The 71691-nt window shown below is 43.0% G+C and overlaps 3 protein-coding genes across 3 annotated transcripts in view; 2 read left to right on the plus strand and 1 right to left on the minus strand.

Annotated features, from left to right (window-relative positions):
• Positions 1–1070: 1070 nt before the first annotated feature.
• On the minus strand, positions 1071–11590 carry vps45 (vacuolar protein sorting 45 homolog). Its single transcript, XM_031731595.2, has 15 exons — positions 11350–11590; positions 11109–11243; positions 10962–11022; positions 10441–10520; positions 9558–9626; positions 9281–9418; positions 8939–9049; positions 8578–8712; positions 8199–8312; positions 6273–6440; positions 5965–6123; positions 3250–3357; positions 2944–3065; positions 2739–2870; positions 1071–2024 (listed from the first exon to the last, which is right to left on the minus strand). Exons 1-15 carry the CDS (start codon positions 11440–11442, stop codon positions 1934–1936), a joined length of 1716 nt encoding a protein of 571 aa, XP_031587455.1. The 5' UTR covers positions 11443–11590; the 3' UTR covers positions 1071–1933.
• Positions 11591–12087: 497 nt separating this feature from the next.
• pogza (pogo transposable element derived with ZNF domain a) lies at positions 12088–46194 on the plus strand. Its single transcript, XM_039605609.1, has 25 exons — positions 12088–12515; positions 14704–14811; positions 16825–16931; positions 17017–17077; positions 19278–19457; positions 19531–19731; positions 22270–22355; positions 22445–22603; positions 22699–22985; positions 23208–23353; positions 23504–23604; positions 23694–23840; positions 24343–24477; positions 24628–24702; positions 35567–35664; positions 39574–39714; positions 39817–39876; positions 39971–40086; positions 40693–40771; positions 43680–43842; positions 44346–44747; positions 44841–45131; positions 45226–45426; positions 45503–45633; positions 45734–46194. The coding sequence occupies exons 2-25, from the start codon at positions 14712–14714 to the stop codon at positions 45912–45914; spliced, it is 3648 nt and encodes a 1215-aa protein (XP_039461543.1). The 5' UTR covers positions 12088–12515; positions 14704–14711; the 3' UTR covers positions 45915–46194.
• A 13382-nt stretch (positions 46195–59576) lies between these two features.
• si:ch211-191i18.2 (uncharacterized protein LOC564095 homolog) overlaps positions 59577–71691 on the plus strand; it is a 15555-nt gene continuing 3440 nt past the window's right edge. Inside the window, exons 1-3 of the mRNA XM_039605263.1 lie at positions 59577–59766; positions 68683–68769; positions 69434–69606. Coding sequence (XP_039461197.1) covers positions 59694–59766; positions 68683–68769; positions 69434–69606 — 333 coding nt within the window. The 5' untranslated portion in view covers positions 59577–59693. The remainder of the gene's footprint in view (positions 59767–68682; positions 68770–69433; positions 69607–71691) is intronic.

Below are 71691 nucleotides of genomic sequence, written 5' to 3' on the forward strand. Positions count from 1 at the left end.
AAATGTCCTGTTTATAAGGTTGGAAACCTGCAGTCAGCTGAGACTGAAGGAGTCACCTGGATGAAAACGCTACATCCAGAATCAACACAAAAATAATATTTAATATTTATTTAATTTAGTGTGTGAGTGAGTGAGAGAAATATTTTTCATGAAACAGCAGAGCTCAGCAGGGAGTTTTACGCCTGTTTCCTTGAATGAATGTAAAATCTTCTGCACTCTCCTCCACCAGCTGCTGGGCCATGATAACCCAGCCTGCACAGGTTGGTTACAGGTGTGCAGTCCACCTGTCCACACAGCATAAAGGTGTTGCTATAATCAGACTCTCAGATGTTCACTTGTTTCACCCACATACATCAACCAACACTGGACACAGTTATACTGTAGTGAAGGTGCATTTGCATCTCATTAAAGGCTTTTTCTTGCAAAATGGGAGCCAAAAGCTCCCGGAGACTCAGACCTTTCCTAAATGCTCCAAACACTTCAGCCTCAACCTGTATCTGCCTGTTGTGTCTCTGTACAGTGGATTGAAAAGAAATATCACAGCGTGACAATGTGCCAACAAAAAAATCCAAGTTCTCTGCACCTGCAAGTAAGATGGCATAAACAGTTTGGACAGATTCAGGATATTAAAGGCTCAGGGCCAGATTATATCCACTTCCAGAATAGAGTCCATGTTCTCTGGTCTCACTTTCTCGTACCGATGAACCTGCATCAGTCTGCAAAGCTGGACACCAGAGTACGGCAAAGATCGGGTTAGGCTGAAACTGAACAACCTTTATTTTGTTTCCACTATGTGCTTTTCCAATGTTCTCCTTATTCATGTATCCTATTTAATAGTAGAGAGATATGTGCTGTAGGTCACAGGAGCTCTGTTTTTACTGCTGTAGCTCCTGGGTGTGTCCTGGCCTCCTTCCACCTAACCATCAGGCATCTTGGTGCCTGAACCACCTCATCAGGCTCCTTGTGGTTTGGTGCAGTAGTGCTCAGAGAGTCTCTCCAGAACCAGAGATCTGTCCTCTAAGGAGTCACTGAAGATTCATGTCCAACGTCATCTTAACAGAGACACGCCATTTGTGTGAACATTTTTATTTATTAGTGCTTTTTAACTTGAAACAACCACAGCCAGCCACACAGACACTTTAAAGAGACATTCCACAAAATTTAAGTCCAGCAGCAGCGTTAATGACTGATGGTCCAATGAGGTTCCAGACTCCTTTCTTTTATTACATCATTTATTTACATCAAAGGTAAACAGTGGGACCACAGCGTATCGGGGCTTTTGAAGGTGAAAAAAAAGACACTGACTGAGAGCAAAGCTGTTAGTGTGATGTTTGCAGACAGTCTCTGAGCACTCGTCTCTGGCTGCACGTACAGACCAGTGATGTTAGTCCAGGTCAGACGATAGCTTGTAGTCCGTCCGCCTTTATATGATGCAGAGAATTTTCTGCCTCTCATTTTTATGTTATTTTGCCTACTGTCAGTGGCTCTGAGGTGCCACAGTAGTGGCCCACAGGTCTGTGGATTATTTGAGCTCACTGTGAGATCATTTCAGTCGGCTGTAACAGTAACAGCGTGAGGCTGAGGATAAGCAAGACGTCCTGGATTCTGTATTTAAACACAGGAAGAGGAAAACATTTGAAATCTTTTCATTTTAAAAGACAATATGTTCTTTATTCACATATTTAATTTTAATTTTAATCTTAAAGGCGACACTAAAGCGGAGTCCAGTCTGAGCCGTGCTGTGCAGCAGCAGAGTTGAACAGTTCTGCTGTCAGTCACAGGTATTGATCAGAGGTGTTCCTAATATCACACGGACAGATGATGATGTCCGTTCACAGAAGTGTCAAACTTTTATACACAAACACAGACGGAGGGAATGATGCTGCTCATCACACAAGAGCTGGAGGAGAGGAAGAAGAGCGAGTCTCTGTGCTTAGCGCCTGCTGCTATGGAAACCACCTCCATGTGCTCGGCTGCTGCTGCTGCTGCTGTGACCTGTCGCTGACATCACTTCCTCCAGAAAACTGATGGACAAAGACAGAGGGACACAGTTGGAGGTAAAGACAGCCGAAGTGAAGAAAACATTGCAAGACTTGCCACTTCTGGTAAGATTTTATTTCCCCACAGACTTTTGGATTACTGCGGAAAAAAAAACAACAAAACAAAGTCTCTGTAGGAAATAGATGTTTATGGTTCATTTACTGTGAATTCTGTGAACAGAACATGAAGAAATAACCACTTTGATACCAAGTGAAGCCAAAAACCACCAAGTCTGGATGTTTTTGATGTTCTCAGTTTGTACAACATGATGCTGCGCTGTCAATGAATCTAACAGTTAAGAGCATGTTCTTTATTATAATGGTGGTTTGGGAAAAGATTTTAAAGTTTAAAAAAAACACACGGAAATACGCTGCACCCTGTTAAATTGTGGTTCATTAAAATGAAATTTGGAGTTCCTCAGGGATCGATTATGGGTTCTTTTTCCTTTTTTACTCAAAGAATCTCAGCTTTTCAGCTAATCCCATCTGGAAACAAACTGTGAGTGACGTAGAAAACCAGGCTACTGAGTGCTGTGCGATCACTGAGCCCTTACTTTATCATCTGTTTGACTGGAACGGTTGACCTTTATCAACAGGAGTCGAACCAAACAGCACAGAATGTGGCTTCTGTTTTTACAAAGGTTATAACAGTCACATGGTCAAATGGTCTATATTTCATGGTGTGTGTGTGTGTGAGACCTCTTGGTGTTGTGGATGTTGCTTCCTCCCAGGACGATCCGTACTCCAGGTGTGCTGCGGTTCAGATTGTAAACAGTCAGAGCTTCTTCATATGTGGCTCCACCAATCATAAACACCAGGATGTCCTGAGGCCTGAAACAGAACCACAGGTGTGAATCATGTCAGCATCTCCTCTCTGTCTGTGAGTCTCTCAGGTGAGTGCTACCTGTCTCTGAGGCTGCTGGCTCCCAGGTAAGGAAACTGGCTGTCCTTCAGTCGACCTTTGATCATCTGGTCGAGCGTGTCGTGAAGCAGAGGCTGATGCTGAGTGTACACGTTCTCCACACCCTGACAACACAACAGAAACACCGCCCTCAGAACCGAAAAAACGTATTTTTAAAAGTGCAGGTGAGATCATGAAGGCGCAATAGGAAAAAGATCAACAGTTTAAACCTGATTCATCAAATAACAATGACGACATTTAACGCAAACCTTTTGTGCTGAAGAGCATCTGTCATGTGTTTGTTTGTACCTTTAGTCCTTTGAAAAACTGTTTGGTGATGGAGACCGCGTCTGTGGGTGTGATGAGGTCACTTCCTCTGATTCTCTTTCCGCCATACTCCACCACAGCCTGAACCATCTGAAAGAAGAGAAGGGAAAGCATGAGCTTTACTGTTCTCACAAAACATCTTTTCAGCCATCATGCTCAGCCGTGCCAGGTTTTATCAGCACTGTGCATGAAAAAGCACGTCTTTAACCTCCACACGTCACAGATACCTGACACTGTGTTTGAATTTTTCAGAAAGCAGTGACTCCTGGGCTGATTAAGACTTATGATCAGACCTTTTTTCAGAGCAAGTAATCCAAACCACACAGCAACGTATCCGTACCGACCTCCAATGGTTGGTACGGATACGATGGAATATCTCAGAGGTTCTCTGGCCTTGGCCTTTTTGTCTCTGCCTGTCGGGGTCCTTGAACAGCTGAACCCTCAGCCTCGCTCGTCCCTGTGCATATCTGTCTGTACCAGGCTAACCATATCTCATTTACATCCAAGGTTATAGCAGAGTTCTACATTTTAATCATCATCTTTACATAGAAACTAGCGAGCCAACTTCATGCTAACATCTAACTCAACTAAACCTTGTTAATCTGTTTTTTACATGGACATTAAACTTTATTGTAACAGCTGTGAGAATAGCAACACTGGACATGTGACGGTGTGTGTGACGGTGTGTGTGTGTGTCTGTGTGTGTGACGGTGTGTGTGTCTGTGTGTGTGTGTGTGTGTCTGTGTGTGTCTGTGTGTGTGACAGTGTGTGTGTCTGTGTGTGTGTGTGTGTGTCTGTGTGTGTGACGGTGTGTGTGTCTGTGTGTGTGTGTGTGTGTGTCTGTGTGTGTGACGGTGTGTGTGTCTGTGTGTGTGTGTGTGTCTCTGTTTGTGTGATGGTGTGTGTGTCTCTGTGTGTGTGTCTGTGTGTGTGTGTCTGTGTGTGATGGTGTGTGTGATGGTGTGTGTGTCTGTGTGTGTGTGAGTGTGTCTGTGTGTGTGACGGTGTGTGTCTGTGTGTGTGTGTGTGTGTCTCTGTTTGTGTGATGGTGTGTGTGTCTCTGTGTGTGTGTCTGTGTGTGTGTGTCTGTGTGTGTGACGGTGTGTGTGTGTGTGTGTGTGTGTGTCTCTGTGTGTGATGGTGTGTGTGTCTCTGTGTGTGTGTCTGTGTGTGTGTGTCTGTGTGTGTGACGGTGTGTGTGTCTGTGTGTGTGTGAGTGTCTGTGTGTGTGACGTGTGTGTCTGTGTGTGTGTGTGTGTCTCTGTTTGTGTGATGGTGTGTGTGTCTCTGTGTGTGTGTCTGTGTGTGTGACGTGTGTGTGTGTGTGTGTGTGTGTGTGTGTGTGTGTGTGTGTGTGTGTGTGTGTGTGTGTGTGTGTGTGTGTGTCTGTGTGTGTGTGTGTGTCTCTGTGTGTGATGGTGTGTGTGTCTCTGTGTGTGTCTGTGTGTGTGTGTCTGTGTGTGTGACGTGTGTGTGTCTGTGTGTGTGTGTGTGTGTGTGTGTGTGTGTGTGTGTGTGTGTGTGTGTGTGTGTGTCTGTGTGTGTGACGGTGTGTGTGTGTGTGTGTGTGTGTGTGTCTCTGTGTGTGTGATGGTGTGTGTGTCTCTGTGTGTGTGTCTGTGTGTGTGTGTGTCTGTGTGTGTGATGGTGTGTGTGTCTCTGTGTGTGTGATGGTGTGTCTCTCTGTTAGCGAGCACCCGCCCCCACCTCCTACACAGCAGTTCTCCGCCCCCCAGGAAGCAGTCAGACGTGTCATTGTGAAGATGTTTCAGCATATTTGTGTCCAGATGTTTGGATCTGGATTGATGGAAAGATTTCGCTCCTACCTTACAGCTGGGAGGAAAACTGACTCGGCAATTTAAAGAAATAGCTTAGACATGTTTGTTCTGAGGGCACAGACATTTCAAAATTTTGTTCCCCGAGTAGGTATTTCTCCATTCAGTTGATTGTAGTGAAAGTTTTCCTATATTATTGCAGCTGCTGATATTCTAGAAATTTACAACTTCTTCAAATGAAATAAACCATCTTGTATAACACGTTGTAGATTTGTTATCTCTGTTTCATGCCACGATGAAAAATGTAGTGTTTTCTTTATTGGATATATATCTGGATTGCTCCAAATGGGTGTTAGTTTACATGGGATAAGTAAGGACTTACCCCACCAGGCTGTCAGAGGGTGTTTATGTTAAGGCTTTTAAAGCAGTTATGATGCTTAATACTGGAGCTTATGAAGTGCAGAGGAGAGATTTTTACTTGAACACAGAATGCTTGTTCTAGGTCCAGTGGAGGATGATGAAGGATCAACCGCACCAGGTCTGAGAGCCTGGTGGAAACATTTATACCTGCTTATGTGATGTTACCTGACTGCTGGTGGTATTTTGTAGATTACAATTCAGAGACAGAACAGTAGTGTGATATAGATGAGAACTTATCTATAAGTGTGATCATCTTTATACGTGAGGTTTGTGAGTTCCTAAGGAAACCCTCAGCATAAAGGCTTATCTTATGGTCGCTATTTTCAGTTTGAACTCCTTTAATATCTATGTTTGGTCAGATTGCTGCCCCTAGTGGCTTGATAAAAATAACAAAAAGCGAGGGAGAAAGCAGACAGGCCTGTCTAATGCCCCTCTGTAGACCGAAGCTTTGTCAAGTAAGATCCTTTATCCTAGCACGAGCATTTGGAGAGCTGTCTGTTACCCTGCGGTGACGCTCAGACACTCCTCTTCTGCTCAGCTCGTCCATCAGAGATGACAGGATGCTGCTGCTGTGGCGCTCGTACCTCAGAGCGTAGAGCATGACGAGGCGGACGGCGTCCAGCTCAGACACGCGTGGATTTTGCAGCAGTCGCCGCACATTCTGAAAGAAGATATTGTGTTATAGCACCTGACCCAAACAGGCAGGAAAGGAAGACAGGAAGTCGACACAACACATCCAGAATAACCCTCATTTATGACACATTCAAAAAACCCTGTAAAGCTCAGGAGAACGAGACAGCTGACATGTACCTGCTGAGCGCTCGAGTGGTCATTCTGACAGGCCAGCTCCTGCTCCACCTCCGACACCTCCATCAGCTGCCGCTCTGACACTAGTCGGGACAGCTCGCCCACCACCGTCACATGTTTGGACACGGTCCCCGACATCTTCTTAAACTGGGGGTAGTTATCTACAAATGCCTACAGTGGGTGACAAAGGACACAAATCTTTAACATTTTTTGAAAAGCATTGCACAATTAACACATTCAAACATTCTACAAATACAAGAAAATATCTCATAAATATAAAATTCCATCTATTTTCTGCTCCTTATCCAGGTCCAGGCTACAGGGACAGCAGTTTAAGCACTGACGTCCAGACCTTCCTGGGTCTGCCCAGAGCCCTCTTCCCAGGGACACGCCCAACATTCAGTTCAATTATATTTTATTTACACAGCGTCAAATTACAAAAACACCAGTTGCCTCAGGGCGCTTTATATTGTAAGGTAGACCCTACAATATTACATAGAGAGAAAAACCCAAGAATCATATGACCCCCTATGAGCAAGCACTTTGGCGACAGTGGGAAGGAAAAACGGAAAAGCTTGAGAGGATGACAAGCTCATCCAGCGTTCCATGACCAGGATGAAAAGCACATTGCTCCTCCTGAATCCAAGGTTCGACTAACATGGACTCTCCTCTCCATCACCCTGGCATACAGGCTGATGAGTGTGATCCCGCTAAAGCTTTTTTCATGGTTCTTCCATTCCCAGGGAACTCTGCTGTTGCTTCCTGTTCTATTCCGGCCCATTTGTCAGCCAATCAATATCCAGCAGTTGCTCACGTCATCTGATTCCAACAACCAGCAGTCAGGAGAGCTGCAGGGAGCGCATCTCGGGTGGGTGAAAACTCCTCTCCTGTCTGACTTCCGTACACAGACGGACACATCTGCTGTCCATAAAACCAGATTTAGGGACCTCGGCTCATCCACCCCGTTGGCCCTGAGACTGAATAACTTTTTGAATACTTCAACCTCAGCGACTCAGATGGGCGATGAGTAAAAACAAAAATCTTAAATACAGCAGACTCCAAATCAGAAGCTAGGGAATGCAAGTTTTTGGGCCACACCCCAACAACGCAATCTTTAAGCCTTACAGTTGTTATCCATTCGATTTCATCCATCCAACCATCCTCTTCTGAAGTCGAGTCATGGTGGGTAAGCAGATTCTTACAGACTTCCTCTCCCCGCCTCACACTTTCCCTCCTGGGAGATACGAGGCCTTCTGAGGCTAGTCAAGGGGTTTTTGGGTCTACCCTGGGGTCTCCTCCCTGTTACATTTGCCCAGAACACCTCCAATGGGAGGTGCCATGGAGGCATCCTAATCAGATACCCAAACCACCTCAGCTGGCTCCTTTCAACACACAAAAGCAGCAGCTCCACTCCATCTGGAAGTTTGAGCTCCTTACTCGATCAGTAAGGCTGAGCTCAGCAACCCTGCACAGGAAACTCATTTCAGCCGCCTTTCAGATTTCATGACCACAGGTGAGGGTTGGATTGTAGGTGGACTGGTAAATCAAAAGCTTTGGCCACCTCTCTCTTCACCACGACAGTCCAATACAACGCCCACATTACTGCTGACACTGCACCAACTCGCTGGCCCGATTCAGGCTCCACCTCCCCATCATTTCAACTCTCTTGCTTGTGGCGACCTCCGTCCTCCAATCCAGAGGGAGCATTTCAACATTTTCCAGCAGTTGCTGTGACGGGGGAAATCAACTATAGAGGCCAAACCAGTTGTGTATCAGGCTGTAAACATGATTATTTCTGCTGTAGCGTTGGGACTGACTCCCTGCTGAAGCCTATGCTGGCCTGTGGAGGAACTCACATTTCCAGCACCGATGTTCATGTAGTAAAATCTTTAAATCTAAAAACAAGCTGAGCCCTGACTGCAGCCTGACCTTCATGTCTGAGATGGACTCCAGCTTCTGTTGTCCTTTTGGCTTTTTCTTTTGGAAATCCTCCATCAGGTTCTTTATGTTGGTCCCAATCTCTCCAAAGTTCAGGTACAGGTTCTAATGAGGAGAAGAGAGAAGGAGGTTAGTGACTGTTAGGACACGTTTCTGCTCTGTGAGAGTTACCATTGTAACTTGGAGTGAAGGGGAAGCTGAAACATCACATTTTTAAAGAACACGTGGACAGTCTGTTAGAAACCTACCAACATGACGAGTGCAGCTTGTTTCTGTCATTCATTTAAATCCTATTACAGCTGAGCACAGACTGTTGTTTGTGTTGTCATGCTGACAGATGTGAGCAGATGTGCTGCTGCGTGAGACTCACGTTGGCGTAGAACTCGTCATTCTCAGCTGACAGGACCACCTCTCTCAGGTCTTTGCTGATCCCGGGGACTCTGGACAGGTCGATCCTGTTGTTGTTGAGGCCAAGCAGCTCGTGGACCATGGCCTGGTATGTCCACTGCAACACAGCGAAAGCTCATAAACACGTATGCACTTCACACAGACACACAACCAGTGAATTTATGATTTGCTGATTTTGTAGCGGCACACAACATCCATCAAATTAAAGTGACAAATGAGCTGCAGAGGATGCAGTGTAAAAGATGACAGAATTATTAAAAATGTAAAATGATTTCCTTTAATTAATTTCTTCATCGACGTCACAGAGGACAGCGACCAGTCACCTGATTGAGCAACGGCGTGATGGCATCGTCGCTGCGGTCCAGGATAAGCAGCAGAGGAGGAACTTCAGTCTTCCTGAAGTCAAACAGCTCGTACTCCTTCGTGATGATTTGCTGACAACAAACAAATAAAATACTGAAGAATAAAAGTACTACTCAGAGTACTACTTGAGTAAAAGTGTTAACAGCTTGAGGCTCAAGTGTTTTAACCAAAGGGCTCAGGTTACAGCACAGAGGTGGCATCATCTTCGAACAGCCAACAGGACACACGGCGCTAAAATAACCTGTAGTGGCATTAAAAGAAATTTTCAGTGATGACGTGTGTGATGATGATGCTGTGGAAACCTTGACGCTCTCCGCGAGACGTTTGGACATGTCTGAGGACAACTGGTAGCGGATCATTGGACATTTCTTCAGAGCAAGCAGGACGGAGGTCAATCCCTGAGTGCAGCGTGCCAACATAGAGGGTTCCCAGCTCCGCCCCTAAAAAGCACACACACACACGCACACACACACACACGCGCACACACGCGCGCACACACACACACACAGGTGATGTGATTTCAGTGTGTGGAGCTTTTTAGGGTGGAGCTCTGACAGCTGAGGGCCTTGTGGTTCTTACCCGAGTGACTCCCTGCAGGTTCAGGGAGAAGAGGTGAGGATTCACGGCGATGAAGTCTCCGTAGAACTCCTGCAGACACAGACACACACACACACACACACACACACACACACACACACAGTAAGCTATACTTCTGCTATTTTGGTTTTGATGATGTCACTCAGGTGTATGAACTGTGTTCACACCAAACATGAAGCAGAGTGATGGTGATGCTCACGCAGGGAGGAGGACAGCTTTCCAAGACATCCTATGAATTCTCGGCACAGTTTTGTTCTGTGTCTGCATTAAAATTAAATTTGATCAAACAGCTCGGCCCGACCACAAACCGCCATAGGAAGCTCCTCCTCCATTTGTGACTATCAGTAGCATCAGGAGGATCTCACCTGACATTTGGAGAAATGATGAGAGGCTAATGTAGCACTGATGGTCACGCAGGCCAAACTGGATGTTACTAGCAAGGAATTCTTTCATATTACATACATATACATAAACTTAGCATGTTGGGCTACATGTTACTGATGTCATCAAATGAAGCCGTCACAGAGGAACACTTTCAGCTGAATGTAGCTCTAGTCAGCTGAAACTCTGATTATAAACAAGTATTTATTGCATTATTAGAGGAAATGTTAAATCAGTGAAATAATGATCTGTCCAAAGACTGAACCAGGTTTCCACATGCAACAAGGAGGTGAAGAGAGAAAAAGACTCTGGACTAATATCATTGTAATAATAGTGACGTTGTTAAGTTATCGTGTTGTTAAGATGTATTTTGGCAGTCAAGTTCAGCTAAAAATGAACCGCCATGACTGACAGAGAGATCTTACATCATCAGTAATGTGGAAATATTAAACCCCCACGCTTTCTCTGAGGTCCTGACACTCACCTGGACTTCAGCCACCACTTCCTGTTCATCAGCCTCAGCCAAGGCCTTGATCTCACTCTTACTGATCACGTTGCTAAAGTCTGAAACACAGACACACACACACACACACACACACACACACACACACACACACACACACAAGTCAGGTGATGAACTTCAGATGAAACAGACTGAAACAAACTTCTGCCCCACACCTAACTCCACAGAAAAAATCTCTGATATCTGCTCAGCTGACAAATCCACAGCTCTAAGTAGAAAACGACTCACATTTGATGACAGTGTCACTGTGTTTAATCAGACTGGCATCATTAAAAGCAGCAGGATTCGCTGGTAGCAGGCCCTCATCCATGTGTATCACGAATTTTCTGATTAGATCACTGATCTCTAGGATTCTGCAGCAAAGCTAAACTCAGTTGCATATGTTAGCTTCCGAACTATGTTTGAACTGTCCCAGGAAGAGGAGTGCCAAACCAGCAACCCCGTTCTCCTCTCACTCCCGCCCTGTCACTGTGGAAACTTACAGATAAAGTAGACACTGTACTTGGGCCTCCTCAGCTCCTGGATCAGGTGCTCCACATTCTCCTGCAGCAAGCACACAAACACACTGTTGCAGATGGTGTTACCTCACACACAGACACACACAATGTTACTCAGAGGGTGGTTTGTACCTTGGTGGGCCGCAAGAAGCAGATAGCTTTAAGGTGCTTCATGTTATCTCTGTTCTGAGAGTCAATCCGCTCAAACAGGTAAACCTCCTTCTGCAGGATCTCAGACTGAGTGTACACCACGCTCACTATACTGGTCTGAACACACAGACGCGCACACACACAGACACCATCAGACACAGTAACGTTGCTGTAAACACTGCTCAGCACCAGCACCGCTAACAGTCCTGGGTCGGTGCCTCACCGTCTCCTTGTCCATGAGCAGCACCTTCATCCCGGGCCCGCTGATCTCGATCATCTTGGAGATGTACTGCTTCACCGCGAGCGTCACATTCATGATGGCGACACTCAGAGACCACAAACAAAAACAAATAAACAAAGAGCAGCGGCTACAGAGAGGGCTTTTCGTCTCTTTACCTGCGGAGCTGCTATAACAACACTGGTGCAAACTTCCTTCCGGGTCCCTGACATCACGTGCCACACGCACTCTGCTTGCGTCATCGGGTTCTGAGAGATTTTTTTAAACTAGTAATAATAATAATAATAATGATAATGATAATAATAATAAAAATAATAATAATGATGATGATGATGCATGTTGATATTGCCTTTTAGGCTGACATAGAATAACATCCTTCAGTCCGAATTTTAAAATGGAAAAAACATAAATTACACAATTCCACTTATGAAATGCTTTATTTATGCCAAAAACAATAACAACAACAACAACAACAAATACTAGACTTAGTAAACATGTATCTTATTTACATATAAATATATTTACTGATTTCTTTTTACATTTTGTTGGTTGTTGTGTTAGGAATCGCCAAACCATCCTGACATTTTGGGCTGGAAAGTTTAGCTAGATTCCGGAGCTGTTACATTAGAGCCTTTGATGTTCGCCGTTCATGTCTTTAATCAGAGTTTATAGACTCTGTAAATAAAAACAGTCCCAAACCGATTAACTCTGTGTTGCTAATAATTAGCTTAGCATTAGCATGCCAAAGATAAGAAGCATGCTAACAACTGTTAGCGTGCCGACATGAAGCTGAACTCTACTTAAACTGGCAGAGTGTGGTGCTTAAACTGAGCGTATTTATCATCGATAAGCAAAAACATCCGGTTACGAGGAGGAAAACATTTAATAAGCCACATATCAAAACAGCTGCTGTGAGCCCCACGGACAGGTATCACTCCGCTCTGTCTGAATGTAGTCCCGTAACAGCAGCAGCGCTAACAGGAGGTTGTTGGCGGAGGGATATGGTTGTGCTAGCAGGAGCAAACAACATCCCCAACGTGTGTGTGAAGACCACACATTATTCATTTTATTCCTAAAAGAAAAGCACACGGTTCACAGGCGGAATTTTAACGGAATATATAATTATTTTGCACATTAAATGTCCGGATAAGGTAAGCGTCTGGTTGGTATACTTTTTCAGTGGATGTCATCCAGAGTTATTGAAGTCTTTGAGTTAGCAGCTCGGCTAGTTAGCATAGTTAGCTCAATGCTAAGCTGCAGTGTGGAGAGACTGTAGGGAAAAATAACGGTGTATAGATTTGTTCATATCACTCAACTTTTAATAGTTAGAAATCAGTAAGTGAAACGTTGTTGAGCTTTAGCATGCTAAGCTGCAGCTGTGGTTACTGAATGTGTTTTTATTGAGTTTTGAAACTTGCTCATGAACTGAATTTATTAATGTATTTTAAGCTCTGTTGCTTCTGATCGAGTTTAGGGTCAACTAGAACAACTTTGAGCTACTCCCTCTATCAGCTACTAATTAAATCCCTTTGTTGTTGAAAATAAAATATTAATAGGAGCTCCTTATTGATAAAGTTGGCACTGCTAACTTTGATTTAACCACTAGCAGAATGCTCATACAGGGCAGCTGACATATTTATTAATGAGATAGCTTCAGATCTGTGTAGAGCTGCAACAGTAAACTGGGTTAGCTTTTACTGTTTATTTAGTTTTTTAAAATTTGTTTTCAAAGATTTAAACCAAAAGGAAAGAATTTTAGTTTGAGATTTCCTTTTGTGTTCAAAAATAACATTGGTATAATTAGCCACATGCTCTTTGTTAGGAACCCCCTGTGAAATACTTTTATAAAGCTTATTTTGACTGATGTCCTGTTTGAATTGCAGAGTTGGTTTATTAGACTGTATTAAAAATGAGGTCTCTATAGATAATTTCCCTGTTCAGAACAACTGTACCTGATGAATGTTTTTATAACTTTCAATTCAATTAAATTCAATTTTATTTATATAGCGCCAAATCACAACAACAGTCGCCTCAAGGCGCTTTATATTGCACAGTAGATCTACAATAATAGATACAGAGAAAAACCCAACAATTATATAACCCCCTATGAGCAAGCACTTTGGCGACAGTGGGAAGGAAAAACTCCCTTTTAACAGGAAGAAACCTCCGGCAGAACCAGGCTCAGGGAGGGGCGGGGCCATCTGCTGAGACCGGTTGGGGTGAGAGAAGGAAAACAGGATAAAGACATGCTGTGGAAGAGAGACAGAGATTAATAACAAGTGTGATACAGTGCAGAGAGGTCTATTAACACATAGGCTACGTTCACACTGCAGGTCTTAATGCTCAATTCCGATTTTTTGATCAAATCCGATTTTTTTGTCTGCTTGTTCACACTACAAATAAAATACGACAGCAAACGCGCTCTAGTGTGAACGCTCAAAGCGGCCCGCATGTTCAAAAGAAAATGTCACACACAACTCGCTCTGTTTAGACCCAGAGCAAACAATATTGTTTGACTGATGGCCCTTAATATAAAGACTTCAGACTTTGTTTCCCAATTTTTGCTTTAAATTATTCTGTTATTTACATAATAATGTAAATAACCTAATAATGATCCTTATTGCTGTTTTAGAGGAGCGGTGCTTCAAAGGATAATCTACAGATTTCTGTCAGAATCTGCAGAAAATACAGTACAAATAAAATGTTCACGTTGTCTTCCCAACAGTTTCACTGACATCTACACTGGATGGCCAGGAAGTGTTCGCGATGTCTTCTCCGGCGCTGATAATTGGCGTCTGTCTTGTGTCAGTGATGTAAAAGACGGATTTAATGCGACATGACCGTTCAAACAGCAGTCGCTTTCTAACACATCAGATACGTATCGGATTCAGTACCACATACGAAAGTGACCCAGATCGGATTTGAAAATATCGGATTTGTGCCGTTCACACTGTCAGACCATGATCGGATATGGGTCGCATAGGGTCAGAAAAGTCGGATTTGATGCGCTTTCGCCTGCAGTGTGAACGTAGCCATAGTGAGTGAGAAAGGTGACTGGAAAGGAAAAACTCAATGCGTCATGGGAATCCCCCGGCAGCCTACGTCTATTGCAGCATAACTAAGGGAGGATTCAGGGTCACCTGGTCCAGCCCTAACTATATGCTTTATAACTCACCTGTTGAAATTGGATTAAGGCTTAATATTTGCATTTTTAGAGGCATGTTTGACTGATGGGTGCACGCTGACAGAGGTGGTTCTAGCTGCTAGCTGGCTGCTAACTACTGACTTGGACCTCTAGTTTTTGTGCAGGTTTGTCTCACAGGTGTGTCCTTCCACCAGGCAAGGAGATGACAACAGAGGTGGAGAGGCCAGCAGGAGGCACAGCTGACCAGGAGATGAAATGTAATGAAGAGGAGGAAGAGGTCCTGCAAGAAATGGATGATGAAGGTTAAAAACACCCAAACAAACAAACAATTCTGTACAGTGAAATGAGTTCTGCATATGCAGGTTATCCTTCCATTATCTCGATTCACTTAACTAACTGCCATGTCTAAGAATCTGTATTTATCAGATTAGATAGATTAGATGAAACTTTATTAATCCCTCGGGTGGGTTCCTCCGGGAAATTCAGTTTCCAGTAGCACAGCACCGAAAGAAGTTGCATGTTACAGATACAATAAAGGGGAATGAGAGTAAGGATATAAGCATAAATACACCATATATACACATATATAGATACAGAATATACAATATGGATAAATAGGATTGCTCATTTGAGTGAGTATATTGCACAGTCGAATATAAGAAAAAAAACAAAACAAAACAAATATTGCACAGTGTAAAAAAGCACCTACAGCTCAGTTGTTCCCGCCCTCCTTTGTCCCCCTGTTTCCCCTCCCTTTCCCCTCCAGTGAGGAGTTAAACAGTCTGATGGCGTGTTGGACAAAGGAGTTTTTAAGTCTGTTGGTTCTTGACTTTGGGAGAAGCAACCTGTCACTGAACTGACTCTTCTGGTTGTTTATGGCCGTGTGCAGAGGATGCCCAGCATTGTCCATAATGTCCAGCAGTTTCTTTAGTGTCCTTTTCTCTGCCACTGACACCAGAGTGTCCAGCTTCATGCCGACCACAGAGCTAGCCTTCCTGATCAGTTTTTCCAGCCTGGATGAGTCCTTCTTTGCTGTACTGCTCCCCCTACACACCACAGCATAGAAAAGTACTCCTGCAACCACCGACTGGTAAAACATCCTCAGGAGCTTCTTGCAGATGTTAAAAGACCTCAGCCTCCTGAGGAAATACAGTCAGCTTTGGCCTTTTTTATACAGCTGCTGCGTGTTGTATGAACAGTCCAGTTTGTTGTCCACCCACAGCCCGAGGTACTTGTATGTGGTGACCACCTCCACCTCCTCTCCCTCTATCTGAACCGGCAGTGGACCTTCTCTGGACCTCCCGAAGTCCACAACCAGTTCCTTGGCCTTTGAGGTGTTGAGTTGCAGGTGGGTTGTGTGACTCCATGTGACAAAGTTCCTCACCAGACTCCTGTACTCCTCTTCCTGGTCATCCCAGATACACCCCATGATGGCTGTGTCGTCTGCAAACTTCTGAATATGGCATAATTCAGAGTTGTAGCAGAAGTCAGAGGTGAAGACCTGAGCTGCTGACCACAGGGTCAGACGTGATGTCCTTCAGCCTGACGTGCTGTGGTCTGTCAGTAAGGTAGTCGGAGATCCAAGCGACCAGGCAGGGGTCCACCTGCATCCTGTTTAGTTTTTCCTGGAGCATACAGGGCCGGATTGTATTGAAGGCACTGGAAAAGTCAAGAAACAGGATCCTGACCGTGCCTTTTCCCTTGTCCAGGTGTGAGTGGGCTCTGTGTAGGAGGTACAGAATGGCATCCTCCACTCCGACATCCGCCTTGTAGGCGAACTGTGGTGGGTCCTGGGCATGCTGTACCTGTGGTTGGAGGAGGTTGAGGAAGAGCCGCTCTAGAGTCTTCATAAGATGTGACGTCGGAAGGATGCTCATTACTATTACTATTACTGATGCTCATCATGGAAACACAAAGATTTTAGAGGCTGCTGAAAAACTTTACACCCTCCTTATCTTCCTGCAGAGGAGACCAGCAATAATGACATTTTGAGATGTCATTGAGAGCAGGGCTCCGTGATGTAAATTAGCCTTTATATATGAAGCGTCTCATGTCCCCTTTAAATGACGAGTAAGTTTCGTACTAATGGTGATGATTAGTCGACTAACTTGTTACCACGGACGCGGCCTTCACCCCAAAACCAAAACAGACCAAATATGATTGAGTCTGTAGGATTTCAGTAGGAAGCTGTTAGCATTTGGATAAAGTTCAGCACCTGATAAAAGCAAAGTGACCGTAGAATTTCCTCTTAAATTCAAATTGGCTGATTGTTGTGATCAGACAGTCAGCTGATTAGGTGTTTGTCTCATGTTCAGGTCTACAGGAGGACGCTGACCCCCCAGCAGTCCAGATCATCCCTATCCCAGTCCAGCCTAACGCAGAGAACAGCTGTGGAACCCTCACAGTCAGCAGCGCAATGGAGGTACTGGCTGATTATTGATTATAGATCGACTGCTGGTTGTTGATTATAGATCATCTGCAGCATTTCAAACATGTGATGTGTTCAGTCTGCAGGTGCTTCTCTAAGCTTCAGGGTCAACGGTCAGCTGGTCCCCCTGCTGCCTGGAGGTCAGTCCTAAACACTTTCAGACAGAAGCACTTCATTCATATCTTTGTTCATACAATCAGTCACTGCTAAACATTGACCCTGAAGCTCGCTGTGTTCATGTTTGACCCTTGTGCCCTCCTCAAACACAATGTGCACACACAAAATCTGCCATAAAATCCTCATACAATATATAATACAATGTTATAGTCTGCTTTTTTTTCATAAATCACTTAATGACTTTGAGACCTTTTCAAAATGATCAAATATTAAATTATTTTCACTATTTTAATCACTTAATTGCCAGTTTAAACATTTGAATTAAGTATTTATTACAATAATTCACAAAAACAGATTCTTTTCCCGCATAGCCTGAATATTTCTTCATATTTCATATGTTCTGTTATATTTATCTTTTGTTGTTGAAGTTTGCATAATTGTTTCCACTGATGACTCAGATCTCGATTAGAAAATAGTTTCAGACACACATCCACACAAATCACTCTGGGGCCTCCCTGGTGGTCACACAGCTCCATCATGTAACTGGCAGTAATACAAGTTTCATGCGTTGGCCTACAACAGGAAAAGGGTTGAATCCGGGGAAATACAGTAAAAATGTCAAATATCACGACTATTCTTCAAAATAAAATGCTGACATTACAGAATGCATGGTTTTATACTGCAGTGGCAGAGAGATTAAAAATGTGGTTATAATGGAAATAAATGTGGCATTTTTGTCCACGAAGGTGTCGAGAGGCAAAAGATTTTGTCAAAGACTCTAATCACTAGGGCTGGGTGTCGTCACTGATTTCTAGAACCGATTCGATCCTCGATTTGATTCGATTTGAATCTGGGAAGTTTTGACTCAGTCAAAAATGTGATAATTCTGATCATTTGTCAGTACTGACTCTCATGAGACTTCATCCGAGGTGTGAGCATCACAGCAGGTGACTTTGTGTCAAAGTAACTGAGGATAAAACATGAAGGAGATTTTCCTGGCCTGGCTTTTTATAGCAAATAACGCGCTTAAGATATTCTTCAGTAAATAGAAAAAGAGAAGAATAATACTATATAATATATATTATAATATATAATAATATTATCCATCCATCCATTCGCTTCCGCTTACCCTTTCCAGGGTCGCGGGGGGCGCTGGAGCCTATCCCAGCTGTCATAGGGCGAGAGGCGGGGTACGCCCTGGACAGGTCGCCAGTCTGTCGCAGGGCCAACACACAGGGACAGACAACCATTCACGCTCACATTCACTCGCACATTCACACCTAGTGACAATTTGGATTTTCCAATTAACCTATCCCCACAAGCTGCATGCCTTGACTTGACTTGTGGGGATAGGTTAATAATATTATATATTATATTAATATTATTATTAATATTAAAAGTTAAAATTTCTTCGGTATTGAACAGCAGAAATGAGGCTTTCTTGTCGGAGGTAAAAAAAAACAAAACAGCGGCTGACAGTGCTGTACACAACGATAGACTGGTGGGTAATAAGCACGTGAATAATGCAGAAAACAGAGATTTGAGATTGGAAACTGTTCTGGAAGTACACTGAGAGAGAGAGAGAGAGAGAGAGAGCTGTGCAGGAAGTGTGATTTTTTTTTTCTTTTTTTTTTTTTTAAATTGTGGTGGAAACAAAACAGCAAAAGTCAGAGGGAATTCATGACAATGTTAATGTGAAGCGAAATCTGAAGCTTAGATCTTCTTTTGCTGCTGGTTCAGTTAACTTTGTTTGGAGAGAGACAAAACTGCAGCTTCAGGATCAGCGCAAAAAAGACGTAAACACAAAGCGCGGACCCGCCAGCTCACAGATTCGGATGCGTCAGGTCTGCGCTTTGCGTTTACGTCCATGTGCTCTCATTTGCTGTTTTAGCTGTTTGGTGGTTGTTGAAATAGTTTTGTGAACTTTAACCTGAAATTCTGGCATTTCTGGCGAAATACATTTATATTTAAAAATCAATTCAGGATTTAATGAATCGATATCACTTTATTCAAGATAAAATCGATTTGAATTGATAAATCGATTATTGAAACCCACCCCTACTAATCACCACCGATGTCCCATCCCCATACTATTTATTATATGGAAAATAACTGGTTTTCTGTGAGTGTTTGCAATAAATAATGAATAATAATAATAATGATCCTAAAAATGGTTTGATGTTTTGATCAACGGTGTCATGTATTTCTGCGTCTATCCTGCAGGGGGCACTGCAAAGCTGAAGTTGCACGCTCATCCTGAAGGTTCAGCCAGCGGTTTCACCACGGTCCAGATCCCTGTCACGCTGACCCTTCACAGTCCTGCAGGGATCCAGTACATCAGCACCACTGCCTCGCTGAGTGCCTCCCCTGCTCCTGCTCCTGTCCCCACCCCCATCATCACAGGTAATCCCTCCGCCAGCAGATGTGACCCAGTTCAGGTGTTCCTCAGGCTAACGCACACTGTCTCTGTGCTCAGGCGTGATCTCTGGTGAAGCAGCTCAGAAGGTTCTGATTGACCACAACGTGAACTTCAACCCTCCATCCGGGTTAAAGAATCAACATTCTGCTGCGGCATCACCGCTCACCTCACCGCAGGCCACACCCCCCCCAGCACCTGTCAGGACCAAACAGCGTCCGAGCAGCAGATCTGCAGCACCGCACACACTGCTGCACAAAGGTTTGACAACTCCTAATCGTCTGTGCTCAGGTCTGTAGAGATGTTAGAGAGTAAGCCAAATAAATAAATAAATCCTGTCATAGCTCAGTATGTAGACGGTTTGAACTCATCACCATGACGCTAAGCAAGACGAGACCATACAGAGTTAGAACATTTAAATTTCAGCCCCAGTTTGAATTCAGTGATCATAAAAACTGTACAAGCTGGGTAAAACTGCTCATTTACACAAATTTTTACTACAAATGCTTATAAATCAAGTGAAGTCCTTCTGTTTACGTACAGTAAGTAAAATCTCAGTGTTCAGCTTAATCCAACATGACCAAAGAGTTAACTAGTACTAAATGTCAGGGTTCACTTCCTTTATTCATCATACAAGGTGACCATGTTTCCTAGTTTGTCCTTGTTTTTGATCTTCTTTGGTTTGGTTTTTGTTTTTACGGTTGTTCTTACAGAAAGGAAGCCCGTGTGAGTTTAACTCATGCAAAGGATCAGAACAAAAACTGTGAACAGAACTGTCTCTGGAAGTAACGAGTGCTGTTGTTCCAGTTATCCTTCCTGTTTTAACCATATTAATAATACATTTGAGGTTTACACTTGACTGTGAGTTTTCCAAACCAGCACCTTGAGGAGATCAGATGGACAGTCCAGCAGATATTTAAATACTGTCCTAATATTCTGTCCGACACCAAAAAGTCTCCAGATAAAACTTTAAAAATGTTTATAGAGATCTTGATGGATTCTCTCAGAGCTGCTAAGTACGACATAACCAGGCGGTTGTCATGGCTACAGTTGTTGATAGAGCTTTTTTTGGGGGGGTCTGCAGTCATTACACCAGTTTACCAGCCTGGAAATGTCAGAGGCTACGTTCACACTGCAGGCGAAAGCGCATCAAATCTGACTTTTCTGACCCTATGCGACCCGTATCCGATCATGGTATGACAGTGTGAACGGCACAAATCCGATATTTTCAAATCCGATCTGGGTCACTTTCGTATGTGGTACTGAATCCGATACATATCCGATGTTTTAGAAAGCGACTGCTGTTTGAACGGTCATGTCGCATTAAATCCGTCTTTTACGTCACTGACACAAGACAGACGCCAATTATCAGCGCCGGAGAAGACATCGCGAACGATTTCCTACCATCCGGTGAAACTGTTAGGAAGACAACGTTGGAGAAATGTGAACATTTTATTTTTACTGTATTTTCTGCAGATTCTGACAGAAATCTGCAGATTATCCTTTGAAGCACCGCTCCTCTAAAACAGCAATAAGGATCATTATTAGGTTATTTACATTATTATGTAAATAACAAAATAACTTAAAGCAAAAGTTGGGAAACGTAAAGTCCGAAGTCTTTATATTAAGGGCCATCAGTCAAACAATACTGTTTGCTCTGGGTCTAAACAGAGCGCGTTGTGTGTGACGTCTTCTTTTGCGCATGCGGGCCGCTTTGAGCGTTCACACTAGAGCGTGTTTGCTGTCGCATTTTATGTGTAGTGTGAACAAGCAGACAAAAAAATCGGATTTGATCAAAAAATCGGAATTGAGCATTAAGACCTGCAGTGTGAACGTAGCCAGAGTTACCTGTGAATGAAGACTGCCTGAGCTCACACAGTCATCTGTAAACAGAAAAGCTGAGCCGGTGCTTCCTTCTACTGCTGACCTGTATTTCAGAAAGAGCTGATTTAAATGTATTAAAAGTTGTAGCCCGTTTGATTAAAAAGGACTGATGCTTGATTTTAAAAAATGTACCTTCAGCTGGTCCAGTTTCCTACACAAAACAAACAAAAAAAGCTGATCAATTGTATTAGAAGTAGTATTAAAATCAGTGAAAAGTAGTTTTTCCTTTTATGGAACTGAATGAATGTTTTCAAAGCTCTGATGCAGCGCGTGTGATTACAATGTCAGGCTGGAGGGATTTCTCCTGCAGATGTTCTCTGGCCCCAAAACTGTGTGTAGTCTAAACCTTGAAAATAACAAATTACTGTATATCAAAGTTCAAGCATTCATGTTTTTCAAATTATAACAAAAGAAAGTTCCCGTGTAAACCCCACTATCAAGTTAGGTCCTGATCACATACCTCTGAAGACTACAGTACGTCACTCTCCCAGTCCTGTGATCTGATTGGTCAGTTGTCAGGCTGTCAGTAGACGTTTACCTGCAGCGTCAGGTTACCATGGTGATTTAGTCAGCTTCATTATTGATAAAAAGCTGACACAAACCCAAAGATGACCCTTAACCCTGTGATAAGACTTGGAGATTCAGACTCGGATGAGGATGAAGATGTGGACCAAGGTGAAGACGACCCAGGTGTGAGGGAAGACGGATGTTGAGGAATGAGGTTAGGACTCAGGTGATGTGGGGGCTTCAGTTCTGAGTGCTGATATCGTGGACTCAGGACTGTGGTTAGGATTCAGGCGAGGTGAAGTGCAGAGGACTGTGTTGTAGAGGATTCAGGTGCAGGCTGCTTCAGGTCAGATTTCTGCTAAGGTGTAGGATATGTACTTAGCTGTCATGTGTCGTGTCCCCCCTCAGGTGAGTTGGGTCCTGTGCGCCCCCCCGACTGCCTCATCTGCACATCTCAGTACAAACTGATCACAGAGCTGCGAGGATTCATGTGTGTAAGTCCTGCACAGCCACCCCTTTACACCTCTACCTGTGTCATCACACAGCCTGATTAAAACCCTCTTCCTCCTCCGTCCTCCTTCAGATGTGCAGCCCAGCCATCATGCAAAGTCTGAGGAACCTCAAGAGGAAGAAGAAAACCAAACACCACGGGCGAAGCAGGGACAAAGTCAGAACCCTGAAACCCAGCAAAGACTCTCAAACCAACAGTAGGGTGTCCAAAACCAGACCAGGACCCTCTGCTGTGAGTTCACACTGCTGATCAATGAGGATCTACTCCAAGAGAGTCACCTGATGAACCTTTTTCATGTGACATCATTCTCCTTCTCTGTGTGTCAGTATAAAGGTGTTTCTCCTTCTCAGAGGGCTCACCGGTCATCTGGTGATCTCCTGACCAGCCAGGTTAGCACCTCCGCCTCCCTTCCTTCCCTCTGCGACCCCTCTCAGCCAGATCTGTTTGGATCCCTGTCCAGCTCGCCTCACAGCAAACTTGTGATCCTGGTTGAGGATTTTTATTACGGCTCCGCCCCCGGACAACACCCTAAGAAGTGCAACCTGATGGGCGCAAAGTACAGCGAGCCATACCGCTGCATCCACTGTCCCACGACGCTCTGCAACAACATCGAGTGAGACTCTGGAGATTGTCTTAAACCTGCCTTCTGTTAAATGAGCAGGATGTGCCTCCTGTGCTTATAAAAAAGAAAACGGGCCACTTGTCTCATGAATTCATGCTCTCTTATTGAATAAAGCGTGACATTAGTTATGGAAATTGTGGACTTGATCTCAAGTCATTAGATGTTTGGTTTGTGTCTTCAGTTGTGACTCCTGATGTTTTGTATATGTTGCAGGTTGATGAGTCACATGCAGCAGCATGTGTCCATGATATTTCAGCAGGACTCGGCATTCTCGTGTCCTCACTGTTTCCGTCACTTCCTGTCTGCTGGGAAACTGCAGAGTCACGTGGAGGCTGTCCACAATCAGTGCGAGTCCAAAGGTCTGTGACACCATAAGCGGTTACCCTTTGGTTGGTTTAGCAGTTACAGGATGGCCTGCTGATCCTGAGTGTTTCCCACTGTAAAAAGGATGCTTCAGGTTTGTGTGTCTGTCATGCAGTGATGGATTTGTTTCTCATTTGCCTTCGTAGCCACGTGTAGGATCTGCGAGCTGGCATTTGAAAGTGAACCTGCTTTCCTGTGGCACATGAAGACCACCCACAAACCGGGAGAGATGCCCTACATCTGCCAGGTTCGACTCCGAGCACCAGAAACCTGCCCTCACCTTTGTCAGTGCTCGTTTTGACCTGAGAGTTTATGTGCCCCGCTTTCTGTCTGCAGGAGTGTGGCTTCAGGTCGTCCTTCTACTCAGATGTGTGGTTCCACTTTGAGGAGTGTCACGCCAGCACCAGAAACCTTATGTGTCAATACTGCCTGAGAGTGCTGCGCCGCAACACCTGCTACCAGCAGCACTTCATCCGCCACCAGGTAGGTAACTGCTGCAGGTAATGCAGCTAATGGGTTTAACTTAGAAGACCCGTGAGAGTTTAAGTGTAGGTTAAAATGTGTTACACAGTTAAATCAAGGGGAATCTAAAGCACAGAGAGGTTTTCTGGAACTACCACGATGACGTGGGTCCTTGGGTAGAGAGATTTCCGAGGGGTTGGTCTAGACTCCGAAACTCCACGTTCCTCTTATGTGAGCCCACACAGAGCCTGAAGCAGGAAGCCTGGCTTAACAGATAAAGCTGACATCCACTGGTGCGATGCCCATCATCCCTGACTGGGGTTTTAGGTTTTATCAGACCAGTTAATGCAAAGAAAGCCTGGCTTTGTTGAACTGGACAGATGCCACCATCAGCGTTTGTTTTTGGAGATCAAGTCTGAGGCACTGAGGGTTTGGAGAGGACCGAGGAGGAACTTTGATATAAAGCAGTGTATCATCTGCACTGAGGTGGGGTTTAATTCTGTGTGTTGGTACACGTTTGCAGAAGAAGCGCGAGCTTGGCTGTGATAAATGTCGTCTCCACTTCCTGTACGTAAAAGAGCTGGTTGAGCACAGAGTTCTGTATCACAGGACGCACATCAGACCACCTCAGCTCGGCGGACTCAAACCTGGAACCAAGGTAGACCTCACACACCTGTCCACAGCACACCTGGCACACATGACCCAGATTTGATCATTAATAGCTCTAAAAAACGAGGAAAATATCCTTCGATAATTAATGAACTCCCGTTGGAGCCGCCTCACCTTTACTGAGTATCTCTGTATGCAGGTGACGGTCAGGGCGTATTCTGTGGTTGGGGAATCTGAAGGTGAAGGACCTAAGACGACTGTTGCTTCATGCAAGGTGAGCAGCGTGGAAACGCTCATCACCTGAGCTTTCAGATCCAAATCATCTGCTCTACCATCCAAGACCATTTTTTAGTTTGTTCTTGTTTAGAGACAGAAGATCAACCAAAAGGAGGTTGGTTTGTTTAGAAACAACTGACAAGTTAACACAGACACACTGTATGGTAAGTGCAAAGATGTTAGAATAAATAATTAGTTGTAGAAAGTGGAGAAAGCTGGAAATTAGCCGCTTGGGCGGTCCCAGAACCTCATCTCTGCTTTTTGTGGTTCTATTCGCTTTCTCCAGCTCGCACTGCAGCAGTTTGCAGTCACGTGTGAAGCAGTGGGAAAGAGATTCAGCACCTCCAATTAGGGCTGAGCGATATATCGAATATACTCGATGTATCAGGAGTTTTTCCATGTACGATGGTTAAAATGGCTTTATCGTAACAATAGAGTATAAAGTGCCATGGCAACATTTGGATGTCTGCATGTTTTTGTTCCCACACACTGTGAATGCATTATTAATTCCCCCCTCCCAACCAGCTGAAAAGTCATCCACTGCAACGTTTTTTAAATGTCAGTGTCTGCGTGCACACCAAAGAGCACGTTACATAAACCAGCTGTGATTGTTCTACGTCGGTCGTTTTTAGTCACTATCTACACTTTTGTTTCTGTAATTTCATCACATTTTTATGTTAGAATTTTTATTAGTGCCGTCAGCGTTAATCTCGTTAAAATGACGTTAACGCCATAACTGCATTAATGCGCCAAATCTCCATTAGAAGAATGGAGAAGAAACCTCCGGCAGAACCAGGCTCAGGGAGGGGCGGGGCCATCTGCTGCGACTGGTTGGGGTGAAAGAAGGAAGACAGGATAAAGACATGCTGTGGAAGAGAGACAGAGATTAATAACAGATATGATTCGATGCAGAGAGGTCTATTAACACATAGTGAGTGAGAAAGGTGACTGGAAAGGAAAAACTCAATGCATCATGGGAATCCCCGGCAGCCTCACGTCTATTGCAGCACAACTAAGGGAGGATTCAGGGTCACCTGGTCCAGCCCTAACTATATGCTTTAGCAAAAGGAAAGTTTGAAGCCTAATCTTGAAAGTAGAGATAGTGTCTGTCTCCTGAATCCAAACTGGAAGCTGGTTCCACAGAAGAGGGGCCTGAAAACTGAAGGCTCTGCCTCCCATTCTACTTTTAAATACTCTAGGAACAACAAGTAGGCCTGCAGTGTGAGGCGAAGTGCTCTAATAGGGTGATATGGTACTACAAGGTCATTAAGATAAGATGGGGCCTGATTATTTAAGACCTTGTATGTGAGGAGCAGGATTTTGAATTCAATTCTGGATTTAACAGGAAGCCAATGAAGGGAAGCCAAAACAGGAGAAATCTGCTCTCTCTTCCTAGTCCCTGTCAGGACTCTTGCTGCAGCATTTTGGATTAACTGAAGACTTTTCAGGGAGTTTTTAGGACATCCTGATAATAATGAATTACAGTAGTCCAGCCTGGAAGTAATAAATGCATGAACTAGTTTTCAGCATCACTCTGAGACAGGATATTTCTAATTTTAGAGATGTTGCACAAATGGAAGAAAGCAGTCTTACATATTTGTTTAATATGTGCGTTGAAGGACATGTCCTGGTCAAAAATGACTCAAGGTTCCTCACAGTGTTACTGGAGGCCAAGGTAATGCCATCCAGAGTAAGAATCTGCTTAGATACCATATTTCTAAGATTTTCAGGGCCGAGTACAATAACCTCAGTTTGATCTGAATTAAGAAGCAGAAAGTTAGCGGCCATCCAGGTCTTTATGTCTTTAAGACATTCCTGCAGTTTAACTAATTGGTGTGTGTTACCTGGCTTCATGGATAGATAGAGCTGGGTGTCATCTGCATAGCAGTGAAAATTTATGCTATGTCTTCTAATGATGCTGCCTAAGGAAGCATGTATAATGTAAACAGAATTGGTCCTAGCACTGAACCCTGTGGAACTCCATAATTGACCTCAGTGTGTGAAGAGGACTCTCCATTTACATGTACAAATTGGAGTCTATTAGATAGATATGATACAAACCACTGCAGCGCAGTACCTGTAATACCTACAGCATGTTCTAATCGCTCTAATAGGATATTATGGTCAACAGTATCGAACGCTGCACTGAGGTCTAGCAGGACAAGCACAGAGATGAGTCCACTGTCAGAGGCCATAAGAAGATCATTTGTAACCTTCACTAAAGCTGTTTCTGTGCTGTGATGAGCTCTGAAACCTGACTGAAACTCTTCAAATAAGCCATTCCTCTGCAGATGCTCTGTTAGCTGTTTGACAACTACTCTTTCAAGGATGTTTGATATGAAAGGAAGGTTGGAGATTGGCCTATAATTAGCTAAGACTGCTGGGTCTAGAGATGCTTTTTAAGTAAAGGTTTAACTACAGCCACCTTGAAGGCCTGTGGTACATAGCCGATTATTAGAGATAGGTTGATCATATTTAAGATCGAAGAATTAATTAATGGCAGGACTTCTTTGAGCAGTTTTGTAGGAATGGGGTCTAAAAGACACGTTGATGGTTTGGAGGAATTAATTATTGAAGTTAACTCAGAAAGATCAATTGGAGAAAAGAGTCTAACTTAACATCGATGGTACTAAAAGTAGCTGTAGATAATATTACATCTGTGGGATGATTATTGGTATTTTTTCTCTAATGATAAAAATGTTATTTGTGAAGAAGTTCATGAAGTCATTACTAGTTAACGTTAAAGGGATTGTTGGCTCAGTAGAGCTCTGACTGTTTGTCAGCCTGGCTACAGTGCTGAAGAGAAACCTGGGGTTGTTCTTATTGTCTTCAATCAGTGATGAATAGTAAGATGTTCTGGCTTTGCGGAGGGCTTTCTTATAAAGCAGCAAACTATTTCTCCAGGCTAAATGATGATCCTCTAAATTTGTGACACGCCATTTCCTCTCCAGCTTACGAGTTATCTGCTTTAGGCTACGTGTTTGAGAATTATACCACGGAGTCAGGGACTTCGGATTTGAGGCCTTAGTTTTCACAGGAGCTACAGTATCCAGAGTCGTACGTAGTGAGGAGGTAAAATTATTAACAAGATGATCGACCTCTGTTGGAGTAGTGTTCAGATAGCTGCTCTGCTCTATGTTGGTACAGGGCATTGAAGATGATAACAGTGGGTGGATTATATTCTTAAACTTAGTTACAGCACTTTCAGAAAGACATCTACTTTGATAAAGTCTACTCTCCACTGCTGTGTAATCAATTATTGTAAATGTAAATGTTATCAGGAAATGATCAGACAGCAGAGGGTTTTCAGGAAACACTGTTAAATGTTCAGTTTCTATTTCATATGTTAAAACAAGATCTAGAGTGTGATTAAAGTGGTGGGTGGGTTCTTTTACATTTTGGGAGAAGCCAATTGAGTCTAATAACAGATTAAATGCCATGTTGAGGCTGTCATTTTTAGCATCTACATGGATGTTAAAATCACCCACAATAATGATTTTATCTGAGCGAGCACTAAATCAGATAAAAGTCTGAGAAATCAGAGAGAAACTCTGTGTAAGGCCCAGGTGGACGATAGATGATAACAAGTAAGACTGGTTTCTGAGTTTTACAGCTGGGGTGGACGAGGCTAAGCATCAGGCTTTCAAATGAATTAAAAGTCTGTCTGGGTCTTTGGTTGGTTGATAGGCTGGTGTGAAAAATTGCTGCCACACCGCCCCCTCGGCCTGTGCTTCGAGGTTTCTGGTAGTTAGAATGACTCGGGGGTGTTGATTCATTAGTGTGAATGCTTGTAAAAGCATTCACAGTATTGTTCTTCTAATCTTTATTATTAGTGTGAATGCTTGTAAAAGCATTCACAGTATTGTTCTTCTAATCTTTATTATTAGTGTGAATGCTTGAAAAGCATTCACAGTATTGTTCTTCGAATCTTTATTATTATTTTTCCGTACGTTTTTTGGACTCTATCTCCTTCAAAACCGTTCAACTTAGAAAAACCATTCAAACACCATTAGATTCCTCTTCTTTTGGACATGTGTGCTTGTATTTTTCTCATTTTTAACATTTATATTTTTAAATTTATTCAACTTTTTCAACAAAAATTTCCCATGTATTTCAATGGGAGATCCTTCAAATTCTCCTTCAACTTACTCCTCTTTCAACTGTATCTACTTCCACATACGTTGACATAGAGCCATCATTCAAACTTTAAAAGCGAAGCCAAGACGTTCAACTATTCAACTTGTATTTATCTTTTCAATATCTATTATACTTTTTCTTCAGTTCCAGTTTAAGTTTCATGATGTTTTTCATCCGTTTCAGAGTTTATAATGGGTGTGTATGGGACGGAATGTTGGGGCTAGAGTGAGACAGCTCAACTGCTAGAGTGAGAGGAGGGGGAATTAATCTTAAAATCTTTTCTTAAAACTGCTGCTGTGTCCACAATGTTCGCTCTACAGCCATCATTTTACCCTCAAAACGTAGCCATCGCTGTCCTCTTTCATCCAATGTGTTTATTATTGTAATAGGTGTTATGGTTCTTTCATAAATGTCACCAATGCACAGCCTCCTCCTCCAACTCTTCCATAGACTCCAATGTTAAAATGGCTCAGAAGGTTTGTCTGAAAATCAGAAGTACAGGCTGCCTTTACACTGTCACCACGTCCATATACTAAACTCCACAGGCATGAAAACTGAGAATTAGGTAGACTAGACATTGCTGCCGCTCACGGTGAAAGAATTTTCTCAATACGACGTGTACTTTTCATTTAGGAGTGATTTGTTTCGGGCTGACTTTTCTGTTCATTTTAAGCAGCAAAAGTGAGGTGCATGTCTGTGAGCGTGTGTATGGAGCCATTGGGCGCAATCACTATAGCAACCAGGCTCACACCTGCCTGCCTAATGAGCTCTGTCTCTCACTGTGCCAAGATTCATCTTAAACACTTCTCTTTCAACTGCTGCTGTGTCCACAGTGTTTGCTCTACAGCACAGGTGTCAAACTCCAGGCCTCGAGGGCCGTTGTCCTGCAGGTTTTGGATGTGACCTTGATCCAACACAGCTGATTTAAATGGCTAAATTACCTCCTCAACATGTCTTGTAGTTCTCCAGAGGCCTGGTAATGAACTACTCATTTGATTCAGGTGTGTTCACCCAGGGTGTTATCTAAAACCTGCAGGACACCGCCCTCGAGGCCTGGACTTCGACACCCCTGCTCTACAGCCATCATTTTACCCTCAAAGCGTCGCCATCGTTCTTCTCTTTCCAACAGCGTGTCTTTCAAAGCTCAGAGATGTAAGCCTTTAAAACTGTGTGGATCCAAGTGGAGGGATCACATTTTAGTCATTCAGTGATTCAAAGAAAGCGAACTTTTAATATTCATTCAGATGTTTTCTGACTCTAAATTTTCTTTTCTCATTTCTTATGTTTTCTAATTTACAATTAAAATATTTTCAGCTTTTTCCAACTTCTTCTCTGTGGTTGTCAGCTTTAGAAGTTCAGCACTTTTGTTTTCAGGTGCAAATTTCTGTATTTTTCATCTCGTTTAACATTTTTAACTTAAAATTCAGCAATTAATTCATTTCAGTGCATACATTCAGATTCAAGCATTCACACTGCAGTTTCTTCAGAAAATGCACTTTCTAGTTATTAGTGTGAATGCTTGTAAAAGCATTCACAGTATTGTTCTTCTAATCTTTATTCTATTTTATTATTATAGATTCCGTGACGTTTTTTTGTAGTCTATCTCCTTCAAAACCGTTCAACTTAGAAAAACCATTCAAACACCATTAGATTCCTCTTCTTTTGGACATGACTGCTTGTATTTTCTCATTTATAACATTTATATTTTTAAAATTATTCAACTTTTTCAACAAAAATTTCCCATGTATTTCAATGGGGAGACCCTTCAAATTCTCCTTCAACTTACTCCTCTTTAAACTGTATCTACTTCCACATACGTTGACGTAGAGCCACCATTCAAACTTTAAAACGAAGACAAGACATTCAACTATTCAACATGTATTTATCTTTTCAATATCTATTATACTTTTCTTCAGTTCCAGTTTAAGTTTCATGATGTTTTTTCAGCCATTTCAGAGTTTATAATGGGTGTGTATGGGACGGAATGTTGGGGCTAGAGTGAGACAGCTCAACTGCTAGAGTGAGAGGAGCAAAAAATTAATCTTAAAATATTTTTAAAACTGCTGCTGTGTCCACGGTGTTTGGTCTACAGGTATGATTTTACCCTCAAAAGCGTAGCCATCGCTGTCCTCTTTCATCCAATGTGTTTACTATTGTACTAGGTGTTAGGGTTCTTTCATAAATGTCACCAATACACAGCCTCCTCCTCCAACTCCTCCATAGACTCTAATGTTAAAATGGCTCAGAAGGTTCGTTTGAAAATCAGAAGAGCATGGTGTTTTTACACTGTCACCACGTCCATATAATAAACTCCACAGGCATGAAAACTGAGAATTAGGTAGACTGGACATTGCTGCCACTCACGGTGAAAGAATTTCGTCAATAGGACCTGAACTTTTCATTTGGGAGTGATTTGTTTCGACCTGACTTTTCTGTTCATTTTAAGCAGCAAAAGTGAGGTGCATGTCTGTCTTGGCGTGTGTATGGAGCCATTGGGTGCAGTCACTATAGCAACCAGGCTCACACCTGCCTGCCTACGAGCTCTCTCTCTCTCACTGTGCCTAGATTTATCTTAAACACTTCTCTTTCAACTGCTGCTGTGTCCACAGTGTTTGCTCTACAGCCATCATTTTACCCTCAAAACGAAGCCATCGTTGTTCTCTTTCCAACACTGTGTCTTTCAAAGCTCAGAGATGTAAAGCTTTAAAACTGTGTGGATCCAAGTGGAGGGATCACATTTTAGTCATTCAGTGATTCAAAGAATATGAACTTTTAATATTCATTCAGATGTTTTCTGACTCTAAATTTTCCTTTCTCACTTCTTAGGTTTTTCTAATTTACAATTAAAACATTTTCAGCTATTTTCCAACTTCTTCTCTGTGGATGTTAGCTTTTAGCAGTTCAGCTTTTTTGTTGTCAGGTGCAAATGTCTGTATTTTTCATCTCATTCAACATTTTTAACTTAAAATTCAGCAATTAATTCACTTCAGTGCATACATTCAGATTCAAGCATTCACACTGCAGTTTCTTCAGAAAATGCACTTTCTAGTTATTATATATTCCGACGTTTTTGTACTCTATCTCCTTCAAAACCGTTCAACTTAGAAAACCATTCAAACACCGTTAGATTCCTCTTCTTTTGGACATGACTGCTTCTACTTTTCTCATTTTTAACATTTATATTTTAATTTTATTCAACTTTTTCAACAAAAATTTCCCATGTATTTCAATGGGGAGACCCTTCAAATCCTCATTCAACTTACTCATTTTCAAACTGTATCTACTTCAACATACGTTGACATAGAGCCACCATTCAAACTTTAAAAGCGAAGACGAGACATTCAACTATTCAAATTGTATTTATCTTTTCAATATCTGTTATACTTTTCTTCAGTTCCAGTTTAAGTTTCATGATGTTTTTCAGCCGTTTCAGAGTTTATAATGGGTGTGTATGGGACGGAATGTTGGGGCTAGAGTGAGACAGCTCAACTGCTAGAGTGAGAGGAGCGAAAAAATTAATCTTAAAATATTTTTAAAACTGCTGCTGTGTCCGCAGCGTTTGCTCTACAGGTATGACTTTACCCTCAAAACGTAGCCATCGCTGTCCTCTTTCATCCAATGTGTTTACTATTGTGCTAGGTGTTATGGTTCTTTCATAAATGTCACCAAAGCACAGCCTCCTCCCTCCAACTCCTCCATAGACTCCAATGTTAAAATGGCTCAGAAAGTTCCTTTGAAAATCAGAAGAGCAGGCTTTCTTTACACTGTCACCACGTCCATATAATAAACTCCACAGGCATGAAAACTGAGAATTAGGTAGACTAGACATTGCTGCCGCTCACGGTGAAAGAATTTTGTCAATACGACTTATACTTTTCATTTGGGAGCGATTTGTTTCGGCCTGACTTTTCTGTTCATTTTAAGCAGCAAAAGTGAGGTGCATGTCTGTGCGCGTGTGTATGGAGCCAGTGGGTGCAGTCACTATAGTAACCAGGCTCACACCTGCCTGCCTAATGAGCTCTGTCTCTCACTGTGCCAAGATTCATCTTAAACACTTCTCTTTCAACTGCTGCTGTGTCCACAGTGTTTGCTCTACAGCCATCATTTTACCCTCAAAACGAAGCCATCGTTCTTCTCTTTCCAACAGCATGTCTTTCAAAGCTCAGAGATGTAAACCTTTAAAAGTGTGTGGATCCAAGTGGAGGGATTACACTTTAGTCATTCAGTGATTCAAAGAATATGAACTTTTAATATTCATTCAGATGTTTTCTGACTCTAAATTTTCATTTCTCATTACTCAGGTTTTTCTAATTTACATTTAAAACATTTTCAGCTATTTTCCAACTTCTTCTCTGTGCTTATCAGCTTTTAGCAGTTCAGCACTTTTGTTTTCAGGTGAAAATTTCTGTATTTTTCATCTCATTCAACATTTTTAACTTAAAATTCAGCAATTAATTCATTTCAGTGCATACATTCAGATTCAAGCATTCACACTGCAGTTTCTTCAGAAAATGCACTTTCTAGTTCTATTTTATTATTATTATCTATTCCGTACGTTTTTTGTAGTCCTACTACTTCAAAACCGTTCAACTTAGAAAAACCATTCAAACACCGTTAGATTCCTCTTCTTTTGGACATGACTGCTTCTATTTTTCTCATTTTTAACATTTATATTTTTAATTTTATTCAACTTTTTCCAACAAAAATTTCCCATGTATTTCAATGGGGAGACCCTTCAAATCCTCATTCAACTTACTCATTTTTAAACTCCTACTACTTTCACATACGTTGACATAGAGCCACCATTCAAACTTTAAAACGAAGACAAGACATTCAACTATTCAACTTGTATGTATCTTTTCAATACCTTTTATACTTTTTCTTCAGTTCCAGTTTAAGTTTCATGATGTTTTTTCAGCCGTTTCAGAGTTTATAATGAGTGTGTATGGGACGGAATGTTGGGGCTAGAGTGAGACAGCTCAACTGCCAGAGTGAGAGGAGCGAAAAAATTAATCTTAAAATCTTTTTTAAAACTGCTGCTGTGTCCGCGGCGTTTGCTCTACAGGTATGATTTTACCCTCAAAACGTAGCCATCGCTGTCCTCTTTCATCCAGTGTGTTTATTATTGTACTAGGCATTATGGTTCTTTCATAAATGTCACCAATGCACAGCCTCCTCCCTCTAACTCTTCCATAGACTGTAATGTTAAAATGGCTCAGAAGGTTCGTTTGAAAATCAGAAGAGCATAGTGTTTTTACACTGTCACCACGTCCATATAATAAACTCCACAGGCATGAAAACTGAGAATTAGGTAGACTGGACATTGCTGCCGCTCACGGTGAAAGAATTTTGTCAATACGACCTGTACTTTTCATTTGGGAGCGATTTGTTTGGGGCTGACTTTTCAGTTCATTTTAAGCAGCAAAAGTGAGGTGCATGTCTGTGTGCGTGTGTATGGAGCCAGTGGGTGCAGTCACTATAGCAACCAGGCTCACACCTGCCTGCCTAACGAGCTCTCTCTCACTCTGCCAAGATTCATCTTAAACACTTCTCTTCCAACTGCTGCTGTGTCCACAGTGTTTGCTCTACAGCCATCATTTTACCCTCAAAACGAAGCCATCGTTGTTCTCTTTCCAACAGCATGTCTTTCAAAGCTCAGAGATGTAAACCTTTAAAAGTGTGTGGATCCAAGTGGAGGGATTACACTTTAGTCATTCAGTGATTCAAAGAATATGAACTTTTAATATTCATTCAGATGTTTTCTGACTCTAAATTTTCTGTTCTCATTTCTTAGGTTTTCCAAATTTTAATTTAAAAACTTTTCAGCTATTTTCCAACTTCTTCTGTGTGAACATCAGCTTTCAAAAGTTCTGCACTTTTGTTTTCAGGTTAAAAACTCTGTATTTTCCAGCTCATTCAACATTTTTATTTTTAACTTAAAATTCAGCAATTAATTCATTTCAGTGCATACATTCAGATTCAAGCATTCACACTGCAGTTTCTTCAGAAAATGCACTTTCTAGTTTAAACTAACATACTCATCCTGCTGCAACCAGGTTTCTGTAAGGCAGAGTAAATCGATTTGTTGATCAATTATTAAGTCATGTACTAACAGAGACTTGGAGGAGAGAGACCTAATATTTAATAATCCACATTTCACTGTTTTACTCTTTGGTTCAGATGTGGATACTGTATTGTTCTTTCTTTGTGACTGTTTATGTTTAAGTTGTTTATTGCTGGTTTTTAGTTTGTAAATATTAGATTTCCCTCTTATCGCCCAGCCCTACCTCAAAGTCTGGGTGCCTCCTGGCTGAGGTGTTTCGCACTTCCTACCAGGAGGAGGCCCCGGGGCAGACCCAGGACACCCTGGAGAGATCTCTCGGCTGGCCTGGGAACGCCTTGGTGTTCCCCCGGACAAGCTGGAGGAGGTGGGCGGGGAGAGGGAGGTCTGGGCTTCTCTGCTTAGGCTGATGCAGAGGATGGATGGATGGATGGATGGATGGATGGATGGAAGGAAGGAAATCCTCCATCTTTTCAATGGATTCTGTTTATTTCTTCTTTTTGCTCCTCTGCCTTCATTTAGCTTTTTACTGTTTGTAGTTTTACCTACAAAATGCAGAAGCATATGAAGATGGGTGTATGTGTGAATAAAGTTTTGTTTCTTTCACTTCTTTTATTCCCTCCTCATGTTCTTCATGATGTTTTGTTTTTCTCCTGTTTCTCAGGTGGTGGATGTTGCCCTTCCTACGTCTTCGCAGGAAGTTCCTCAGAGGAAACCAGTGGAAACGCTGGGATCGCTGCTGCTTAGCCTGAACCCGGACAGGTATCAGAGCCGGGGTTCCCTGGGTCATTGGAAAGTCTCAAGAAAATAATTAAAATGGAAAAATAGTCCCAAAGCCCCCAGTACCGGGTTCAAAGGGGGTCTTTTATGTAAATATGGACATGTGTGGCATCCACAGAAACCTCAGAATCTCAGCTAAATGCTCATATAAATAATTTCTACGCCCCCAAACAGCGAAAACAAGCCATGATTTTAAGAGCAGTTGCGTAATTGCGTCCACTAAACACAAACAACAGAGCTACGAACTCTCCCGACTTTATGTAACGGGGTACCAAGCCGAGCTCTCACAGAATTCAAGCCTCAAGTTTCATCACGCTCCGACCAAAATTCACTGAACCAGCCACAAAAGAAAACCACATATACACGTAGCGTGCCAAGTGTGCTAAAGCTGGTAGCTGAGAGCCGCTGTAGCTACTGATAATGGCGCTAACCCCATGCATCACAGCCAGTTCCATCAACAATCGCCATTTTCAGCCCAGTTACAGATATGTGACTGGATACATTTAGGGCCACGTGGGGTATTCGCCTTTTGATTGGTGGAACTGACATGAAAACTGCCTCATTACCGTGATTTTATTAGCCCAAACGATTAATCAATGGAAGCTGAACATACAGCCCCTCAGAGTTTAAAGCGCCAGAGTCCGTTTAAACTCTCCAAAAGTTGATTCTGTTCATCTGGGCGTTGCGTTTTCAGTAGGAGAAACGTTTCGTCACTCATCCAAGTGACTTCTTCTTCCATTTAAACTCTTTATCTTGCGCAGGAGAATGGGCCCGTGGGATGTGAGTGTGTGGGGAATTCTTCAAAAAACAAGCATTTATAAGAATGTAAATGACATTAAATAATTTCTGCTGTTTAATACCTAAAATATTCTACTCACATATGGGTCGTAAGAAGCCCTTGTTTAGATAAAGATGTTGCAGAAAACCCAACAGAACTGTAGAAGAAAAATTTTTCATTAGCCCTTTTCCACAAGTACCTGCTCGGGTGGGCTTGACTCGGTGTTTAAGGTTTTCCATTAGAGGGTCGGTCCTTGTACCAGGTACTTGTTTAGTACCTACTCAGCTGAGGGTCCAAGCAATCTTAAAGCGAGCCAAAATGTGACATCAAGAGACTGTGTGCCACCAATTGGCTGGTCAGTGGCGTCACTCGATGAGTCACGAAAGCGTATCATTCACGAAAATTAAATCCAACTTCTTTTTTTTAACGTGGCAGTCGGGGAAATGGTTGGATAAAAAAAACACTGTGGTCCCCTCAGACTGACAGAAAGCCATACACCAAGCACCAGATATACGTGGACGTGCTCCATTGTTGTGATGTTCAAGTCACATACCAGTGACGTCACAGGACTTTCGGCTGCAGTGCTCTAAGGTAAGGTAAGGTAAAGTTTATTTATTAAGTGCTTTTCATAGACAGGTAGTCACAAAGCGCTGCACACAGAGATTCAAAAATAAACAGTACGATAAATAGCAAAATGCACAATATACACAATATAGAGTTTAAATGTAAATTAAAAATATAAAAATGTAAAAAGCATTGGTCAACAGAAAGCTTGTTTAAACAGTAAAGTTTTTAACTGTTTTTTAAAGGATTCCACAGAGTCAACCAAACGTAGTTGTAGAGGTAGACTGTTCCACAGCCTTGGTGCCACAGACTGAAAGGCTCCGCCCCCTTTCGTCTTCAGTCGTGTTCGGGGAGCAACCAACAAACTCTGAGTCTGAGAGCGGAGACGGCGAGCAGCAGGGTATTTTGTGAGAAGCTTGGATAAATAATCTGGGGCTTGGCCATTTAGTGCTCTGTACGTTAAAACAATAATTTTAAAACGAATTCTAAAATCTATTGGGAGCCAATGTAAAGAACATAAAATAGGAGTGATGTGAGCTCGCTTGCTAGAGCGAGTTAGTAGTCTGGCTGCTGCGTTTTGTATAGCTTGGAGGTGAGAAAGAGATGATTTATCCAAGCTGGTAAACAGGGAATTACAATAATCTAAACGCGATGACACAAATGCATGGACAATTTTTTCCAGTTCAGCTAAAGAGACCATATGTCACAGTATAAATATTCCTTAAATGAAAGAAACAGGAACGAGACAGAGATTTTACGTGCGAGTCAAGGCCCAAAGAAGAGTCAAATATTACTCCAAGATTTCGAATATTTGGCTTAGCAGAAGAACAGAAAGGGGCAAGAACCTGACTGATTTTTAGAATATAGATCAGGAGGAGCTATGATCATGGTCTCTGTCTTGTTCATGTTTAAAACAAGGTAATTGTTAGAAAGCCAATCAGAGATTTGAGTTAAACACTGGACTAGGACAGCCTATCCAGCTGATGAGGCTTAAAGGACATATACAGCTGAATGTCATTGGCATAGAAATGATAAGACAGGTCACTAAAAGACTGAATAATGCCAGCTAAAGGAAGCATATAAAAAGAAAATAACAATGGACCCAAAACTGAACCCTGTGGAACCCCGCAGGTCAGGGCAGCAGTGTTAGAGGAGAACCTATCAGTCCTAACAGAAAAGGTCCTGTCTGATAAGTAGGAAGAAAACCAGTCTAAGGCGGTGCCAGATATACCAGCCAGAACCTTCAGCCTGTTAAGTAGGATTTTGTGGTTGATGGTATCGAAGGCTGCGCTGAGATCTAGCAAAATGATCACGGAACAATTTCCTGCATCAGATGCCATTAGTAGATCATTATGGACCCTTAAGAGAGCGGTCTCCGTAGAGTGCTGCTTTTGAAAGCCAGACTGAAAAGGGTCAAAAATCTGCAATCGGCATAGTAAGGACCTGAACTGGTTTTCTACAATTTTTTCTAGTAATTTACTTATAAATGGCAATCTTGAAATAGGACGATAACTACTAGGGGAGGTAGGATCTAGATTCTGTTTTTTTAACAGAGGGGTTACCTCAGCGTGTTTAAAATAGGACGGAGCACAGCCTTGCCTCAGTGAACTGTTGATGATGGATAGAAGTGTGGGACCAATGCTGGTGAGAGTCCCAGACAGGACAGAGGGAGGTAATATATCTAAGGAGCATGATGAGGATTTCATTTTACCTATTACTGCAATTAAGTCATTGAGTGTGATTGGAGAAAAAGAAGCAAATGACCCGGGACAACAAGGGGCATCTTCATAAGGGGAGGCACTTGAGGAGATTTTGGATCTCAAGTCCATCACCTTATTTACAAAGTAATTGAGGAAAGTACTGAAGTCTTCATCAGAAAGTAACACAGCATGCTGAGTTGGAGGAGAAACAATACTGTTGATGGTATCAAATAGAATTCTTGGCTTATTTTTATGACGATTTATGAGATTATTGAAGTAAGAGGATCTGGCCTCTTTGACTGACTCATTAAATAAGTGAAGAAGTTCTTTGAAGTGTTCCCGATGGACAACCAGCCCAGTGGACTTCCAGAGACGCTCTGCTTTTCGACAGGAGCGTCGAAGACCACGGATTTGATTATTTAACCAGGGTGTGCAGGAACTAACAGTGCAATGACTAGTTTTGAAAGGAGCAACCTGATTAAGAATGGCAAGACAGTGTTCATTAAAAGAATTAATAAGGATGTCAACATCATCAGAAGAAGGTTTAAAATTAAAAAGAGAAGAAAACTTTAAAATGACAGAGTCATCAATAACAACCCTCTAACAACCCCCCATGCACATTACGTGGATGTCATGAAAAAGGACCAACACCAAGTTGAGCAGAGTAGATTCTAGTAGAAAAGGCCTACATGTTTTATCTTTGTGGCTCAGATTCTGCTGACAGCTTCATCCTCCCAGCAGGGCGGCGCCACTGCACAAAACCTCTCACTCCTTCACTTTCTCTCTCTCTCTCTCTCTCTCTCTCTCTCTCTCTCTCTCTCTCTCTCTCTCTCTCTCTCTCTCTCTCAGGCTGTCTCGGCCGCTTCAGCGCTGCCTCGAGTGTCTGAACTCGGTCCCTGACCTCAGGACGCACTACCCTTCTCTGGTCCACTGCTCGCTCTGCAGGTTCATCACCTGCTGCTCCACCTCCTACGCCAACCACATGATCAAGTACGCTCCTCTGATTGGTCATCTCACAGTCTCTTTTAAATGTCTTGTTTTTGTTTGTTTGTTTTCCTGAACCGTGTGACTGTCTTTGTTTTTGTTTTTTAGTAACCATGCAACCTGCAAGAAGGTGCCGCCGTACCAAACCATCTTCCATTCTGACCCCAAGTAACCAGACAGCAGAATCAGATCAGTGTGATCAATTATCTACAGGTGAACAGGAACACCTGAATAGTTGACTTGCTCTCATGTGTGTTTCTAGGCTGCCGGACATGTTGATGTGTGTGACATGCAAACTCTTAACCTGCAGAGGAGACCTGATGGCCAATCATCTGACAAAGAAGCCAAAGCACACCTCCATCATGTTAGCGCACACAGGTAACGTGCACAGGTGAAGCACACACATTCAAGGTATACGGCATAAAAAGGAAAAGGTTTTCATGTTGTGAGAGGTTAATGCGTGGTTCGACACCTTCTGACCTTAAAAACGCTGCTGCCTGATTCAGATAATTATTTTGAAATGATTTAAAGTATTCTGTCAGGAACTGGTTCCATGTCCTGCACAGCTGCTCATGATGTGACCACAAGGGGGCACCACAGCAAAATAATTCACTCTGATTGTGAGAGGGTCAGAGCTTCAGGTCAGGAAAGGCTGATCAGAGTGAATCTGCTCTATCGGGAATGGAGCTACCAGGATTCATAGTGACAGTGGGTACATAAAGAGCAGATCTCCATTTGAATACAGTGATCTATGGTAATGTGAACCTGGAGTTGTTTTAATCACTATTATCCACTCACACATTCATCCATCTACTTTCTTCCACTTACTCCACTCAGGGTTGTGGCCGGGCCCGGAGCCTATCACAGCTGTCACATGCCTGGAAACCTCCCGTCTGTTACAGACCTCATAAATCTAACTTAAGTTTTCCCTGATAGATGATAAAGATGGAATCTGCCAGATTTGACACTCTTTTCCTCTTTCAGAGAGTGGGATGACTTATCAGAATGAAACTGTATCAGAGCCGAGAGAGAGTGGAGCCGACACACAATCACAGTCTGACAGGTAGCATGTGTGCGTGTGTATATATGAAAACATGTTGCTACAAAAGATGTTTACGTATTATTAAAATATGACAAATTAACATCCGAAAAACCAACCCCACACACACTCTTTTAAAAAAATGAATAAATCCCCCACTCGCCCCTGCGGGCGGCCTTTATCCTTCAAGCTCGGGTCCTCTACCAGAGGCCTGGGAGCTTGAGGGTCCTGCACAGTATCTTAGCTGTTCCCAGGACTGCGCTCTTCTGGACAGAGATCTCCGATGTTGTTCCCGGGATCTGCTGGAGCCACTCGCCTAGTTTGGGAGTCACCGCACCTAGTGCTCCGATTACCACGGGGACCACCGTTACCTTCACCCTCCACATCTTCTCTGAGCCCTTGTACTTCTGCAGCTTCTTGTGTTTCATCTTCCTGATGTTGCTGTCATTCGGCATCGCTACATCTATCACTACGGCCGTCTTCTTCTGTTTGTCTACCACGCTATGTTCGGTTGGTTAGCCACCACCATTTTGTCCGTCTGTATCTGGTCCCACAGGATCTTAGCTCGGTTGTACTCGGAGCTTGTTCCTGTGCTGCCATGATTAGTGCCTCTGTGCTGTCTTTCAGTCCAACTTTGTCCAGCCACTGGTAGGACTTCTGTATGTCCATCAGACTACACTAAGACTCCAATCCAAATGACATTCCGATATCATCGATGTATAGCCTGGTGGTGTGGATCAGTGAATCGATGTCTCGTTCACTCTTGGCATACAGCTTGATGTCATCCATGTACAGGAGGTGGCTGACAACTGCTCCGTTCCGTAGTCGGTATCCGTAGCCAGTCTTGTTAATGATCTCACTGAGGGGGTTCAGGCCTATGCAGAACAGCAGTGGGGACAGAGCATCTCCTTGGTAGATCCTGCACTTGATGGTGACTTGTGCTATGGGCTTGGAGTTGGCCTCTAGTGTTGTCTGCCACATCCCCATTGAGTTCCTGATGAAGGCTCTCAGGGTCCTGTTGATCTTGGACAGGTCTAGGCATTCCAGGGTCCAGGTGTGGGGCATTGAGTCATAGGCCTTCTTGTAATCACTCCAGGCAGAGCACAGGTTGGTCTTGCAGTCTCTGCTGACTGCTCTGTCTACCTGGTGTTTTGCGCCTCTGGTATTCTTGCCAATCCCTTTCTGTGTTCCGCTCATGTATTGAGCCATTGCCTGTTCATCTTAGCCGCTATGTCCTGACAGGAGCTTCCAGCACCACGTGGAAGCTCCTGTCAGGACAGGAGCTTCCACGTGGTGCTGAGGCAGGTTATTGGCCGGTAGTTGGATGGGACCGGTCGCTTCTGGCGGTCCTTGAGGATCAGGACTGTCCAGCCTTTGGTTAGCCACTCTGGGTGTTTCTTGTCAACCAACAGCTGGTTCATTTGTGCTGCCAGACGCTCGTGGAGTGCAGTCAGCTTCTTCAGCCAGTAGGCGTGAACCATATCAGGGCCTGGTGCTGTCCAACTCTTCATACTGGAGACTCTTTCTTGGATATCTGCCACTGTGATGGTTACTGGACCCTGTTCAGGGAGGTTGCTATGGTCTGGCCTCAGATCCACTAGCCACTGAGCATTGCCGTTATGGGTTGCGTCCTTCTCCCATATGCTCTTCCAGTATTGCTCCGTCTCCAGCCTTGGTGGTGCTGTTCTCATGAGAGTACACCTTGGCTGGTTCTGTGGAGAACAGCTGGTTTATTCTCCTGCCTTCTCTCTGGTGTACCTCCTTTAAGCAGCTGGCCAAGGCTGTGAGTCTTTGCTTGGCAGTTTCCAAGGCGCCAGGTGTGGACAGCTTGCTGTACTTTGTAGGCACCTCTGATAGTTAGCTTAACCTCCTTCCATGGTCTTGCACTCTCTCTCTCTCTCCCTCCCTCCCTCCCCACACACACACACACACACACACACACACACACACACACACACACACACACACACACCTTTTCCACCTTTTTATTGTTATTCAAGTCATTCATGTCCAATGAATAATTTGAAATGGTACAAAGATAAGTGGTGAACTGCCAGAGGTTAATAATGTACATTTCAGAATTATACAAAAAGGCCTTTTTCAGGGAACACAACATAGATTAACAGTTTAAAGCTGTTCTGCAGAAATGGAGGTTGAGCAAACCTTGAAAGCTGGTGCTACGAATTCCTACAGGTGTACTGTACTGCAGAAAGTAGTGTGTTGGTACATAAATGCGGAGAAAAAGACAATAAACAATGGAAGAGAGACAGACCATCATAACACTTACAGATGTAGGTCTGTCCTACAGAGAAACTGCAAAGAAAGTGAGTACAGTTTCCTTCACCATGAAAAGGCTCAGAACTGGGGCAAACTGGGTAATGGGGGGCGTAGTAAGCAGGTCTCAGTTTCAACTGTGAAGACTTCGAGCTGCAGGTTTGACAGGACGAGCTGCAGCAAGAAAGCCATCGCTAAGACGTCAGAATAAGACAAAGAGGCTTGGCTGGGCCATGAAACACCGCCACTGGAACTGCAGACTGGAAGAAGGTTTTATGGACTGATGAATCAAATGTGAAATCTTGGGTTCATCACGCAGGATCTTTGTACGCCGTCCAGTAGGTGAAAGGACGGTTCCACAGTGTGTGGCATCAACTGTCAAACATGGAGGAGGACGTGTGATGGTCTGGGGCTGTTTGCTGGATCTGACAAAGGTGGCTACTTTGAGGAGTCACAGGTTTAGGTCTATTTAGGTCTTTGGTCTATAAACTGATTCCATGGTTTCTGTTTTAACTCCAAATGATTATTTGTACTATGCTTTCATTTCAGAGTGCAATGAGACATATATCTGGGGCAAACTATATTCAATTATTTTTGTGTAATTAAAGGTTTTTCATTGTTTTCCCTTCTGTTTGTTTTATAAATATTAACCCTGCAGCACGACATGTTCTGGCAGTGAGGGCGGAGCCTTCATCCCCATCCACCTCCTCCCCTCCAGCTCTTCCCAGCTGTCAGTCAGACCCCTTCTTTCCTCCTCCTCCTTCTCCTCCCAACCTGCGATGACCATCAAGTTCCTGGGGCCCCGCTCAGTCCCTGGTCAGGTGAGAGTGACTGTGTGATTCCATCCATCCAGTTCAGTTTTATATTCAGTTTAATGTTATCAACAAATCACAACAATCTCCTTAAATCGCTTGAGATTGAAAGGTAACAGTAATGAAGAGAAAGCCCCATCACTGCATTAATGCAACTCACTGATTCCTTCACTCTCTTGGTCTTCATCATCGATTGTGGACAGCTGGGATTTCATGCAGGTTCTGATCACCAGTTTGTGTTATGATGTTCGGACTCGGGTGATTTTGATGGGAGGTTCTCACAGCATAACTGGCCACACTGCCTGGTTTTGTATGTGCTTGTTTCGTTGGTTGCTAGCTCTCATTGCATTTGCTATCCATGGACGTGGAAGATCACAGGCATAACTTTACAAATGTGCACAAAGGTGGGGGTTATTATGACACTGCGGACGACAGGACAAAGACTCGCTGTGGGAGAGAGCCACACTGATGACCAGGATGATGTTGATGAAGGTGGTTTTCTTACTTCTCAGGCTCCGGTCCCTCTGTTGCTCTCCCAGCTTTCCATCGTGCTCTCTTCTCTGTGTCACGGCGTCACAGTGGCAGCTCATCATCACTGCACGTCTCCCACCACAATCCGTTCGTGGATCCAACAGCAGCAGCGCGGCCTGAGGCACCGGATGTGGAGCTGGAAGACGGAGGAGATGGCGGAGTGGGTGTTGGAGCGGTGGGAGCAGCAGCAGATTGTGAGTGAGGAGTTACTACTCTTGGCAGCGAGGGCAGCTCTGGGAGGGGATGGCCGACCCGAGGACTGGTGCAGCTGGACCGTGGACTTCATGCTGAGACACGACCTTGGACCGCAGACCACCAACAGAAATGTGCCGAATAGCCTCAACGACAAAAGCCGCTGCTTCATCGACACGCTCCGCTCACAGGTATCAGGCCCGAAAGTTTATTGATTGAAAAGCACCAACCAAACTTTGATTAGTTGTTGACGTTTATCGTTCTGGTTCTCGGACTGTGTGCAGAGTCGGTCTCCTCACTCTCTCGGCTGCATGGACGAGCTCCCCGTCTTCATTGATATAGACAAGTTCTCCAGCCAGAGCCCAGCTTCCTTCCAGCTGTATGGTTTGCCTGAAGACAGGCCCGTGTTTGACGTCGTCCTCTCCGCTCTGTCTGATGGCAGCTTCCTCCCCCCCCTGCTGTTCTTTACGGGAGCTGCACCTGATATTCCTGAAGGGTTTCCTGAGAATGTGGTGCTGGAGGCTCGACCAGAGGGATTCACGGATCAGGACCGCCTGCTCATCTGGATCGAAAAGGTCTGACACTAGTTTGTTGTGCAAGCAGGAGGATTGGGATTGGTTCACCAAAAGCTGTTGCAGATCATGTGATGTCCTGCTTTTCCCCCTGCAGGTGTGGCACCCCTGTGTGGCCTCGCAGCGTAACAGCAGTAGTCTCTTGATAGCGGATGTCCATCGAGGCCACCAGACAGATGCGTTCAGGCGTGCTCTGTCATCGGTCTGCACAGACGTCATCTTCATCCCGTCAGGATGCAGCTCTCGTCTGCAGCCGCTTGACATCTGTGTGACACGGGTGCTTAGGGACTTCCTGCAGGTAAGCGCACTTGTGCGACTCTGGCCTCTTTGTCCGCCCCTCTGATGTCTCATTGACGTGTTTGTGGTCTCGACAGACCCAGTGGATTCAGCTGGTGTCCATTGGGGGTTTGGATGGTCTGGGTCTGGATCAACTGGCTCTGACTCTGGCCTGTTGGCTCAGTGAATTTTCTTCCACGCTGAGCTTGGAGAAGCACGTCATGCACAGGTGGGAATGCCCGGATTGAGGTATAGCTGGAGGGTATTTGACATCAGCTGTATATTAAAGGTCGTGACTGTGTGATGGCAGAGTTGTTTTTCTTGTGCAGGTCTTTCACGTCAGTGTGCAGCCTTCAGCAGATGGACGATCAGGTGGAGATGGCAAAGATGATTACAGCTTTAACCACGGCGCTGATTCAGCCTCTGGAGACGGGAGAACCAGAGCTGGGACCAGGATCAGAGTCAGTGGAGGAGGACAGAGGGGTGGAGGAGTGTTCTGTCATACTGTAGTACGTCACATTTGACCAGGATACGTTTCGTGGTTTCCATGACAAACACTACAAACACACCTTTGGGCCGCACTTTGATAAGAGAGAAACTGATCAATATTACTGATCCTTGGCTGTAAAACGGCAGGAAAAACCTCACATTCTCCATCATGTAAACCCAAAGAGGTTGTCATAATGACTGATGCACTGATGACTTTTCTAACTAGATTGTTGTTCTGTTACTTTTGCATTGAAAGACTGATTGGGATGTTTTTGTATTAAAATAAAGAAATGATGCTGAATGACTGTTTAATGCTTTTATTGATCAGTAACAAAGGAGAAAACTGAAGCTGCTGCTTCTGATTGAACAACGCAGTCGTGTTTGCTCCAACCAATGTATTTGTTGGCAGGAAGTTGTTTTCCTTTGTCTTCAGCTGTTTGAAAACAAACTTCAGTCCCACTTTGTCAACACAGAGGTCGTGACCCAGCGCCGTGTGACACAGAACAGGAAGTTGGTTCAGTGTTTTCTGAAGTCTGTTCACATCTCTGCTAATATGACATCATTCTGATTGATTTAATGTAAAATCAGCTCGAGAGGATCCAGACCAAACTCCACTCACATATTTGTCAATTTAATGTGACACTGACCAAAATCTGTTGTCCTGATGTAGAAACAGCACAAAGAAGCAGCACGCTGACCTCAGCAGCTGCATTAATGTTCCCATTGTCACTATCAAATATAGAAACCATGAGAACACTACCACTTTCCCAGCATGCCCTGGAGCAAGGCAGCGACCCCCACCCCCAAGGGCAGTCCTGAGCAGCTGGGAGATGCATCATAGGAAGGATTTGAGGATCGTTTAGCCTCCACTGTCCTGTTTAAATATAGGTTTGCATTTACGAGTTGACTCTGCATTCATGTTTTCCCAGTTGGGAACATTTTTCTGGTTATTCCACGACCACGCTGCAGCAACACTCTTACACAAGCACACAACAAACTTTCACCCTTACAAATAATGCACAGCTGTTTAATCGTCCCTCACTGGACTCCAGCACAGCTCATTCATAATTCAACAGTGGGCCAAAAAGGGTTCAGTCAGCCACCAATTGTGAAAAGATGAGAGGCCTGTAATTTTCATCATTGCTATAGCTCAGCTATGAGAGACGAGATGAGAAAAACAAATCCAGAAAATCGCATTCTCTGATTTTTAAAGAATTTATTTACAAATTATGGTGGAAAATAAGTAATTGGTCACCTACAAACAAAGATTTTTGACTCTCACAGACCTTATTAGAAAACAGAAGACATACTAGACCACTGATAATCTTCCTCAATCTGGGGCTCCATGCAAGATCTCACCCCGTGGGGTCAAAATGACCACAAGAGCCACACAGGGCCAGAAGGGCCACCATCAGTAACACTCAAATCCTGCAGTGCCAGACGTGTCCCCCTGCTTAAGCCAGTACACGTCCAGGCCCGTCTGAAGTTCGCTACAGAGCATTTGTCAGTTGGTCAGATGAAACCAAAAGAGAACTCTTTGGTAAAAACCCTACTCGTAGTTGCATCCAAAGAATAGCATACCAACTGTGAAGCATGGGGGTGGAAACGTCATGCTTTGGGGCCGTTTTTCTGCAAAGGGCCCAGGATGACTGATCTGTGTAAAGGAAAGAATGAATGGGGCCATGTATCGTTTTTAATTAAAAGTTGTCAGCGAGGGCATTGATGATGAATCGTGGCTGGTTTTTTCAGCATGACAATGATCCCAAACACCGCCCAGGTAACGAAGGAGTGGCTTCGTAAAAAGCACTTAGAGGTCCTGGAGTGGCCGAGCCACTCTCCAGATCTCAACCTCATAGAAAATCTTTGGAGGAGTTGAAAGTTGTTGCCGAGCGACAGCCCCAAAACATCACAGCTCTAGAGATGTGCATGGAGGAATGGGCCAAAGTACCAGCAACAGTGTGTGAAAACTGTAGAGAGATTACAGAAAACATTTGACCTCTGTCATTGCCAACAAAGGGTATAAAACAAAGTACTGAGATGAACTTTGTAATTGACCAAATACTTATTTCCCACCATAATTTGTAAATAAATTCTATAAAATCAGACAATGTGATTTTCTGGATGTTTTTCTCATCATAATTGAGGTATAGCTATGATGAAAATTACAGGCCTCTCATCTTTTTAAGTGGGAGAACTTGCACAACTGGTGGCTGAGTAAATACGTTTTTGTCCCCACTGTAACTGTTGATGTTGGCAAAGAAAGAGAAGGCAAACTGAGGCAGGTCAGCTGTTAACATTTAATTTCCAAAGAAAGTTGAGCAGAGCACAGCTCTCACATTAGGGATGGTTTAGGTGCGAGCAGCTGTTAAAGACAACGAGTCGGCGTCAGCTGTGACTCCACATCCACCAGAATGACCCAGCACACCTCGACACGGTGAAATGAAGAGAAAACGGCCAGACAAGCCTTTCTAAATGATGTGACACAGGCCATGTGGGACTGGTGAGGCTGTGAGATATGAAAGGCATTATTAGAAGGCCAACATATTTTTAAAACAGGATTTCACAGCTTAACTTTAAAATGTTGGTAAGTTGGCAGCTCTGCAGTGATGGCTGTGTTTGAGCCTTGTTCTAGTCCAGGGGTGTCCAACTCCAGGCCTGGAGGGCCGGTGTCCTCCAGGTTTTATATGTGTCCACAATCCAACACAGCTGATTTAAATGACCTCCTACACATGTCTTGAAGTTCTCCAGAGGCCTGATAATGAACTAATTATGTGATTCAGGCGTATTTACCCAGGGTGAGATCTAAAACCTGCAGGGCACCGGCCCTTGAGCCAGGGGCTGTTTAAAAAACTGAGATGGCCTGTTTAAGATGTTTTTCTACCACAGGAACCATCAATACTTCATACAGATGATAAAAATAATAATGCTCTTTGAAGCTTTAAGTGCTCCAGCCAAAGGCTTTTTACTATAAAATATGCTAATTGTAGTCTAGAGTACAATAAGAGATTTTAAATTATGAACTCCAGAGCCACAGAAAGCTCACGTTCAGGGTTCACCTGAACACACCTGTTGCAGTTTTTAAGGTAAGCTCGGCTAAATGTCCCAGTGTTTGCAGTGTGGCTTGTGTAATAGCTATGAACTAGCAGCACTGCAGCTAACGGCTGATAATGATGGGATAATGTAATTGTTTTATAACCATTTATCTGATAACTTCAGTTCCTACAATATTTTAGCTAATTTAATATAATAATATATAATATATATATATATCATATATATATATATATATATGTATGTATATATATATATATATATATATATATATATATATATATATATACATATATATGATATATATATATATATACATCATGCATTTTAATTTCTCTTTGATAATTGTGCATATTGGGACCCGATGAATGTAAAAACAAAGAATCACCAGATTTTTTTTTTTTTACCCTATTTTTGTTTCTAAGAAAAATGAGAGCCACATATGAAGACATTCGTTTTAAATTTTGATAGAACAGTGTCAGTAAAATGTCCTCGTAAGTGGATACCAGGCCCTTGTAGAGCAAAATTTAGTATTTTGGTCTAGACAACCCAAAATGTGATGTGCACATATGTAGATGCCAGGTCCTAGTGGCGGTCCTAGCCTGTTTGGCACCCTGGGCGAACACTCCCTCTGGCGCCCCCCTCCGTGCACACACACACATAAAACATATTAAGGATTGTACATTAACATAAAACTGTTGTCGGAACCATACTGAATTTCACCGGAGAAACACACACACACACACACACACACACGAAGAGAGAGAGTATGCATAGTATGCAAACAGCTACCAAACAGCCATCATAATTTGTCATACAATGAGAACAGGACAAATCAACAATTGACAAAGACTAATTAATATTAAAATCTGTAACATAATGTATTGTTTGGAGTTTAGTCTGTTACTGTTACTATTTTTACCATTTCTTCTTGGAGCAACTGTAACCCACATAATTTCCTTAGGGATTAATAAAGTATTCTGATTCTGATTGGTTCGGGATGACCTGCCATTATCCAATCACACATCTGCTTACCTGTATCTTTTGCTCGTTTCTCCTCCTCTTTTTTTCTATGTTTTCTAAACTGAGCACCTGATGGCTTTGAACTTTTCTTGTCCATCTTCCACTGGTTTTAATTTTGCACTCCAGTATGAACACCCATCCCCCAACCCGAGGATCACCACAACATAACCTAACAGACCTACACCTTAGTTCACAGATTTGCTCTGTCTAAGGTTTATTTCTGGGATTTCACACAACCCAGGATTCAAATCATGAATACATAATGGGCTTGGATTTACATCATTATGAATGAAATGTGCTCTATCTGGAAGCAACAGGCCCCTCCACTTTCGACGGGTTGTGTGTGAAACTTTAAATCATCAAACTGTAAATTATAAATTTTAAATTGTTATTGATCCCTCTGTTATAACCTGTTATAGATTACCTCTAGTCCTAAAGTGTATATATATTTTCTTACTCTTCTTATATTTATTGTTTGTTTACTTGCACTGCTGTAACTGGAGCCTCGTCGTCTCGTCTCTCTATATACTGGACTGTATGTAGCGGAGATGACAATAAAGTTTACTTTGACTTCAGCAGCGCGCAGGCGCACCGAGGGCTCCCGCGCTCAGTTTTTGCGTATAGAATTTTGAAAAAACATCGGTGCAAATTATAAGTCTGTATCATGATGTCCGGTGTTTTCGTGTTTGTTGTATTTATTTTGTTTTATTTTGCGAGTTGGTTATTAGATGCTGCTCCCCGCCGCCCCGCCCTTTCCTTCCTGTGCCGCAAGCAGCAGGCGCACCTCGCAAATGGAGGGCGCCCTTACTCCCAGCAAATGGGCGATAGTTAACCGATCGGCGCCTATGCCATCCCCAATATGCGCTGGCTGATGTCGGGGCAGCATGAGTACGAGCAAATTATTTTTTTTTTTTGCTGATGCCCGTGATGCCGCCCCGGGCAACCGTCCATGTCGCCTGTATCAAAAACCTACTGTGTGTGTGTGTATATACACACATATACACACATGTATACACACACACACACACACATATATATATATATATATATATATATATATATATATATATATATATATATATATATATATATATGATATGTATATATGTATATGTGTGTGTATTTATGTGTGTGGAAAAAAACAAAACAAAAAAACACCCAGCACGCCCCTGCGGGCGGCCTTTATCCTTCAAGCTCGGGTCCTCTACCAGAGGCCTGGGAGCTTGAGGGTCCTGCGCAGTATCTTAGCTGTTCCCAGGACTGCGCTCTTCTGGACAGAGATCTCCGATGTTGTTCCCGGGATCTGCTGGAGCCACTCGCCTGGCTTGGGAGTCACCGCACCTAGTGCTCACTAGGTGTGTGTGTGTGTGTGTGTGTGTGTGTGTGTGTGTGTGTGTGTGTGTATTTGTATACAAATTTTTTTTTTTTTTTTTTTTTTTTTTTACCTGGGTATAAATCATTTGAGCTTCTAGTTAAATTTTTATTGCATTATTTTAGTATTTTGATGTTGTAATAAACGGATTGGCTCTCGTCCCTGCACAGTTTCAGGTGGTTGTGTGATTGTAACTGGTGTGTGAGTGTATGTGTCAGACCCTGGAGGTGCAGACAGGAGTGTTTAGTTTGTTGCTGTATGGTTTTAATGGTCGTTATTGGGTGGCTTTACCCTGCTTATGCTGTGTTTCCCACGATGCATTTCAGCAGCTACACTGAGCCTTTGATCCTGATGTATTAAAATAAAGAAGTGAAAACAGCCTGAAAGTCACTCATCTGCAGCAGCAACGCTCCAAATATTTTCCCGTTTCTAACAGCTTCATCTGAGTCACACGGGTAAAACGAACACAGTGACGACGTTTTATTTAATGAGTACACTCTAAATCGTCACTTTATTGTGAGCCTGAGCTTGTGTGGTCTCGCACGTTTGCATCCTCAAGTGTTAGTGCTGTGACCTCACATGCGTTTGGTGCACAATAAACAAAAAAAATTACCATTTAAATATTGTTCCTGTGCTTTGTCTCGCATTATGTGTCAGAATGAGCCGGCCTGACTGAAAGTCCCCTCAGACCCCACTGCTTTTGTCCCCTTACAGCTGCCGGTCATCGATTACAAGAGCCATTAGCATCTATTAGCATGTTCATCCCTCTACATAGCGTTGTGAATGGCATCCCAGCATGCAGTCTGCTGAGAGGGTGAACAACAGGAAGTGGATCAGAGCAGCTCAGATTAGTTGATTCTGGAGACAAACTGATGTTCTGCTTCTAAATGCTGCTCCAGCCTTTAATGTGATAATCCTCACTCCTCTCAGGGATAAAACCTCCAAATCTCAGATAATTAAAGCCAAATCATGTGACCCGAAGCCCGGGTCTGCACACAGCTCCAGCTGATCTGAGGTCAGCTATAATCCCAGCTAGGTAATTTTCCTCTGGACAAACCTCTGAATGGTGTAGGAAGAAAAAAATCAGGCTGCTAGTTTAATCTGACTTAATCCAGCTCTCACAGCAGCACCAACCATGTGACGATGGTCACCTAAGGTAGTGGCTCAGTCCTGGTGGTGCCTTCAGGTTCCATACCGTGGAAGAGAGATTAATAATAACTAGAATGGTGAATAAACACATGATTGAAAAGCAGTGTAAATGTATACTATGTCTTCTAATGATGCTGCCTAAGGGAAGCATGTATAATGTAAACAGAATTGGTCCTAGCACTGAACCCTGTGGAACTCCATAGTTGACCTTAGTGTGTGAAGAGGACTCTCCATTTACATGAACAAATTGGAGTCTATTAGATAGATATGATACAAACCACTGCAGTGCAGTACCTGTAATACCTACAGCATGTTCTAATCGCTCTAATAGGATATTATGGTCAACAGTATCGAACGCAGCACTGAGGTCTAGCAGGACAAGCACAGAGATGAGTCCACTGTCAGAGGCCATAAGAAGATCATTTGTAACCTTCACTAAAGCTGTTTCTGTGCTGTGATGAGCTCTGAAACCTGACTGAAACTCTTCAAATAAGCCATTCCTCTGCAGATGATCTGTTAGCTGTTTGACAACTACTCTTTCAAAGGAATCATAGTAAGCGGTGAAATAATTAGCTAAAGAATTTCAATTCAGTGTTATTTATATAGCTTCAAATCACAACAATAGTTGCCTCAAGGTGCTTAATACTATGAGTTAAAAACTCCAGTAATACAGAGAAACCCTCTGAACTAAACAGACAAATGACTGAAAGCTTCAAATTGGCTTTATTGTTAGTCTACACAGATAATATAGTTGAAAAAGTATTTATGGATAATTTAATTTACAGAAAAGTGAAAATAATGGATAAAAGTATTTGGCTCATAGCAATATTACTTAGCCACACGTAATTAATTGGAAGATAAAATTAAGAGAAATTATTGAAAATGTAATAAATATTGGCTTAATGTTCACTGTAAACAGCTGCTCTCCATCATGGACAACCCATCCTAGCAGCTCTGCTTCACACTTCAGAAGCAGCACAGCTCCTTCTCCCTCACACTGATTTAACCTCGCTGCCATAAAGAACATTTCAGGAAACCTCTGCATTCTCTATAAAGCTGTATGATAACTCTTCATTCTGTGACAAGATGCATAGAGGCTGGGGTCTTATGGGCAGGTGCAGGCTGTGTAAAGATGCCCCTGAGACAATCCTGCACATAACAGCAGGGTGCAAGATGCTAGCAGGCAGGCATGGAACGCCATAACCAAGTGGCTGGCATAGTGTGCAGAAACATCTGTGCTGAGTATGGCCTGGAAGTCCAGAGGTCAAAATGGGAGACTTGGAGTAGGGTGGTGGAGAATGGCCGAGCTAAGATCCTGTGGGTTCCAGACGGACAAAATGGTGGTGGCTAACCAACCGGCCATAGTGCTGGTAGACAAACAGAGGCCGTAGTGATCGACGTAGCGATTCTGAATGACAGCAACATCATTCAAGAAACTATAATGGAAATAATAGTAACAGCAATTAGTACTGTAGTAGCTACGGAGAGGAGAGCTGCCTCTGTCAGCACAAAGATTGGGGAAAAAGTATGAATTGTTAGCGCAGTGTTATTCAGATAAAATTTGTCATATCTCATATTTTCCTCTCGCTAACACTCCTGGTAAAGTGAATAAAAACGTTTTACACTTTTTTTTAATTGTTAAAGTAAATTCTCTGATTAGTGCTGCCCTCTGCTGGTCAGTGGGAGTGGTTCTATAAAAGTACAGCAGCTCCATCTCGTCTGGAGGCTGAACAGAATGGGAACAAATGAACAGGTTTCCTTACACACCTCCATATTTGGTCATGTCTGACATCAGCAGTGAGGTCACCGAGCAGTGGATTTCCCTGAGAGCTGAGAATAGAAACCAGAGTCTATTGTTCAACATCCAGCTGCAAACAGAAAACAAAGGGCCTTTTCTTTTTCGCAGGTTTTACCCTGAAGATACGGAGCAGATCGGTGCTGACTTTGATGCTGCGGTGGAAACACGAGCTGCAGCTGTGGCTTTTTCCTGCCATTGCTCAATGTGAAGAAGACAATAGGTTTGAAGAGAGGGAGACAGGACCAGGCAGGAACAGTGAAATAACAACATACCTGTTTGAGGTGGAGGGCTGGAACTGATCTCAGAGACCTGATAGGCTGATGCTCATAACAGCAAAGCACCAACAGCTTGTACACCTAACAACAGGAGCTCCACTATCTGCACAATATCTGCTGTTAGTTTTATTTACAGTGAGCAGGTGTGGAGAGGGTCTGTAGGTCTGTTTAAACTGTCAAACGTCACAGAGGCTCAGAAGACCTTCAGACGAGGGAAACGCTGACGTCTATAAATACAGACGTGTATCAGTATGACACACTATAACAGACTTTTCTCAAAACTCCTTTTGTTGGTTTCTAAAATCGTGTTTTGAGTATGAATTTGATGCTTCCTGGTTCTTGCACTGAGTGATGGATCTGCACAGTGTTTACAAATATGGACACACACAAACACACACACGTTCGTTGTCACAGTCTGTGTGGTTATTACCTGAAACTATTGAGACTATTGTCTCAGTGACAAACATTTCACACTATGAGCACAAAGAAGCAGGACGTGAGTTTCTGTGTCTGCAACACTAACATCGGCAGAGAAGTTTAAAACCCCCAACAGAAGACAGCAGTTAACACTGCAGTGAATAACAGATGTTGATGGTACTGCTGACACTCTCAGGTCCCTCGTTTACATTCTGTGAATTGCTGTGTTTTGGAAAGGTTATTTTCTTATACAGGACAACCATAGCTACATTTTGATATGTATATTATTCACATAGAGCAAATGATGGGACCTGTTTAAAGTTTGAACGTATAATGAAGTAGTTCCATTTCAAAGTAGGGTGGGTTTGAAGAGGATCTGAAGATTTGCCCATTCACTTCAATGGAAAGAAAAGTTTATAAAAAGCAAAATATTTTGAAAAAAGAGACAGACATGGTGCCAGCCAGGGTAGGGAGGGGATGGGGATTGATAAGAATTTATCAATTCCATTATCAATATCACTTATAGATTGGATTTTCCAGTTTTCAATCCAGTTAGCAATCACCATGGCGATGCTACCGTAGAAACACGAGCAGGTAGAAACAGAGGCTGAACCTCATCCTTTTGTTACCTGTTAAGGTTCAGGCTCTGGCTGCTGGTCTGGGGTCAGCTTTTACTCAGCTTTAACCTCACTCTGGGCTTTTGACTAGCTTAGCGTTAGCATCCATTAGCATGCCTGCAGCAGTTTGTTTCTGTTCTGGATGCAGTTTCCACTTTACCATCACACTCCCATCCTTGTGTGCAATTAAATATGAAAATGAAAACGTCCATGTACACACCGCAGAGTAATTTCCTCCAACATATGAACTGACATCAGCTGATTGTGAGTATGGAGTAAGGGAACTGATAAGCAGGAGTGTCGGGCAAGCAGACAAACAGTTCTAAGGAACTGAGATGAGAACAGGTTCTTGTAGAGAACTGGGTCTCGATTTCATCCCACAGATCTACAGACTGGTCTGATACCATCTAGCAACCATCAGCAGTGAGAGGTTGCTGGTTGCCTCCCTGTGATTGCTTTGGTTGCTAGCATATTGATACATCATAGTTTGAATGAAAATGATGCCTATAAACACTGTCCAGCTCTCTGTGCACTGAAGAAACTGTGATACAAACCAGAAACAGATACTGTGTTCCTTTAAATGTAAAGCTTCTCTGAAGCGTCCAGCAGAGTTTGAATGTTAGCTAGAAAACACTTGTTGGTGTATGAATGCGTGAAATGCATGAGTGGGTGTGAATGTGCAAATGAGGCATGTTGTTTGCTGTGCTTTGAGTGCTCAGGTAGAGTCTAAAGGCCCTATGCAAGAACCAGTCTATTTAGCAAGACTGTTAGCCTAGCTTAGCATTTGTGCTAAGCTAGCTGGAAGCACTGTTAGCACGACAGGTGATTACATCATAAAGATGTAAAGAACTTAAATGTACCCTAAGACTAAACTTTTGGATCGCAGGTTGTCTGCTGCTGCTTGCTCCACGCCCCAAACAAAAATGTTTATTTCCCATGGAAATGCCCCCTCCCCCAGCTGCTTTTTGTCCCCCTTTGTTGCCCCCCAGGTTTAAACGATTGTGGAAACACCCCTGCTCTGATAAATATCTGGGACCTGAACTGTTCGCTGATTTATGGGCATGCTATAAAAATATTTAAGTAAACATGCGAAGGCTGGAAGTGCTCTGGGCTTGTCTGAACACACACGTACAGCCAGCAGCTGCATTATTCACATTCAACTTACGTCTTTATTTGGACTTTCTGTCTTTATGAGAGACGAAAACATCGATAATTCGGTCAACGTGTCCCTGGTGAAGGTCACCAGTGCTGGGAGATGACGTATTCAGGGACAACTGAGAAATCAAAGTTTCCCATCTGTGACGGTAAACTGAAAACTAACACAATTAAATGTCTGATTTCCTCCTCATAACTCTGGAAATGTTTTCCCACAATTATTGGTTAGTTGTCATTTTGTTTGTAATAGAGAGGAAGTTCACTGTTTTGTAAACCAGCAGACAACTTTCACTGAATTCATGCCACTGCATTATAAAGTTGCTGAGGTAATATATATATATATATATATATATATATATATATATATATATATATATAGATATATATATATATATATATATATATATATATATATATATATATATATATATATATATATACTCTTCATCTGTCCTTTTGGTGGCTAACCAACCGGACATAGTGGTGGTAGACAAAGAGAAGAAGACGGCTGTAGTGATCGATGTAGCGGTTCCGAATGACAGCAACATCAGGAAGAAGGAACACGAGAAGCTGGAGAAATACCAAGGGCTCAGAGAAGAGCTCGAGAGGATGTGGAGGGTGAAGGTAACGGTGGTCCCCGTGGTAATCGGAGCACTAGGTGCGGTGACTCCCAAGCTAGGCGAGTGGCTCCAGCAGATCCCGGGAACAACATCGCAGATCTCTGTCCAGAAGAGCGCAGTCCTGGGAACAGCTAAGATACTGCTTGGGACCCTCAAGCTCCCAGGCCTCTGGTAGAGGACCCGAGCTTGAAGGATAAACCCCCGCAGGGGCGTGCTGGGTGTTTTATATATATATATATATATATATATATATATATATATATATATATATATATATATATATATATATATATATATATATATCTATATATATATATCTATATATATGTATGTAGTCAGGACAGAGAGGATGATGTTGTGAGAAAAGTCAGATTTTGTGTGATTAAATGAAAAAAAGAATGTGAGGAGGTGCAGCAGCAGCAGGGATACTGTAAACACTGATACTCTTCATCTGTCCTTTTTGTTTGAGTTTTCTCCAACATAGAAAAGATTCACAGCATGTTTGTCTCCGATCAGATGGAGACTGTGGGCTGAAATCACTTATGAATGATTGTTGTCATTGGGCCTAAACAGGTTTTGTTCACTGAGCTAATTTGAGAGAATAAACAGAGTCTGAGATCAGACAGATGATATTCACAAATTAAGAGAGAGTGTGGGGGGCTGCTGGTATTTGTTCTGCTGCTGTTAAACCATTTATTTTAAAGCATTACTTCCTTCTGGTGCTGGAACAGTGAGCTGGGGGAGTTTAGAGGATGATGGTGTTACACATGTCTGTGGACAGTCACCGTGTTTCAGGATGGAGTGCAGATCCATACTGACTGTTGTCTGCTGACCTGTTGAACCTGTAAGCAAACGATGTAAAAGTGATATAAGGCTGATAGACTGCTGCCGCACCTCCCCGGCCTGTGCTTTGAGGATTCTGACAGCATGATTCAGGCATATTAATCCATTTAAACTAACATACTCATCCTTCTGTAAGCAGGCTTCAGCAAAGCAGAATATTTAGTACAGTGATCATTACAACTGAAAGATCTGAAGAAGCCATATATCTTACCATGAAGAAAAAAATCTGAAGAAGGGCTGAGGAGCAAAGTACTCATGATCAGTCAGTCTGGACAGGGTTACAAAGCTGTTTATAAGGCTGTAGTATTTCATCACTTTGTATTTAAACATGTCTAACGACAATAATTTGCGTCCTAATCCTAATTTAGGACAGACTCCAACAAAACATCCTGATGGTCCCCGAGACGTTTTGGGAAAATATTCTGTGGTTTTGACAAAAGCTGAGTCCTGTTAGTCTGCCATAAAAGTAACACAGCATTTCATACAGAGAACAGCAACAGTCGAACACCGTGAGGGTAGTGTGGTGTAGTGTAGTGGTCTATTGCTGCCTCAGGACTGGGACCATTGCTTTTGCTCTCTACCAGAAAAGCTTGAAGGAGAAAGTCTGACCATCAGTCCCTGTCCTGAAGCTCAAAAACGCTTTGGTTTAGCTGCAGAAGCCACATGGAAGTTTTGTAGTGGCTGAGTCAAAGTCTGGACCTGTATCCATGCTGAAACAAGTCGTTCATGCAGTGTGGCTGAATTAGAATTACAATAGTGAGCTAACACAACTCACTGACATCACACAAGCAGTTATTACACACACAGGGCTGATGAAATCATCAGTTATAGACTGCTTTTTGTCTAATATGAATATTTGTAAGTGTAAGTGTGACAAATGCAAGAAACTCAAAAATCATGAGGGGAGCCAATACTGTGTGAGAGCAGTGTAGCACAGTCCTGAGCTGTCTCTCGTTATTTGATGAACAAACATATTATTATTACAGTGCTGGTGATTTTAATATGTTTGTGTGAAAAACACGGGTCAGTGATTTCCATGTGAAATGCAGCTTGAGTTTTCCCTTCAGTGGGACTGACAGATGTTTGAGATGATCCTTTGTGTGGAGTGAAGCTGCACAGAGGGAGTGAGTGTAACGTTAGCCTGACTCACTGACTGTGAAACTGTGGAAGGGCCCTTTAATGCTGCAGTTTTCAGTGTGATTCATGTCTGTCTGTTTCTTCATGTTTGGCAAACGGGGAACAAGCTTGGCAGGAAAACCAGAACACCCCCCAGCCCCCCACCCCCCGCCTTCTCAGTGTCCTCATCCTCCTCCCCCGCCCCCTCTCTCCTCCCCTTTTCTCTGTGTTCATATTCATTCAGAGCTCCGTTGCTCAGACCATCACACCTCTCTGTCCTCTCTCTGCTTTCTTCATCTCCAGGTCTCCCATCTGTCCCTGTCTCTACCATCCTCATCCTCACTCTGTCTTTCTTTGTCTCTCCATGGGAGTCATGTCCTCCCCCAGGTTCCTGTCACTTCATCTGCTTGGAGCCTTGCTGCTGCTGCTGCTGCCTGGTGAGTCTGTTGCAGCTGTTCTACTTCCTGCTCTAAATGTATTTGACATGTTTGCCCCCCTCTGCTCACCCTGGCTCTGTTTGTATATCAGGCTGAAATGAGCTCCCCTTCTGTCTGTGTAACAGGAAAAGTGATTGAGTAAGAACACAGCGGTGTCATGTGTTTTAGAGCCCACACTTCCTCTGTGATTGCACTAACCCTAACTCTAATATTCTGATGAAATATTCACAGAAAGTAAGTGAATCTTGGCTGACGCTGGAGTTTCTAACACACAGCCTTCTTTTTTGAGACCAGGAAGGAAAATGCAGCGAATGCTGATGTCTAGTTTACTGTCCTGCAGGGGATTGTTGCTCTGTGAGAAATCTGGATCTGATTAAAGCTAACAGAGCAGAGGAACCTTCCTCCTTAAAAGCCCACTCTGTTCTGATTGGCTAACTTGTGGAAGCCTGCCGGGGGGCAGAACGCAATGAAAGAAGGCTCCTTTTATGCCTCCTTTACTCTGATTGAACACAAGCTGTGTCCCAAAATGTAGGCTGCATCCTTCGGAGGCCGCATTTGAAGGCTGATTACATCACAGTCAGGCGACGAAGGCTGTCCTAATTCGTTGACTCCTTCAAATGCGTCCTCCTTTTCCCCGAATTTGAAGGATGGGTCAGGTGTATCCTTCGTGGCCCATCATATCCCAGAATTCATAGCGCGGCCCAGCCAATTTCAGTTTCCAACAATGGCGGCCGCTACTAAGTTTTAATATTACTGTTATTACTCTTTCTGGGTCACAAAATAAACTTTCAAGATATTTTCAGGCGAGAACGTAGCTGTGTAAACTTCAAATATCTGCTCGGTTTATCAAGACATCACATATTTGCAAAAGTGCTCCGACGTTTTCGGAGACGACTGTTTCCCACCAGCTCGATAGCAAGCCGGGGGGTTCAATGGTCACTCGACCTGGCGAGACCAGCGGACTCCCGGCTTCATCGTTTTCAGACCCCCGCTGTCTTTCACTACTCAGGTTAAACATGATATATAAGTCACTCAGATAAGTTAAAAATGCAACGGGTCCTCCGAAGGATGCGGCCTACGTTTTGGGACACAGCTACAGAGTGGGTGCGGCCCCTGTCCTGTCTTTATGACATCATCCAAATTTAGCAGAAAAAAAGTCTGTATGCGAGCTGTTAGCTCACAGGCACTGCAGGTACATCCACGGACCTCGTTATTCCATGACCATCCACCGCTGGAGCAGGAGATAGGTGACAGGAAATGAGGAGACAAGAATAGGTGCCTTTGCATATCAAAGGTTTCTGTTTGTAGCTGTTTGATTCATATATGTGTTTGTTCTTTTTCTGCCTGTCTTATCACTGAAACAAGCAACAAACAGGCGATTTGGTCCCAGATTTACTAATCGAGGTAAATTAGTGTAAAATCACAAAAATGTGCCAGTGAGTGAACATGTCCTAATGTGCCCATACAGCCAGTCAGTTTTGGTCAATACTAATGAAACTGAAGCACACATTGGAAGATCAATAAGAAATGTTTAGGGACCAAAAACCCAAACAGGCTTTATAAGCCCGACTGACAGTGGAAACAGCAGCTCAGCTCAGGCAGGTGTTTAAGATGAAGGCTTCTGTCTAAGCTGATGGGACTGTGTGGATCCAGCAGGTCGAGGCCGGTACTCTGTTAACAGACACAAAACACAACTTACCACCAACCACATGTTAATGAAGTTACTGCTGCATGGATGTAAGTGTGCACTTGTTTATTTCCTGCATGCTGTGAAAGGCAAATGACTCACAGCCACCTGTGGGCAACTCATACCCTCAGCAGAATCCTGAGTACAAGATTCCAACACAGACTGGTCCTATCGCAAATGTACTCACTGAAAACGTCATAAAGAGCAAAATGATAGAAATTCAGAGGTGGTAGGGGTTAGTTGTGGACTGACACCAGAAACCACTATCTATGCTTCAGGCATTAAATCTAGAGGAACTCTACACTACACTTTAACCTACACCATCACCTGACATGGAGCTCCCTGTAAATGTAGCTTAACTTAACATAAAAAGTAAAGAAGTTTGTGTTTGGTCGGTTATGCCTCTTAGCAGTAAATCTTACACTGCTGGAAAGGTTCTTTGTTTCTCCTTAAAGGGAGCCACATTTGTAAGGAAAATGCATCTGTGTGCTGAGCAGCAGAGGTGAGTATGGATGTTGTGCCCATGAAAAATGGATCATGCTCGAAATAAATCTCTCCAATGTGGCTGAATGCAATGCTTCCAGCCCACTGCTGAAAGCATTGCAAGTTTTGGCCCAAAACTCCTCCACAGCTGGAAAAGTGACAGTTTTCACAAATGTTTGATTGCAGTTGTTGCTGCTGAGGGTGGCCCAGCCAGTTATTAGGTTTGGGGGACAATCACTTTTTCACACATGGAGGTTTGGATTTTCCACCTTAATAATAAACAGCTTCATCGTGTTTACTCGTGTTATCTTTGTCTGATATTTAAATTAGTTTGATGAACTGAAACAAGTGTGACAAACATAGAAAGAAAATAGGAAACGAGGTGGTACCTTACCACTGTACCTACAGCAGCGGTCCCCAACCTTTTTTGTGCCACAGACCGGTTTATGCCCGACAATATTTTCACGGACCGGCCTTTAAGGTGTTGCGGGTAAATACAACAAAATAAAACTAGTGCCGGTACCGAAGAAAAGAAGATTTATTCATAACACACGTGAAAAGACCCAGGAAAACCGAGTTAACAATAAAAACGATAACAAAATAACGCTGAAAACCGATAAAAACCCTGAAAACCATACATTTCACACCTGAGCCTCGACTCTTGCGGCCCGGTACCAAACGACTCACGGACCGGTACCGGTCCGAGGCCCGGGGGTTGAGGACCGCTGACCTACAGGGTAACAGCTTTTGGTGGAGTCAGTGTGATGGTGTGGGGAAAACGAGGCTTGTCATCACTGAAAACAATCTAAATGCAGAGATACCAAGATGAGATCCTGCAGTCCCACATCTCCACAGTCTGAGCCTGTCCTCCACGATGACAACGCTCGACCCCACCGAGTGGATTTATCCCAGGCTACAGTGGAGAGGATGGATCAGCCTGCCTGAAGTCCTGACCACAGCCCTTTTAAACACTCGTGAGCTCAGAGTGTGCCGGTAGTGCCACAGTGAACAACACAACCACACTCGTGATGAATGCTGGCTGGACAATGGGGTTCCATCCACAGCCGTTTGTGACCAAGCTGGTAACCATTTAAGAGGAAATAAACACGTTTTCCCAACAATGTAACACTGAGAAAGAAATAATCGACCAAACACAAATTTCCCTACGTTTTTGTGCAAAGTTATTTCTAATTGAAATACTTTTGTGATAAAGTTGTGACAATTGAACATTCCCACGGTCTGACAGCGCGATCAGAGACATCACCTTTGTGTCCTGCTGCTGTGAACAGACAGAGGCACAAAAGAGACGGGCTGTGTGTGTGTGTGTCAGCTGGTCTTCATTTCCTCCTGTATAATGCACCTTTGTGATTGACAGGCTGCTAGAGATGACATACTTCCTGACTTCCTGTTTGGAAACAATTAATAGTCCACCCCCACAGTTCCCATCCAACCCCACCTCCACCCCCTAAAACCGTGTGTGAGCTTATTGAAATCTGAGAAACAGAAAATTAAAGTCATATGTACACAGTCTGAAACACTCCTACAGACTCTCAGAGTCCAGGAGCCTCTGAAGCCTCATTCCCCCTCATCCACAATGACCGTGATAAGTCCCGTGTCAGCGCATCATCGACCCTGATACTCGGTTTAAGATGCGTGTACTGGGTGTTTGTGTGCACTGTCCCTTTAATCCTGTGTAAAAGAGCGGGTGTGACATGTTGGTCGACATGGATCAGATCAGATCTGGCAGATCATCACAGGCTTGACCTCATTTGTTCTCCCACATTTACACCTTGAAGGGTTATTTAGAATAAAATGAGGAGGCTGTAACTCAGGCAGTAGATCTGGTGTCCTATATATCCAGAGGCTACTGGGTCGATCTCCTAAGTGTACTTGAACAATATGTTGAAACAGAAAGTCGGCCTCTTTTCTTTTCCAGACTGTTAAAATGTATTGTTTAATCAAACTGGCTGGAATCTCCAAATTGTGCATGTCTTGTCCTGGTGTTGGTGTTGGGCTTCTGGCACTATTACAAATATGTAAATGCTCTTGTTGACCACAGACTTTCTACCAAACATTCCAACAAAATCCCAGTGAAGGAGTCCTAACAGGAAGTGTCCAGTTCAAACTCATTTCTGGAAGATTGATGACTGTAGCACTGAGGTGGAAAATGTAGCTGCAAAGCAGCTGTGCTTCCATTTCTGTGTGTTTGGTGTGTTAATTGGGAACACTAACACCCCTGCGAATGCAGGCATCATGTTGAGTTCAGACCTTCAGAGGTTAGCTGAAGGGTTTCGATCAGACTTGAGTTCCTGTCCTCATGTTTTGCATCTGTTTTAGAGGAAGAAGAAGGAAACAGTAACAACAGGAAGTAAATTCAGGATCAAGTGCAGTCCAGCAGTTGTTTTTATATTTAAGAGACTAAGTAACTAAGAAAGTAAAATGTATTTATGTAGCACTTTTCACAGATAAAAAAAAATCACAAAGTGCTTCACAATAAAATAAGAAATGAATATAAAACTTATATCAATGTAAAACAGAAAAACAATCAATTAAATGCTTGTCTATATAACAATGTCTTCAGCTGCTTTTTAAGTGTCAGTGGAGTCTGCACACGCTGCTTAATCACCACCAGCAGCCCATACTGGGGAGCTTGACATACTGGGGAGCTTGACATACTGGGGAGCTTGACATACTGGGGAGCTTGAGCATGTAGGATCCTACAGGTTAAAACCAAAATTTTAAAGTGAAACCTAATGTTTACTGGCAACCAATAAGGAGAAGCCAAACCTGGAGTGATTTATTAAAAACAAGTAAAGAGACTGTTACAGTAATGCAAACAGGAAGAAATAAAAGCATGAGGAATCATCTCAGGTTCAGCCTCTGACACCAGCAGGCTGAAATATTCCTTAGGTGATAGTTCAGAGAGGCTCTCACCACATTAAACTATTGAATGTGACACTGAGGTGTCTGAGGCTTGATTCAACAGAAGAGTCTAAGAAGCTGACACGCTGCCTGATTTATGAAATCATGTTATCAGGAGCAATAATCAAAGTTTCTGTTTTATCAGAGTTTAGCTGGAGGAAGTTGTCGTTTAACCACGGCTTGATGTCTGTCTGGCAATTACTTAAACTAGACAATTTATAAAACTCTTGTTAAGAACAGTGTAAGTGAATTTCATCATCATAGAGAGTATTGGAGATATTATTGTAACGCCTAATGATTTTGGCCTAGGGGGAAAATATAGAGCAAAAAGAGAATTGGACCCAGGATAGATCCCTGAGGGACCCCACAAGGCAAGACGTCACAAAAACAGTAAAAGAGCTGTCAGATAAATATGACACCAACCATTTTAAAAAACCAGCAGTAATCCTAAACAGGTCCTTGAGCCTGTTTATTATGATGCTGTAATCTACAGTATCAAAGTGAGTCCAACACAACCAGGACTGTGTACCCTCCAGAGTCTGCAGCCATCAAGATGTCACTACACACTTTAAGTAGAGCTGTTTCAGTAGAGAGCAATTAAAGAAAACCAGACTGGAAAACATCCATACATTATTTTTCTCCAGGAAAGAGTTAAGTTGTTTTGCTTCTGTTTGGAAGTCCTGGATCCAAATTTCCTTAACTAAAGTCCTGTGTAGATGTCGACCTCTACAGTTTGTTTCCATGAGAAACAAGTTTCTCTTTAGTCCAAACTACAGTTTGGTTTCTGGCTCCTGGTGTCGTTTTGGTAAAAAGCCTGATATTCACCAGATGATAGCAGATGGTTTTGTTTTTTCCCACGATGGGCCAATGAATGAAAAAAAAAGCTTCTGATGTGTAAAACCTTGTCTGGTGACAGGCACACGCTGTTTATACAGATCACTGTTAGAGAACAGAACTTGTGACAAAGTCAGTGGATTTAACGAGCTGCATAGTGAACAGGAAGTGAAGTTTTATTTGTGTTTGTAGAGATAAGACTCTGAGACTCTTTCATGAATCAGTTTGATGGTGTTCAGACAGTGAGCAGAAACTTTTTCCCAGAGAAACTTTGGGCTCAGCTGATGTATGTGCAGGAGGAAGAGGAGCATCCTTGGGGACCGGGATTCCCACCAGAATGTGGCTGAAGGCTTTTCCCATCACTTTCTCTCTGCGATTGGTCCTCTTATTGTCAGCGCAGCGGTCCACCTGCTTCAGTGGCACAGAGTGGAGAATCAGCAACCCCTGCTGGTTGTGTCAGGGTGCCCGTAGCACTCATGTATACATACATGCTTGCATGAATGTGTGTGAGTGCGTGAATGAGGTGAAATGCTTTGAGTGCTCAGGTGAAGTAGAGAAGTCCATGTTTTTAACTATGACATCCAAATCTGGGCAGACCACAGACCAACATTTTCTCTTATTCTAAGAGTTGTTTTCCCATCTTTCCCAACTTTCCCGACTTTTCCTTGACAGAAACTCAGTTTTAAGATTTTCGGACGCCACAGAAATCTACATTTCATCCCTTTAAAAAATGTTTTAAAACCTTCCTGTAGGCTGAATATCCATGTTGTTCCTACAGTAATGGCCTTCAGATTACTTGCTTTGATTTTCCGACTCTGTACTTTTTCCTGAATCATCCGTGTTTTCCAGATGTGCTGATCTAAGAGAGGTTTGTCTTTCTTTGTGGTAAACATGTTCTTCTGTGAGCCCCCCTCTGCTGTCTGCGGACGCTCAGCCATGTCCTGTGTGAGGCTTGTGGTTGTCGGATGCTCCTTGATGACTTGTCACTTCACATCAGTCACACGGCAGCGTTTCTCTGATGTTTGGAAGAAATGTCCAAAATCCTTCAGCTGTGATGGAAGCTGCAAATTTTTAATTCACACAGTGAAAAACAGCTGTCTCACTATTAATGTTACAGCTTATTATATTTTAAGCTGTCTGAGACACAACCCCAGCACACCCTTCAGGCCCTGTTTATAACCTGTGGTGACCAAAGTTTACCCAGCCGCATCGTTTTGGGCTCACGTCTTTGTTACATAAGGCAGGAAATGCCAGCAGTGAGTTAAAAATCTCAGAGCAGCATCTGAATCTCATGTCAAAGTCAAAAGTCTGCACTGTCTCAGTAAGGTCTTGATGCGTGCTCAATAAACCAGGCAAGGAAATCCAGGAAAGCTGATTGTACTGTTCAGTTTCCAGGCGACTTCTCCAGTCTCGCCTGACTGAGCCCAGGTTAGCTGAAGATAGTAATGACATCAATTCAAACCAAAACCATGGTGATGATAGCACTGTTGCCTCAAGATGGTCCTGATTTAAGTTCCAGCATCAGGTCTTTATGTGTGGAGTTTGCATGTTCTCCCTGGGTACTCCGGCTCCCCCCACAGTCCAAAGACATGCAGTTAGTGGGGTTAGGTTAACTGGAAACTCAAAATTGCCCATAGGTGTGAATGGTTGTCTCTCTGTGACAGACTGGTGACCTGTCCAGGGTGTACCCCCTGCCCCTATGCTAGCTGGGATAAGCCCCAGAGCTGCAGCTTTCACTTCACTGGTCACTCACTTCTTGAATAAATGACCTGTTAGATTTGGTAAAGTTTTCCCTGAAGGTTAAACTTGTTCTACACCTGTGCAGTGTTAAACAACATGCAGCATAGCTCAGACACCACCGCGGTGTGATTTAACATTACGTTTACAGTAAAGCTCACAGCTGGAGAAGGTCACTCTTGGAAATGTTAATAACTTAAAACAAGGTGCGGCGAAAGTGGCGTCCAGGCTGTACGAGAGCAGATAGATTCATAACAATAATACGTCTGTGAAAACATGCTGAGGCTCACATCTGAAGACAAACACTCCCCACAGTTTCTTCTGGAGGCCAGTGGAGAAATAACTTTGATGCATGGAGAAATGGAAACAATCCAAAACACTGAAAATATGAGACAACTCCTCAACGGAGCTTCACGGGGTCAGAGAGTCATATTTACTCGAGTCTGCTCCGTCAGACGCACTTTTTTACAAACTTTAACATTTATCCAGATCTCATGGAGCATTTCTTAGAGTTTCCTGTTTTAAATACATACAGAATATGAATCTATTATAGATAATTTAAGGTCAGCATTACCAGCTGCAGCTTAGTGATGGACGGACGAATGCTTCTCTATTTATAATCAAGTCAAACTGAAACTCGTGATTTTGAAACGGTCCCTGTGGCTCATGTTTTTCATGGTTATGTGGTAATGTGATGTAAGATTTTATATGATTTGAGAGACATACAGAGGGTTTGTTGTACTGCTGTTTGGGCGCGAGGTGGGGGGGTGGGGGGGTGGGGATTCAAACCTTCACAGAGCTCAAAATAAAAGGAAACAAGATTAAATTCGGGTTTTCTAAGATAAATAAATGCAAAGCTTCATTTTGCTATATATTTTCTCTTTCTTAAAGCAACAGGATATAAAAAGGATAAAATGTCATATTACAACTAAAGAAAGCATATTAAGAAATTAGTTTAAATCAAATCAAACATATGTGTAACTTATAAAAACTAAAAATGCATACATGTATTTTTATTTTATTTTATTTTTTTCAAAATTTTAAAAAAAATGCAAGAAAGAAAAACATAGATTTGAAACAGTCTAAAGAGGAAAATGATTATTTTTAATATTTTTCTCATGATCGTTTGGTTTTGGGAGAACAGCGTTAGTCTCAGTGCGAAGCTCAGCTGAACCTGTGCAGAGAAACTTTCACCCTGTAACACTGAAGCTGTCGCAGAGACAGACACTCATTCATCTGCATTTTGTTCTCAGGTTCTTGGGCTCAGCATTATGATGATTTCACATCATCTCCAGATTACGACTCTGACTACAACTCCACCTTTGAATACAGCTTCTTCAGTAAGTCCCTCTTAAGTTTCTTCACTAACAAAAGAAAATGATTTATCTCCCACAAGGTCGCTGCATCTGACAAATGCTGAGGTAAATGAGGCCTTTATAGTTACTCTTTAATTACAGTTCAATTAAAGTACATACAAAGTTAATTTAGACTCTTCATTACTGACATGTTGTTCTCTTAAGTACACAAACACAGTAGGTCATTGTAGTTGCATTCTTCAGCTGGGAAAATGTAACTTTACCTTGATATTAATACTGTTTGGACTGATGTTTAAATGACATCATTGTTTGTCAGTGTGACACGTGCAGCGTGACAGGGCAGCCCAGTGTGGGCATGCTGAGGGTGTATAATGGTGGGCCACAATATTAGCAACAGTGTATACAGCATGTACAAATATGCAATAAACTGAGTTTCAGTCGCATATTTGTTACACTTGCATGTTTGAAATCATCCAAGTAATCTACAAAAAAAGTTTTAAGATTCATCAACTCAAAAACTAAGAAAAATGTATCAAACTGTGAATATGGAATTAAACATTTTATTACTTCAAATCTACGGCCCAATAGTTGTTATTATTATTACTGTTTTCAGTGAAACGATGGGAGTCGTTTAGCTGTGAGAGGACGCGGTGATGCACAGCTGGTGGATGTTTGTTGGTGTTTGCAGGTAATACGAGCAGCGAGGACCTGGACAGACTTGTGGAACGCTTCCTTGATCCTGACGAAACTACGGAGGGCACTGGAGGACCAGAGGAGGAAGTGACTGTAACCATGGTGAATACAAGAAGAACAACCGAGGGGGTCAACGCTCGTAGCACTGCACCATTTCCTGTATGTTTGGTAAGAGCGAGTGTTGAGAGGCGGGGCCCGACTGTGACTGGCATTTTTGGTGTTTATTGAGACAGATTTGAATCAGGTTGGTACAGTTGTTGTTGGGTTAGGGCATCTTAGTTGCACTGTGACAGTTAAAGGTCACACTTTAGCTATTAGCAGTAGCTCGTGGTCAAAGCAGCCATTTACTTTACCTGAATCCTAGAATCTCTCCCCTGCTAACTATGTCCCTCTATCTATTTTCTTACTGCTTTAATTGAACCTTCCTCCCTCTCTCCCTCACTCCTGTTGGGCCTGCCTGTAAAATGTGAAACAAAGTGACTTTTATAAATATCCTTATTTATCAGGTTTCTCTTCTGAACAGAGCCAGTTCACAGCATCTCTTTAAAGTCTTATGCTTATGATATTGTGGTGATACTGAGCTAAAATCAGAACTACTTTGTTGCTGAGTCCAGTTGAAAAGTATAAATGAATTATGTCTTTTAATGTTGGCATAACGCACAGCAACCCTGATGTGTAAAACAACGAGTTTCCTTGAAAAAATCGTATATTCCCCCTGCAAAGTCCTCCACTTTATTTTTTTCCCATTTCAGTGGCTCTCATACACCATCGTAATTTCAGCTTCTTCACTTCTTCCACATTAAAGGCGTGTGAGTGCACAGTGAAGGTAGTGGAGGGTCTGGTTGTGTTGAGAGATTTGATTGGACAGTACAGTAGGAGTATTGAAAATGAGTGATGGGCTCTGTATCGGACCTTCAATTGACCCAAACATGCATCTACCCACCAGGTAAAAGCCCGGTGTACAGAGATATTTATCATGTTCTGAGGAAGATGAACTCTTTAGCTTCTGCTGAGCTCCTTCATGATTCCTCAGCTCTGGGTTTGGATCAGAGCTGCAGGACCTGCTGATCCACATCCAAGCGGAGTTCTGCTGGTATTTATAGATGTGCTGACTGAGCAGCTGCCTGCAGGCTGAGCCCATCTGCTTTGTGTAAAAAAGAATATGTCTGATCTCTGCTGGCACCAACAAACACAACGCTTCTCAAATCCGTGAATAAAAACAACTAGAGTGCAGTAAAAAAAACACAGAAGAAAAACACAGCAGAAACAGGACAGCAAAGGATCTGTTCATGTTTAAACATTACACAGAGCTGATCTGAGGTCTGCTGTTCTTGGTCTGGTCAAGTTCACTTTGGTTGCGTTCCAGCATTCATTAACTCACAAAAGAACCATAAATCTGCACCACAGAAGAAGAAACGAGTTCACGAACTGCTGTTGATCTCTGTGAGGAAACACACTTCATAATCCTGCCTCTGTGTCCCCGTCAGGTTTCTGAAAACAAAGTCTCTGCAGACCCTCATGGTTGACCAAAAACTGAGTCAAACCTTCAGGTTTAAACCACACATGGTTTCACTTAACTCTCAGTTTATGAATTAAACAAAAACTTTTTAAATATGTTTCTCTTCCACAGCATGTCTGTATCCTGCCCCTTCCTGTTAAAAGGGAGTTTTTCCTTCTCACTGTAACCAAAGCGCTTGCTCATAGGAGGTCATGTGATTGTTGGCGTTTTCCCTGTTTTCTCTGTGCCTTCCAGTATAAAGAGCCTCGAGGCGACTGTTGCTCTGTGTAAAGAAAACTGAATTGAAAAGTTTTAACTTTCTGATGATCCTGAATCTAAATCTCTGTCAGGATTCAGGAACTCCAAAGATGGTGATAAAAGTTCAACTTCCACTGAAAACTTTATTTAGGGGCGGAGTCAACAAACTTTTTTTCAGATTTGATGATGTCTCTATACACGCACCTTTTATGTTTCACTGATCCACAGTCTGTGATTTGTGCCCTGCATAAAGCTAATGCTAGAGTTTAGAAAAGTATCCAGGATGGTCGTTAAGTGGCGAGCCTGTAGAAGGATTTTTGTTCATCATTAGGCTGCCCGCTGCACAAAGTGATGCTGGAGTCGCGTCTTTTATGTCATTTTTGGACCTCCATCTTTGGTCCACTGAGGGGTTGTTTTGTGACGCCAGGCGACATCATCCTCTGAATGTCTGCTGTTGTTGTCGGTAGGACCTCCGTGTAAAAAGTCTGTCTATAAAG

This window comes from Oreochromis aureus, linkage group 22 (assembly GCF_013358895.1).
Source record: "Oreochromis aureus strain Israel breed Guangdong linkage group 22, ZZ_aureus, whole genome shotgun sequence".
In the NCBI taxonomy this organism is placed as follows: domain Eukaryota; kingdom Metazoa; phylum Chordata; class Actinopteri; order Cichliformes; family Cichlidae; genus Oreochromis; species Oreochromis aureus.

Excerpts from the sequence above, each read along its gene's own strand:
- vps45 (XM_031731595.2), bottom strand. The coding sequence starts at position 11,442 with ATGAATGTGACGCTCGCGGTGAAGCAGTACATCTCCAAGATGATCGAG. Across the intron at positions 11,244-11,349 it reads TGCTCATGGACAAGGAGACG|ACCAGTATAGTGAGCGTGGT; the intron begins GTGAGGCACCGA and ends CTGTGTGTTCAG. Across the intron at positions 3,066-3,249 it reads AGTTTTTCAAAGGACTAAAG|GGTGTGGAGAACGTGTACAC; the intron begins GTACAAACAAAC and ends TTGTGTTGTCAG.
- pogza (XM_039605609.1), top strand. The coding sequence starts at position 14,712 with ATGACAACAGAGGTGGAGAGGCCAGCAGGAGGCACAGCTGACCAGGAG. Across the intron at positions 19,458-19,530 it reads CCCCACCCCCATCATCACAG|GCGTGATCTCTGGTGAAGCA; the intron begins GTAATCCCTCCG and ends CTCTGTGCTCAG. Across the intron at positions 45,634-45,733 it reads GAGAAGCACGTCATGCACAG|GTCTTTCACGTCAGTGTGCA; the intron begins GTGGGAATGCCC and ends TTTCTTGTGCAG.